This window comes from Zalophus californianus, chromosome 13, assembly GCF_009762305.2.
Source record: "Zalophus californianus isolate mZalCal1 chromosome 13, mZalCal1.pri.v2, whole genome shotgun sequence".
Classification (NCBI taxonomy): Eukaryota; Metazoa; Chordata; class Mammalia; order Carnivora; family Otariidae; genus Zalophus; species Zalophus californianus.
In genome coordinates this window covers 93,547,207-93,619,295 of record NC_045607.1, presented here as the reverse complement: position 1 = coordinate 93,619,295, position 72,089 = coordinate 93,547,207, and the positions used below count along the sequence as shown (strand labels likewise).

Genomic DNA, 72,089 nt, shown 5'->3' with positions numbered 1-72,089 from the left:
TCATATACATATTCGTGGGTGGGGGTTGCTTAGGTCCGTGTCTGGGTGCGTGTGTATTTGGGGCATGAAAGGTTGCAGATGTGTATATTTCTATACGTAGGGGGTCTAGGAGTGTGTTTGACGAATTTTGAAGGATTCTTGCGTATTTTGAGAGGTTTGAGGGGTTGGCCATGTATATTCAGGCTTAAGAGGACCTGGTGAGTACTTATTTTTTTCTGGATTTTTTTCTGGAGACCTTGGGTGAGAACAGGGGTTGGAGGGATTGCTGTGTGTGTGTATGCTGTGTTTGGAAGGAGGTTGGGGAAAAAAATCAGGACAAACGGGTATGGGGGGAACCTATGGGTATATGTTTGGGGGTGTATGAGATGGTTCAGGGTAGTGTTAAGGATGTGTAGCGATTGTGTATGTGTGATTTTGGGGGCAGTGAGAGCCATTAGCGTACAGTTGGTGTGGCATGGTGTGTGTGTGTGTGTGTCTGTGCATTTTGAGACTATTGTGAATATGCCTATGTGATTTGAGAAGACGTAAGGTTATGTGTTAATGCTTCGTGTGATGGTTTTGTGTGTATTTGCAGTGTCAGGGCTATATGTATGTTTATCTTGTCAGGGTAAGAATTTAGGGAGTGGAGGGATTTGGGAGATTCAGATTGTCAGTGTATTGGGGTGTTGTGAGTTGTGTATCTATAAATGGGGGTGTAGACAGATGCCATTTATAGGTTCTCAAGAGGGACACAGGTATATGTTTGTATCAGGGTGGTGAGGTCATTGTTCTGAGGAGTATTTGGGAGAAAGTAGGAAACCGCATGTGCGTCTGTCTGATGGTATTTATGTGTTTGAGCTTTGGAGGCATTGTACATGGGTGGACGTTCACAGCTATAGGGGGCTGTGTGTGGTATATTTGGGATTAGGGGACTGTGTTTAATATTAAGCATGTGCACTTGGTTTTAATGTATTCAGTTATTGCTGGAGGGTTTGGGTGATTGCATTGGGGAGTGATACGGAGTTGAGTGGATTTTGTGCGATACGAGGATGTGTGTGTTTAAGTGTTCGAATATTGGGGGATGGTTGGGCGTGCAGTTTTGTATTCAAGACCATGGCTGTAATTTTCTCGGGAACGGGGGTCTACGTTTGTTTGGGACGTGAGAGTTCTAGGTGCACAGGCGGGCATCTGGTAGGTAGAGAGTCTGTGTGTTTGGGGATGTGCGGAGCTCCGTGGGACTGTGTGATAGCAGCTCCCTGGGACTGGCTGGCGCGTGTGTTGGCCTGGGATGGGGACGTGGGGCCTCTTGGCAACTGGGAGGCTCTTCCATGTGGATGACCCTTGTTTGTTGTGATCTTCTGTTGCTCACAGTCATCCTGTCTCTTCTCGAGGGCAGCCATTCCCCTGGAATCGTCATTGGTGGTCGTCTTGCGCTTACCTGGACGGGTCTGGGAATATCACTTCTGCCGGTGGCTGGATGCAGAGTGGGGCTGACTCCCCCAGGAGTCCTGTCCTCAGTGGGGTGGCTGGGAGGCCAGGGTTTCTCCTCCGGGTGGTGAGACTTGAGCAGTTCTCTCCAGAATGTGCTGGCGGGACTGACCCTTTGGATGGACTCTGCCAGGAGAGTAGTAGACCCAAGGAGAGTTCCTGAGGGAGAAATCTCCTTTCTCCCTTGGGTGGCTCCCACTGCAGGGTAAAGGCCAGCTTCCCCACAGGGTCTTTCTCAGGCCTGGCCCTGCAACTGGCCTGTCTGCCCGTATGTCCTACCACACTGTGTCCTCTGGTGACATCAGCATGAGGCCCCCTGCATGTCAGTTCTCACTGTCCTTCCCCATCTTGCCCCTGCTGCCCCTCCTGCTCTCTCTTCCCTGACACTGTGAGTAAGAGTCACCACCTCCAGGTGGGAGGGATCCCTCTCCCCCATGTTCTCACACCACCCTCCTGCCTCTCGTTTCCCCCTTGGGGAAACACAACAGCTGGCACCCACTGTTCTCAGAACAAACTCCAGACTCCCCATAGCGTCCCTTCCCAGGCACCGTCTGGTCTGACCGCCGCTCACGGCCACCCCTCTGGCCTTGGTCATGAGCCCCAGATGCAGCAGACTTCTTGCTGTTCTTGAAGTGCACCTTGGGGCCTCTGCAGTCTCTGTCTCCTCCCGTTAGAATGCTTTTGGAGGCTCCTTATGGAGCACCTTCCTGACTGAGATCTGCCCTATTACTCTCTTGGCCTTCATCCTGCTTCATTGTCCTATAGTGTTGCTCTCTGTCTCTCTCAAGGCTAAAGTGGGAAGCTGGTCAGGGTCTTAGCCAGTATTGTATCCCCGGCAACTGGTGACCATTGGCACATGAAAGACTCAGGCCATCCATGAGTGAACGAACTGCACAGTCCACTCAGTCAACAGGACCTATGAACCTGCTGCCTAGTGGCACACATGTCCCTTAAGGATGGGAAAACTGAGTCTTCATTGCCTCCTTCCAGGGCACACCCCAGGCCTGATCACCATCATCTCATATCACTGGGAGGTAGAACAAATTAAGATAGGTAACACAGGACACATGGCACCCTGCAAAGTTCCAAACACAAATGTTGCTCAGGAAAAAACTAAACTCCTACGGCTCATAGTTCAAATGCAACGAAGCAGGCATAGCATATAGATTAAAATAAAGTGGGTGTAAAATTATAAATGTTATAAATTAGAATGCAGTATGTTTCCCATGATCCAGATGTTGACAGCCAAAACTCTTGGTGTCCTGAACTGTTAAAGGAAGAACAGACCCAAATTGAATGCTCAGCTGTGTTCATCAGGCTCCACTGAAAATGTAAATTTGTGTCATCACTGCACCGAGTTTCTAGGCACTATGTGGAATGCTTTCATATTCATGCTTGCCAAATCCATAAAAGCCCCCCTAGGTGGGTACAGTATTGTTTCACTTTTCAGGTGATGAAGTTGATGCTCAGAGGTGAGCAGTTATGACCAAGCACCTTGTATGTGCCAGAATATCAATCATACTGGTTAACCCATCCCAACAAACTAAGCATAACCTTTATCAGTGCATCTGGATGCCAGGCCGTGAGGATGCAAAATACATCCCAGTAGCAGAATGAGCAGTGCGAAATACCCCAACCATTCTAACAGGTGTGAGGTGATATGTCATTGTGGTTTTAATTTGCATTTCCCTAACACTTAGTAATATTGAGCAACTTTTCATATTATCTGTTGGCCATTTGTAGGTCTTCTTTGGAAAAAGGTCTATACAAGTACTTTGTTGATTTTTTTTGTTATTTATTATTTTGCTCTTGAGTTGGAGGAGTTCCTCATGTGTTTTCGGATATTAACCCCTTAACAGATATGTAGTTTACAAATATTGTCTCCCATTCCATAGGTTGCCTTTTCATTCGTTGATGGTTTCCTTTGCGGTGCAGAAGCGGGTTAGTTGATGCAAATCCACTTGTCTATTTTGACGTTTTGGTTGCCATTGCTTTTGGTGTCAGATCCGAAAGTTATTGCCCAGACTCATGTCAAGAAGTGTTATTCCTATGTTTTTATCAGTTTCAGGTCTTAAGTCTTTTTTATTCATTTCAAATTGAGTTTTGTAGAAGAAGTTAAGGGACCAGTTTCACTGTTAAGCATGTAGTGCTCCTTTTTGCCCATCATCATTATTAGAGGTCATCCTTTCCCCATTGTGAGTTCTTGGAATCCTTCTTGAAGATCACACTATAGATGGATTTATTTCTGCGCTCTTGGTTCCATTGATCTATAGGTCCATATGCCAGTACTAATATGTTGTAGCTTTATAATATATTTTGAAATCAGGAAGTGTGATGCCTCCAGCTTTGTTCTTGTTCAGAATTGTTTTGGCTATTCAGGATCTTTTGTGGTTCCATATGAAGTTTGGGTTTGTTTTTTCTATTTCTGTAAAGAATTCCATTGGGATTTTAATAGGGATTCTATTGGGATGCCTGGGTGGCTCAATTGGTTGAGCATCTGATTCTTGATTTTGGCTCAGGTCATGATCTTAGGCTCATGAGATCAAGCCCCATGCCACGTCAGGCTCTGTGCTGGGCGTGGAGCCTGCTTAAGAGTCTCTGTCTCCTTCTCCCTTTGCCTTCCTCTCCCTCTCTTTCTCCCTAGTAAAAAAAAAAGGGGGGGGGAGATTTTATTGAATCTGTAGGTCACTTTATTTTTTTATACTTTGTTTTAATTTAAATTTAATAAACCAACATATAATACATTACTAGTTTCAGATGTAGGGTTCAATAATTCATCAGTTGCACGTAACACCCAGTGCTCATCACATCACATAGCCTCTCTAATGCCCATCACCCAGTTACCCCATCCCCCTACCCACCTTCCCCTCAGCAACCCTCAGTTTGTTTCCCAGAGCCAAGAGTCTCTCATGGTTTGTCTCCCTCTCTGATTTCTTTACATTCAGTTTTCCCTCCCTTCCCTTATGATGCTCTGCACTCTTTCTTCTATTCCACATATCAGTGAAACCATATAATTGTGTTTCTCTGCTTGACTTATTTCACTTAAGCTTAATACCCTCCAGTTCCATCCATGTCAATGCAAATGGTAGGTATTCAGCATTTCTGATGGCTGAGTAATATTCCACTGTATAAATGAACCACATCTTCTTTCTCCATTCATCTGTTTCATTTTCTTTTTAAGTGTATTATGTTAGTCACCATACAATACATCATTAGTTTTTGATGTAGTGTTCCACGATTCATTGTTTTCATATACCACCCAGTGCTCCAAGCAGTGCGTGCCCTCCTTAATACCCATCATGGGGCTAACCCGTCCCTCCACCCCCCTCTCCTCTAGAACGCTCAGTTTGTTTCTCGGAGTTCATAGTCTCTCATGATTCATCACCCCTCTGATCCCCCCCCCTTTGTTGTTCCCTTCCTTCTGATGTCCTCCCTGCTGTTCCTTATGTTCCACATATAAGTGAAACCATATGATAATTGACTTTCTCTGCTTGACATTTCTTTTTCCTTAACATTTTATTTATTTATTTGACAGAGAGAGACACAGCGAGAGAGGGAACACAAGCCGGGGGAGTGGGAGAGGGAAAAGCAGGCTTCCTGCAGAACAGGGAGCCCAATGTGAGGCTCGATCCCAGGACCCCGGGATCACGATCCGAGCCGAAGGCAGATGCCCAACGACTGAGCCACCCAGGCGCCCCTCTGTTTGACTTATTTCACTGAGCATCATCTCCTCCAGTCCCATCCATGTTGATATAAAGTTGGGGATTCATCCTTTCTGATGGCTGAGTTATATTCCATTGTATATATGGACCACATCTTCTTTATCCATTCATCTGTTGAAGGGCATCTCAGCTCTTTCCACAGTTTGGCTATTGCAGACATTGCTGCTGTGAACATTGGGGTGCATATGGCCCTTCTTTTCACTGCATCTGTGTCTTTGGAGTAAATACCCAGGAGTGCAATTGCTGGGTCGTAGGGTAGCTCTATTTTTAATTTTTCGAGGCACCTCCACACTGTTTTCCAAAGTGGCTGTACCAATTGCATCCCCACCAACAGTGTAAGGAGGTTCCCCTTTCTCCACAACCTCCCCAACATTGGTTGTTTCTTGCCTTGTCAATTTTTACCATTCTAACTGGTATAAGGTGGTATCTCAATGTGGTTTTTTTTATTTTATTTTATCATGTTATGTTAATCACCATATATTACATCATTTGTTTTTGTGTAGTGTTTTGTGATTCATGGTTTGCGTATAACATAGATCAGTGAAACACAATAGAGAGCCCAGAAATGGACCCTCAACTCTATGGTCAACTAATCTTCGACAAAGCAGGAAAGAATGTCCAGTAGAAAAAAGACAGTCTCTTCAACAAATGGTGTTCGGAAAATTGGACAGCCACATGCAGAAGAATGTAACTGAACCATTTCCTTACACCACATACAAAAATAGACTCAAAATGGATGAAAGACCTAAATGTGAGACAGGAGTCCATCAAAATCCTAGAGGAGAACATAGGCAGCCACCTCTTCGATCTCAATGTGGTTTTGATTTGAATTCCCTGAGAGCTAATGATGATGAACATTTTTTTCATGTGTCTGTTAGCCATTTGTATGTCTTCTTTTGAGAAGTGTCTGTTCATGTCGTCTTTCCATTTTTTGACTTGATTATTTGTTTTTTGGGTGTTGAGTTTGAGAAGTTCTTTATAGATCTTGAATACCAGCCCTTTATCTGTAGTGTCATTTGCAAATATCTTCTCCCATTCTGTGGGTTGCCTCTTTGTTTTGTTGACGGTTTCCTTTGCTGTGCAGAAGCTTTTTATCTTGATGAAGTCCCAAAAGTTCATTTTTGCTTTTGTTTCACTAGCCTTTGGAGATGTATCTTGAAAGAAGTTGCTGTGGGCGATGTCAAAGAGGTTACTGCCTGTGTTCTCCTCTAGGATTTTGATGGATTCCTGACTCACCTTGAGGTCTTTCATGCATTTTGAATTTATCTTTGTGTATGGTGTTAGAGAATGGTCGAGTTTCATTCTTCTGCATGTGGCTGTCCAATTTTCCCAGCACCATTTATTGAAGAGACTGTCTTTTTTCCATTGCATGTATTTTCCTGCTTTGTCAAAAACTATTTGACCATACAGTTGAGGGTCCATATCTGGGCTCTCTATTCTGTTCCATTGGTCCATATGTCTGTTTTTGTGCCAGTACCATGCTGTCTTGGTGATCACAGCGTTGTAATATAGCTTGAAATCGGGCAACGTGATGCCCCCAGCTTTGTTTTTCTTTTTCAACATTTCCTTGGCGATTCGGGGTCTTTTCTGATTCCATACAAATTTTAGGATTGTTTGTTCCAGCACTCTGAAAAATGTCATTGGAATTTTGATCGGGACGGCATTGAAGGTATAGATGGCTCTGGATAGCATAGACATTTTAACAATGTGTTTTCTTCCGATCCATGAGCATGGAATGTTTTTCCATCTTTTTGTGTCTTCTGCAGTTTCTTTCATGAGTGTTCTGTAGTTCCTAGAGTATAGATCCTTTACCTCTTTGGTTAGGTTTATTCCGAGGTATCTTATGGTTTTTGGTGCTATTATAAATGGAATCGTTTCTGTAATTTCTCTTTCTACAGTTGCGTTGTTAGTGGATAAGAAAGCAACTGTTTTCTGTGCATTGATTTTGTGTCCTGCCACATTACTGAATTGCTGTATGAGTTCTAGTAATTTGGGGGTGGAGTCTTTTGGTTTTCCACATCAAGTATCATGTCGTCTGCGAAAAGAGAGAGTTTGACTTCTTCTTTGCCAGTCTGAATACCTTTTATTTCTTTTTGTTGTCTGATTGCTGTTGCTAGGACTTCTAGTACTATGTTGAACAATAGTGGCAAGAGTGGGCATCCTTGATGTGTTCCTGATCTTAAGGGAAAGGCTCTTAGCTTTTCCCCATTGAGGATGTTATTCGCTGTGGGTTTTTCATAGATGGATTTTATGAACTTAAGGAATGTTCCCCCATCCTTATACTCTGAAGCATTTTAATTAGGAGAGGATGTTGTATTTTGTCACATGCTTTTTCTGCATCAGTTGAGAGGACCATATGGTTTTTCTCCCTCCTCTTATTAATGTGTTCTATCACATTGATTGATTTGCATATGTCGAAGCACCCTTGCATCCTGGGGATAAATCCCACTTTGTCGTGGTGGATGATCCTTTTAATGTATTGTCGGATCCTATTAGCTAGGATTTTGTTGAGGATTCTGGAATCCATATTTATCAGGGATATCGGTCTGAAATTCTCCTTTTTGATGGGGTCTTTGCCTGGTTTGGGGATGAAGGTAATGCTGGCCTCACAGAATGAGTCTGGAAGTTTTCCTTCTGTTTCTGTTTTTTGAAACAGATTCAGTAGAATAGGTATTATTTCTTCTTTGAATGTTTGGTAGAGTTCCCCAGGGAATCCCTCAGGCCCTGGGCTCTTGTTTTTTGGGAGGTTTTTGATCACTGCTTCAATCTCGTTACTGGTTATTGGCCTATTCAGGTTGTCAATTTCTTCCTGTTTCAGTCTTGGCAGCTTATAGGTTTCCAGGAAGGCCTCCATTTCATCCAGATTGCTCAGTTTATTGGCATATAGTTGTTGATAAGAATTTCTAATAATTGTTTCTATTTCCTTGGTGTTAGTCACGATCTCTCCCCTTTCATTCGTAATTTTATTAATTTGGGTCCTTTTTTCTCTTGGATGAGTCTGGCCAGTGGTTTATCGATCTTATTAATTCTTTCAAAGAACCAATTTCTAGTTTCGTTGATCTGATCTGTGTTTCTGGTTTCTAATTCATTGATCTCTGCTCTAATTTTAATCATTTCTCTTCTAATGCATGGCTTAGGCATCGTTTGTTGCTTTTTCTCTAGTTCTTCCAGGTGGAGAGTTGGTGAATTCGGGATTTTTCTATTTTTTTGAGTGGGGCTTGGATGGCCATGTATTTCCCCCTTAGGACTGCCTTTGCAGTATCCCATGGGTTTTGGTCTGATGTGTTTTCGTTCTCATTGGTTTGCATGAATTATTTAAGTTCTTCTTTGATTTCCTGGTTGACCCAGACATTCTTGAGCAGGATGGTCTTTAGCTTCCAAGTGTTTGAACTTCTTCCAGATTTTTTCTTGTGATTGAGTTCCAGTTTTAAAGCATTATCGTCTGAGAAGATGCAGGGAATAATCTCAGGCTTTTGGTATCGTTTGAGACCTGATTTGTGACCCAGTATGTGGTCTATTCTGGAGAAAGTTCCATGTGCACTCGAGAAGAATGAGTACTCTGTTGTTTTAGGGTGGAATGTTCTGTATACATCTCTGAGGTCCATCGGGTCCTGTGTGTCATTCAAAGGGCTTGTTTCCTTGTTGATTCTCTGCTTAGATGATCTGTCTGTTGCTGAGAGTGGAGTATTGAGGTCTCCTACACTTAACGTATTGTTATCAATATGACTCTGTATTTTGGTTAACAGTTGGCTTATGTAGATGGCTGCTCCCATGTTGGGGGCGTAGATATTTACAATTGTTAGATCTTCTTCCTGGATAGACCCTTTAAGAATGATATAGTGTCCTTCTGTGTCTCTAAGTACACTCTTTAGCTTAAAATCTAATTTGTCTGATATAAGAATTGCTACCCCAGCTTTCTTTTGGGGTCCGTTGGCATGGAAGATGGACCTCCATCCCTTCACTTTCAGTCTGGATGTATCTTTAGGTTCAAAATGAGTCTCTTGAAGACAGAATATGGATGGGTCCTGTCTTTTTATTCAGTCTGCAACCCTGTGCCGCTTTATGGGAGCATTTAAACCATTCATGTTGAAGGTGATCATTGAAAGATGAATTTATTGTCATCATGTTGCCTGTGAAGTCCTTGTTTCTATAGATTGTCTCTGTAAACTTCTGTTCCCTATCACTCTTGGGGTCTTTCTCCTTTTATAGAACCCCCCCCCTTAATATTTCTTGTAGGGCTGGCTTAGTGGTCACATATTCTTTCAGCTTCTGCCGGTCTTGGAAGCTCTGCCTCTCTCCCTCCATTCTAAACGACAGCCTTGCCAGGTAAAGTATTCTTGGCTGCATGTTCTTCCCATTTAGTACCCTGGATATGTCTTGCCAGTCCTTTCTGGCTTGCCAGGTCTCTGGGGATAGGTCTGACGTTATTGTGATGTTCTTCCCTCTGTACGTAAGGAGTCTCTTCCCCCAACTGCCCTGAAGATGGTTTCCTTGGTTCTATGATTTTTGAGTTTTACTGTTACATGCTGGGGCATTGGCCTGTTTTCCTTGATCTTGGGAGGGGTCCTCTCTGTCTCTAGGACGCGAATGTTTGTTTCATTCCCCAGATTAGGGACATTCCCAGCTACGATTTGCTCAAATATATCTTCTAGTCCTCTCTCTCTCTCTCCACCCCCTCAGAGATCCCAGTAATTCTGACATTGGAACGTTTCATGGTGTCACTTATTTCTCTAATTCTGTTTTCATAGATTTTGAGTGGTTTCTCCCTTGTCTTCTCTTTTTCCTTCTTTTCTATCACCTGGTCTTCTAGATTACTAATTCTTTCTTCTGCCTCGCTTACCCTAGCTGTTAGATTATCTAAATTAGAGTGGCTTTCATTTCTGCCCTTAGAGATTCTATGTTGCCATTAATCGATTTCTCCATTCTAGCTATTGTCTTCATAACTGTTACCCTGAAGTCCATTTCCAACATCTTGGTTATATCTGTATCCATTTGTAAATCTGTGGCAGAAGTCACAGTCTCTTAGTCTTTCCTATGTGGGGGTTCCTCCTCCTAGTCATTCTGTTGAGGGGTGGTTGAGGGAATGTTCAGAGTCCGAATTATCGACCACAGCTCAAGTAGATGCACCTGTTCTATAGGGACCTTAGGGTTGTCGGCCTCTTGTTCTCCCAGCCTGTCTTCTGGAGGAGCGGCCTGCCCCACTGTTACTCAGGCAACCCTGTTTGGGCAGAGTTTCCCTGCCCCCTGTGGCAGAGGATAGGCTCAGTGAAAACCGGTTTTTTGGGACTTTTGTTCTCTGGCAGCTTTCCGTGGTGGCTTTCCGCGTCTCTCCTGAGAGTCAGAGCCGAAGAGGTCGTTTCCGACCCTCTGCCTCAGAGCAGAGAGATCGCAGTCTGTTCTTCAGTGAACTCTCCAGGCCACACTATCTCCGTTTTTGTCTGTGCTGCTATAAACTGCAGCGTCTGGGTTGTGCGCCCCTCAGCAGGGTTCTCAGTCCTCACCTCCAGGTCGGGGCACGGGGGCAAGTCTCTGCCCTTTTCGCTTCTAGACCCGCCAGCTGCCCCCAGTTTGCACGTGCAGCCCTGTGCTCCAGGTTTCTGTCGGGGGCTGCCCTAAAGTCCTTCCCCCACTCTACCGGTCTGCGAGTCTGTGCCGTGTCCCCAGGCCGGGAGGCTTTCGCTCACCGGGGGGGCAGGAGCCGTGGGGATCCCCACAGCTGCCCTCCCCCTACCGTTTTATCTTCCAATATCTGCCCAGGGAATCCAGCTTCCTGCTTCATACCTTGAAACCAACCGCCTGCGGTATTCTGTCTGTAGAGATCCAGATACATCTTCTTACATCTCAGGCTGATCTCATGGGTGTTCAGAGCGGTCTGGTAAATATCCAGCTCAGTTCAGGGGACCGGTTGGATTAGGGTCCCCTACTCCTCCGCCATCTTTTCCTGCCCTCCTCTCCATTCATCTGTTGAAGGGCATCTCAGCTCCTTCCACAGTTGGGCTATTGTGGACATTGCTGCTATGAACATTGGAGTGCATGTGCCCCTCCTTTTCACTACATCTGTATCTTTGGGTAAATACCCAGTAGTACAATCGCTGGTCATAGGGTAGCTCTATTTTTAACTTTGTGAGGAACCTCCATACTGTTTTCCAGAGTGGCTGTACCAGCTTGCATTCCCACCAAGAGCGTAAGAGGGTTCCCCTTTCTCCACATCTTCACCAATATTTGTAGTATCCCGTCTTGTTAATTTTTGCCATTGTTACTGGTGTAAGTAAGGTGGTATCTCATTGTGCTTTTGATTTGTATTTCCCTGAGGACAAGTGATGTTGAGCATTTTTTCATTTGTCTGTTGGCCATTTGTATGTCTTCTTTGGAGAAATGTCTGTTTGTGTCTTCTGCCCATTTCTTGACTGGATTATTTGTTTTATGGGTGTTGAGTTTGATAAGCTCTTTATAAATATTGGATACCAGCCCTTTGTCTGATATGTCATCTGCAGATATCTTCTCCCATTCCGTGGGTTGCCTCTTAGTTTTGTTGACTATTTCCTTTGCCGTGCAGAAGCTTTTTATCTTGATGAAGTCCCAAAAGTTCATTTTTGCCTCTGTTTCCCTTGCCTTTAGAGACATGTCTAGCAAGAACTTGCTGAGGCCCAGGTCGAAGATGTTACTGCCATATGTTCTCCTCTAGGATTTTGATGGATTCCTGTTTCATATGTAGGTCTTTCACCCATTTTGAGTCTATTTTTGTGTAGGGTGTAAGAAAATGGTCCACTTTCATTCTTCTGCATGTGGCTGTCCAATTTTCCCAGCACCATTTATTGAAGAGACTGTTCTTTTTCCATTGGATATTCTTTCCTCTTTGTCAAAGATTAGTTTACCATAGAGTTGAGGGTCCATTTCTGGGGTCTGTATTCTGTTCCGTTGATCTATGTGTCTGTTTTTGTGCCAGTAGCATGCTGTCTTGATGGTCACAGCTTTTTAATGTAGCTTGAAGTCCAGAATTGTGATGCCCCCCGCTTTGGATTTGTTTTTCAACATTCCTCTGGGTATTCTGGGTCTTTTCTGGTTCCATACAAATTTTAGTATTGTTTGTTCCAGCTCTGTGAAAAATGTCAATGCTATTTTGATAGCGATTGCATTGAATGTGTAGACTGCTCTGGGTAGCATAGACGTTTTTACAATACTTATTCTTCTAATACATGAGCATGGAATGTTTTTCCATCTCTTTGTGTCTTCCTCAATTTCTTTCTTAAGTGTCCTGTGTTTTTTAGAGTACAGATCCTTTACCTCTTTGGTTAGATTTAGTCTGAGGTATCTTATGGTTTTTGGTGCTGTTGTAAATGGAATTGATTCTCTAATTTCTCTTTCTACAGTTGCATTGTTAGTGTATAAGAAAGCAACTGACTTCTGTGCATTGATTTTGTATCCTGCCACATTACCGAATTGCTGTATGAGTTCTAGTAATTTGGGGGCGGGGTCTTTTGGGTTTTCCACATAAAGAACCATGTCATCTGCAAAGAGAGAGAGTTTGACTTCTTTGCCAATTTGAATGTCTTCTATTTCTTTTTGTTGTCTGATTGCTGAGGCTAGGACTTCTAGTACCGTGTTGAGCAATAGTGGCGAGAGTGGGCATCCCTGTCATATGCCTGACCTTAAGGGAAAAGCTCTCAGATTTTCCTATTGGAATGATATTCCCTGTGGGCTTTATGTAGATGGCTTTTATGGTATTGAGGTATGTACCCTCTATCACTACACTGTGGAGAGTTTTTATCAAGAAACACTGTATTTTGTCAAATGCTGTTTCTGCATCTGTTGAGAAGATCATATGGGCTCTTTTATTAATGTAGTACATCACATTGATTTGTGAATGTTGAACACCCTTGCAGCCCAGGAATAAATCCCGCTTGGTCATGGTGAATAATCCTTTTAATATACTGTTGGATCCTATTGGATAGTATTTTGGTGAGTATTTTGGCATCCGTGTTCTTCAGGGATATTGGTCTGTAATTCTCCTTTTTGTTTGGGTCTTTGGTTTTGGGATCAAGGTAATGCTGGCCTCATAGAAAGAGTTTGGAGGTTTTTCCTCACTTAAAGGATTGCCCTTAATATTTCTCGCAGGACTGACTTGGTGGTCCCATATTCTTTCAGTTTCTGTCTGTCCTGGTAGCTCTTTATCTCTCCTTCATTCTGAAGGACTTGCTGGATAAAATATTCTTGGCTGCATGTTTTTCTCATTTAGTACCCGGAATATATCATGCCACCCCTTTCTGGCCTGCCCGGTCTCCGTGGATAGGTCTGATGTTACTGTGATGTTCCTTTTCTATACGTAAGAAATCTCTTACTCCTAGCTCCTCTCAGGATAGCTTCCTTGGCTCTAAAATTTGCAAGCTTCACTCTTATATGTCAGGGTGGTGATCTATTTTTACTGATTTTGGGAGGGGTCCTCTCTACCTCTTGGACATAAATGCCTCTTTACTTCCCCAGGGGGCTGGACGTGTGGACGGTCGCTGCTCGGCTCTGGCTGTAGGCTATGGGCGGTTCGCGGTGTGCGCGCTTCCACCCCGGGGCGGTGAGGCCGGTTCTGGCGAGTTTGCTGCGAGGTCCCGGTGAGGCCGCGGGTCTGGGGTGTGGCCGGTCTGCCGGTCTGGCGTCCGTGCTCGGGGGTCTGGGGTCCACGTTCGGGGATCTGGGGTCTGGGCGGTCCGCAGGTCTGGCGTCTGCGCTCGGGCGTCTGGGGTACGGGAGACCCTCAGGTCTGTGGTCCGTGCTCGGGGGTCTGGGGTACCGGGGACTCGCGGGTCTGGGGTCCACGCTAGGGCGTTTGGGGTTCGTGCTTGGTGGTCTGGGGTGCCGGTGGCCCCCGGGGTTTCGGGTCCACGCTCAGGGGCCAGGGCCCGGGGGTCTTGGATCCGCGCTTGCAGGTCTAGGGTACTGGGGTGCCACAGGTCTGGGGTCGCACAGGTCTGGGGTCCAGGTGTCCCTCCGGTCCCCTCCGTGTCCCGGGGCCTGGTGCGTGGAGCGGGCCGGCGGTGAGGAGCGGTCGTGGTGCCCAGTGTGACGGTGTGGATCTGCGAGGGGAGTGGAGCACAGGTGGGGCTGATGCCCTAGCGAAGCAAAATCAAAGGACGGCAGTAGGTACCCATTAGGTATATGGAATTTACAACGCAGTGTTGTAGTTGTGTAATCATTGGTAAATTATGTGCTGCACTTTAAGTGTGTGTGTGTTTGCCTCCGTTAAACTTGTTTTGGGAGAGCTGGTTCTGATTGTTAAGCCTTTGCCAGCACACTATTGTGTGTTCATTTGGGACTTACGGTTGTATTATTTGGGAGTGAAAGGACTGTGTGGGTGTGTTTGTGGAGCAAGGTGTATATCTGTGTGTTCGTGGGTTGAGATTCAGTGTTTAAGGATGTTCAGTTTTGCGCCTGTTTTTGGAGATGGGGGGCTTGTGGGTAGCGATATGTATCAGGAAATGTGGTGTGGTTTATACCTTTGCGGTTCCCGTGGATTGTAGGACTTCATGGCAGTGGGTGGTTTTGTGCGTGTCATATTTGAGAGTCTGCTCGGAATGTGTTTATGTGAATTCCTAGTTTGAGGTTTGTGTTTTGTGGGTTTTTTTTAAGATTTTTATTTATTTATTTGACAGAGACACAGCGAGAGAGGGAACACAAGCAGGGGGAGTGGGAGAGGGAGAAGCAGGCTTCCTGCCGAGCAGGGAGCCCGATGCGGGGCTCGATCCCAGGACCCTGGGATCATAACCCGAGCCGAAGGCAGATGTCCAACGACTGAGCCACCCAGGCACCCTGATGTAGTCCCAGTAGTTTATTTTTGCCCTTGCTTCAGTGATATATATAGAAAAATGTTATGGCCAGTGGCAAAGAAATTACTGCCTGTGCTCTTCCCTATGACTTTTATGGTTTCAGATCTCATATTTAGGTCTTTTAGTCCATTTTGAGTTTGTTTTTGTGTATGGTGTAAGAAAATAGTCCAGTTTCATTCTTTTGCATGTAGCTGTCCAATTTTGCCACACCATTTGTTGAAGATCTTTTCATAGTTTAAATCCAAAAATCTATTCCTGTTAACTTCTCATTCTCTTCTTTCCCCCACACCTGGCAACCATTATTATTTCTGGTTTTGTGATTTTTGACTACTCTGGGTATATGTTATATAAGTGGAATTTCACAGTATTCCTGGTATTTTATGATTAGCTTATTTCATTTAGCATAATGTCCTCAAGATTTATCCATGTTATAGTACATTAGAGAATTTCCTTCCTTTTTAAGGCTAAATAATATTTTGTTTTATATATATATGGCACATTTTGCCTATCCATTCATTGGTTGGTGGACACTTGGGTTGTTTTAGATAATGTGACCAATGCTACTATGAACATGAGTGTACAAATATCTCTTCAGTACCCTGCTTTCATTTGTTTTGGGTATGTTCCCAGAAATGCAAGTGCTGGGTCCTATGGTAATTTTATTTTTAATTTATTGAGGAACATTCCTACTGTTTTCCACAGTAGCCATACCATTTTACATTCCCAACAGTGCACAAGGGTTCCAGTTTCTCCAAGTCCTTACCAACACTTTTTTTTCTTCTTACAGTAACCATACTGATAGGTGTGAGGTAGTATCTCATTGGAGTTATGCTTAGCATCTCCCTAATGGTAGGTGATGTTGAGCATCTTTTCATGTGCTGCTTTGGAGAAATTCTATTCAAGTTGTTTGCCCATTGTTGAATCAGTTTTTTGTTGTTGAGCTTTAGGAACTCTTCTGGATAGTGATCCCTTATCGGTTTTATATGATATACATATATTTTCTCCCATTCTGTATGTTGCCTTTTTACTTTGTGGATAGTGTCTCTTGATGTCAAAATTTGGTTTCACTCATATGTGGAGTTTAAGAAACAAAACAGGGGCGCCTGGGTGGCTCAGTTGGTTAAGCGACTGCCTTCGGCTCAGGTCATGATCCTGGAGTCCCGGGATCGAGTCCCACATCGGGCTCCCTACTCAGCGGGGAGTCTGCTTCTCCCTCTGACCCTCTTCCCTCTCGTGCTCTGTATCTCTCATTCTCTCTCTCTCAAATAAATAAATAAAATCTTTAAAAAAAAAAAAAAAGAAACAAAACAGATGAACGTAGGGGAAGGGAAGGAAAAATAAAATAAGAAAACGGAGGCAAAACCGTAAGAGACTCTTAACTATAGGAAATAAACTGAGAGTTGCTGGGGGGGAGGTGGGGGGGTGGGGTAATCGGGTGATGGGCATTAAGGAGGGCACTTGATGGAATGAGCACTGGGTGTTGTATGCAACTGATGAATCACTAAATTCTACCTCTGAAACTAATAATACAGCATATGTTAATTAAATTGAATTTAAATTTTAAAAAATTTTAAACTTTTTAAAATTTTTATAATGTCCAATTTGTTTACTTTTTGTTGTTGCATGTGCCTTTGGTATCATATTAAGGAGGGCACGTGTTGAGATGAGCACTGGGTGTTATACACAAGTAATGAATCGTTGAACACTACATCAAAAACTAATAAAGAAGATGTCCATATATACAATGGAATATTATTCAGCCATCAGAAAGGATGAATACCCAACTTTTGCATCAACATGGATGGGACTGGAGGAGATGATGCTAAGTGAAATAAGTCAAGCAGAGAACATCAATTATCATATGGTTTCACTTATTTGTGGAACATCAGGAACAGCAGGGAGGACATTAGGAGAAGGAAGGGAAACATGAAGGGGGGGAATCAGAGTGGGAGACGAACCATGAGAGACTATGGACTCTGAGAAACAAACAGGGTTTTAGAGGGGAGGGGGGTGGGGGGATGGGTTAGCCCGGTGATGGGTAATAAGGAGGGCACGTACTGCATGGAGCACTGGGTGTTCTACAAAAACAATGAATCGTGGATCACCACATCAAAAACTAATGATGTATGGTGACCAACATAACAATAAAATAAATTTAAACAAACAAAAAACTAATGATGTACTATATGCTGGCTAACTGAACATAATAAAAAGAAAGAAAGAAAAAAATTGTTGCCACATCCTGTGGCATGAAGCTTTAGTCCTATGTTTTCTTCTAAGAGCTTTATGTTTTAGGTCTCACATTTAAATTTAAGTTCTTGATCCATTTTAAGTTAATTTTAGTTCTATGGTGTTCGGTAAGGGTCCAGCTTCATTATTTTGCACATCCATATCTAGTTCTGTTGAAAAGGCTGTCCTTTCTGCATTGAATAGTCTGGGCACTCTTGTCAAAAGTCACTTGACTGTATGCAAGGATTTACTTGTGGGCTCTCTGTTCTATTCCATTGGTCCATATGTGGTTTCTTTATGCCAGTACCACACTCTATGGATTACTGTAGCTTTGTAGTAGGTTTTGAAATCAGCAAGTGTAAGTTTTGTTCTTTTTCAAGATTGTTTTGGCTCTTCAGGGTCACTTGAGATTCCATATAAATTTTAGAGTAGGTTTTTCTGTTTCAGCAAAAATACCATTGAGACTTTGGTAGGTATTGCATTGAATCTGTAAATCACTTTGGGTAGTGCTGACATTTTAACAATATTGTGTTCTAATCCATGAGTATGGGATATGTTTCCATTTATTTTTGTCTTCTTAATTTCTGTTTCACCTCCTTGATTAATTCCTAAGTATTTTATTCTTTTTGATGCTATTGTAAATGGAATTGCTTTTGTAATTTCTTTTCCAAATTGTTCATTTTTATGTATAGAAATGAAACTGATTTTCGTGTGATAACTTTATATCCAGTTACGTTGCTGAATTCATTTATTCTAACAATTTTTGTGGAATCTCTAAGGTTTTCTACATATATTATCTGCAAACAAAGATAATTTTATTTCTTTTTCTTGCCTAATTACTCTGGCTAGGACCTCCAGTTCTTTGTTGAATAGTAGTTGTGAAAATGAGGATCCTTGCCTTGTTTCTTTTTTCTTCTTTCCTTTTTTTTTTTTTTTTTTTGAGAGAGAATGAGAGCGCATGTGTGAGCATGAGCCAGGGAGGGGGGCAGAGGGAGAGAGAAAATCTTAAGCAGGCTACCTGCCCAGTATGGAGCCTGACTTGGGGTTTGATCTTAGGATCCTGAGATCATAACCTGAGCCGAAATCAAGAGTTGGACGCTTAATTTACTGAGGCACCCAGGCACCCCAGCCTTGTTTCTGATCTTAGAGGAAAAGTTTTCAGCCTTTCACCTTTGAGGATTATGTTTGCTGTGGGTTTTTCCTATATGGCTTTTATTATGTGGAATGAATTTCCTTCTATTCCTGTCTTGTTACGTGTTTTTATTGTGAAAGAATGTTGAATTTGATCAAATGCATTTTCTGCATCAATTCAGATGATCATGTGGGTTTTTTCTCTTCATTCTATTAATGTGGTATAGTGATTGATTTTTCTTTGTTGAGCCATCCTTGCATTCTAGGAATCCCATTTGGTCATGCTGTATAATCCTTTTAATATGTTGCTAAATTCTGTTTGCTATTATGTTGAGGATTTTTGCATAAGTGTTTATGAAGGCTATTAGTCCCTAGTTTTTTTCTGCTGTCTTTATCTGGCTTTGGTATCAGGGTTATGTTGACCTCATAGAATGAATTAGGAACTATTCCCTTCCTCTTCAGTTATTATGGAAAAGTATGAGAGGGATTGCTTTGTTTTTAAATGTCTGGTAAAATTCACCATTGAAGCCACCAGGTCCAGGGTTTTCTTTGTTGGGCAATTTTTAATTACTGAATCAATTTCCTTACTAATTATAGATTTATTCAGATTGTTTGCTTTATGATTTCAATGTTGATAGGTTTTGTGCTTCTAGGAATTTGTTTCATGTAGGTTAACCAGTTTTTTTGGTGTACAGTTGTTTCTGTTACTCTCTTATAATCCTTTTTATTTCTGTAAGATCAGTAGTATTGTCCCCACTTTCATTTCTGATACCAATTTGAGTCTTCCCTTTTCCTTAATCCATCTAGCTAAAAGTTTGTCAACTTTGTTGATCTTTTCAGAGAACTAGTTTTTCATTGGTTATCTCTATTATTCTGTTCTCTATTTCACTTAACTCTTCTCTTTTCCTTATTTCCTTCCTTCTGCTAGTTTGGGTTTAGTTTGTTGTTCTTTTTCTGGTTCCTTAGTTGTAAACTTAGGTTATTTGAGATCTTTATTGCTTTTTAATGTGTTTTATAGTTACAGATTTATCCCTTAGCACTGTTTTCATTATGTGGCATAAGTTTTGGTATATGTTCATTTAATTCACAGCTAAGATCTAATTTTTCTTGTGATTTCTTCTTTTATCCCCTGGTTGTTTAAAACTTTAATTTCCACAGTGTTGTGAATTTTCCATTTTTTTTAATGTTACTGATTTCTGCCTTCATCCCACCATGGTTACAGTAGATACTATGTATAATGTCTACCTTTCTAATTAAAGACTTAATTTCTTTCCTAACATAGGGCCTATACCAGAGGCAAAATGTGCACTTGAGGAAAAATGTGTATGCATTTGTTGTTGGATGGAGTGCTCTGTATGACAGTTAGATCCAGTTGGTTTATTATGTTAAGTTCTCTATGTCCTTATGTTCTACCTAGTGGTTTTATACTTTATTGCGAGAGGGGTATTAAAGTCTCCAGCTGTTACTTATTTATATTTTTTCTTTAAAATTTTTAATCTTTTTTAAAGATTTTATTTATTTATTTGACAGAGACACAGCGAGAGAGGGAACACAAGCAGGGGGAGTGGGAGAGGGAGAGGGAGAAGCAGGCTTCCCGCAGAGGAGGGAGCAGCCTGATGCGGGGCTCGATCCCAGGAGCCTGGGATCATGACCTGAACTGAAGGCGGCCGCTTAACCGACTGAGCCACCCAAGCGCCCCTAAAATTTTTAATTTAAATTCAATTAGCCAAGGTATAGTATATCATTGGTTTTTGATAGAATGTTCAGTGATTCATTAGTTCAGTTCAGTGCTCATATCATGTGCCCTCTTTAATGCCTATCATCCAGTTACCCCATCCCCATACACACCTCCCTTTCCACAACCCTCAGTTTGCTTCCCAGAGTCAAGAGTCTTTCATGATTTTTCTCCCTCTCTGATTTCTTCCCTTTTACTCCCCCCCCATTGTCCTCTGCACCATTCCTTATATTCCACATGAGTGAAACCATATGATAATTGTGTTTCTCTGACTTATTTCGCTTAGCATAATATTCTCCCATCCCATCCATGTCGGTATAAATGGTAGATATTCATTATTTCTGATTGCTGAGTAATATTCTGTTGTATATGTGAACCACATCTCCTTTATCCATTCATCTGTTGAAGGACATCTCGGCTCCTTCCACAGTTGGTCTGTTGTGGACATTGCTGCTGTGAACATTGGGGTACATGTACCCCTTCTTTTCACTACATCTGTATCCTTGGGGTAAATACCCAGTAGTGCAATTAGTGAGTCATGGGTAGCTCTATTTTTAACTTTGTGAGGAACCTCCATATTGTTTTCCAGAGTGGCTGTACCAGCTTGCATTCCCACCAACAGTGCAAGAGGGTTCTCCTTTCTCCACTCCTCGCCAACATCTGTTTTTTCCTGAGTTGTTCATTTTAGCCATTCTGACTGGTGTAAGGTGGTATCTCATTGTGGTTTTGATTTGTATTTCCCTGATGGCTAATGATGTGGAGCACTTTTTCATGTGTCTGTTGGCATTTGTTGTCTTCTTTGGAGAAGTGTCTGTTTATGTCTTCTCCCCATTTCTTGACTGGATATTTGTTTTATGGGTGTTGAGTTTGAGAAATTCTTTATATATCTTGGATACCAGCCCTTTAATCTGTTATGTCGTTTGCAAATATTTTCTCCCATTTCTGTAGGTTGCCTCTTAGTTTTGTTGATTGTTTCCTTTGCTGTGCAGAAGCTTTTTATCTTGAAGTCCCAGTAGTTCATTTTTGCTTTTGTTTCCCTTGCCTTTAAAGACATATCTTGCAAGAAGTTGCTCTGTCCTAGATCAACGAAGTTGCTGCCTGTGTTTTCTAGGATTTTGATGGATTCCTTTCTCACATTGAGGTCTTTTATTTATTTTGAGTTTATCTTTGTGTATGGTGTAAGGGAATAGTCCAATTCATTCTTCTATATGTAGCTGTCCAGTTTTCCCAGCACCACTTATTGAAGAGACTGTCTTTTTTCCATTGGATATTCTTTCTTGCTTTGTCAAAGATTAGTTGACCATAGAGTTGAGGGTCCATTTCTGAGCTCTCTATTCTGTTCCATTGATCCATGTGTCTGTTTTTGTGCCAGTATCATACTGTCTTGATCACAGCTTTGTACTATAGCTTGAAGTCTGGCATTGTGATGCCCCCAGCTTTTGTTTTCTTTTTTAACATTCCCCTGGCAATTCGGGGTCTTTTCTGTTTCCATACAAATTTTAGGATTATTTGTTTCAGCTCTGTGAAAAATGTTGATGATATTTTGATAGGGATTGCATTCATTGTGTAGATTGCTCTGGGCAGAATAGACATTTTAACAATGTTTATTCTTCCAATCCATGAGCATGGAATATTTTTCCATCTTTTTTTGTCTTCCTCAATTTCTTTCATAAATGTTCTGTAGTTTCTAGAGTATAGATCTTTTACCTCTTTGGTTAGGGTTATTCCTAGCTATCTTATGGTTTTGGTGCAATTATAAATGGGATTGACTCCTTAGTTTGTCTTTTTTCTGTCTCATTCTTAGTGTATAGAAATGCAGCAGATTTCTATGCATTGATGTTGTGTCCTGCCACATTGCTGAACTGTTATGAGTTCTAACAATTTTGGGGTGGAGTCTTTTGGGTTTTCCACATAAAATATCATGTCATCTGTGAAGAGAGAGAGTTTGACTTCTTTGCCAATTTGAATGCCTTTTATTTCTCTTTGTTGTCTGATTGCTGAGGCTAGGACTTCTAGTACTGTGTTGAACAGTAGTGGTGAGAGTGGGCATCCCTGTCATGTGTCTGATCTTAAGGGAAAAGCTCTCAGTTTTTCTCCATTTAGAATGATAGTCGCTGTGGGCTTAGATGGCTTTTATAATGTTGAGGTACATTCCCTCTATCTCTGTACTTTGAAGAGTTTTAATCAAGAAAGGATGATGTATTTTGTCGAATGCTTTCTCTGCATCAATTGAGAGGACCATATGATTCCTGTCTTCTTTTATTAATGTTCTCTGTCATGTTGATTGATTTGCAAATGTCGAACCACCCTTGCATCCCAGGAATAAATCCCACCTGGTCGTGGTGAATAATCCTTTTAATGGACTGTTGGATCTGATTGGCTAGGATCTTGTTGAGTATTTTGGCATCCGTGTTCATCAGGGATATTGATCTGTAATTCTTTTTAGTGGGGTGTTTGTCTGGTTTGGGGATCAAGGTAATGTTGGCCTCATAGAGTTTGGAAGTTTTGCTTCCATTTCTGTTCTTTGAAACAGTTTCAGTAGAATAGGTGTTATTTCTTCTTTAAATATTTGGTAGGATTCCCCTGGGAAGCCGTCTGTTCCCTGGACTCTTGTATTTTGGGGAGGTTTTTGATTACTGCTGCAATTTCCTTGCTGGTTATGGGTCTGTTCAGGTTTTCTGTTTTTTTCCTGTACAGTTTTGGTAGTTCATAAGTTTCCAGGAGTGTATCCATTTCTTCCAAATTGCTTAATTTGTTGGCATATAGTTGCTCATAATATGTTCTTATAATTGTATTTCTTCAGTGTTGGTTGTGATGTTTATTTGGGTCTTTTTTTTTTTTTTAAAGATTTTATTTATTTATTTGACAGAGACACAGTGAGAGAGGAAACACAAGCAGGAGGAGTGGGAGAGGGAGAAACAGCCCCCCCATCCCCCGCGGAGCAGGGAGCCCGATGCAGGGCTTGATCCCAGGACCTTGGGATCATGACCTGAGCTGAAGGCAGACACTTAATGACTGAACCACCCAGGCGCCCCCCTTTTTTTTTGTTAAGTCTGGCTAGGGGTTTGTCAATCTTATTCTTTCAAAGAACCAGCTCCTGGTTTCGTTGATCTATTCTGTTTTGGTTTCTATTTCATTAATTTCTGCTCTAATCTTTATTAATTCTCTTCTCCTGCTGGGTTTAGGCTTTATTTGCTGTTCTTTCTCCCGCTCCTTTAGGTGTAAGGTTAGCTTGTGCATTTAGGATTTTTCTAATTTTTTTAGAGACACTTGGATGACTATGTACTTCCCTCTTAGGACAGCCTTTGCAGTATCCCATGTTTTAAACTGATGTGTTTTCATTTTCATTAGTTTCCATGCATTGTTTAAGGTTTTTAATTTCCTGGTTGACCCACACATTCTTTAGCAGGATGCTCTTTAACCTCCAGGTGTTTGAGTTCCTTACAAATTTCTTCTCGTGATTGAGGTCCAGTTTCAATGCATTGTGGTCTGATAATATGCAGGGAATAATCTCAGTCTTTTGGTATTGGTTGAGACCTGATTTGTGACCCAGTATGTGATCTGTTATGGAGAAAGTTCCCTGTGCACTCAAGAAGAATGAGTATTCTGTTGTTTTAGGATGGAATGTTCTGTATCTGTCTGTGAAGTCCATCTGGTCCAATGTGTCATTCAGAGCCCTTTGTTGATCTGCTTAGATCTGTTCATTGCTGTGAGTGGAGTGTTGATGTCTCGTACTATTAATCTATTATTATTGATCTGTTCCTTTACTTTGGTTATTAATTGGTTTCTATAATTGACTGCTCCCATGTTGGGGGCATAGATATTTACAATTGTTAGATCTTCTTGTTGGATAGACCCTTTAAGTATGATATAGTGTCCCTCTGCATTTCTTACTACAGTCTTTAGTTTAAAAATCTAATTTGTTTAATACGAGGATTGCTACCCCAACTTTCTTTTGAGGTCCATTGGCATAGTAAATAGTTCTCCATGCCCTTACTTTCAATATGGAGGTGTCTTTAGGTTCAAAATGAGTCTCTTGGGGGCTCCTGGATGGCTCAGTTGTTAAGCGTCTCTGCCTTTGGCTCAGGTCGTGATCCCAGGGTTCTGGGATCGAGCCCCGTGTTGGGCTCCCTGCTCAGCAGGAAGCCTGCTTCTCCCTCTCCCACTCACCCTGCTTGTGTTCCCTCTCTCGCTATATCTCTCTGTGTCAAATAAATAAATAAAATCTTTAAAAACACACACAAAAAATGAGTCTCTTGTAGACAGCATAGGGATGGGTCCTGCTTTTTTATCTAGTCTGATACTCTGTGTCTTTTTATTGGCATATTCAGCTCATTTACATTTAGAGTAACTATTGAAAGATATGAATTTAGTGCCATTGTATTGCTTGTAAAGTCCCTGTTTCTGTAGATTGTCTGTTACTTTCTGGTCTATGTTACCCTTGGGGTCTCTCTTCGCTTACAGGATCCCCCTTAATATTTCTTGCAGAGCTGGCTTGGTGGTCACATATTCTTTCAGTTTCTGTCCGTCCTAGAAACCATCTCTCTCTCCATTCTGAATGATAGCCTTGCTGGATAAAGTATTCTTGGCTGCATTTTCTTCTCATTTAGTACCCTGAATATATCATGCCTGCCCTTTCTGGCCTGCCAGGTTTCTGTTGACAGGTCTGATGTTATTTTGATGTTCCTTTCTCTGTATGTAAGAAATTTCTTGCTCCTAGCTGCTCTCAGGATAGCTTCCTTGGCTCTAAGATTTGCAAGCTTCACTCTTATATGTCAGGATGGTGATCTATTTTTATTGATTTTGGGAGGGGTCCCCTCTGCCTCTTGAATGTGAATGCTTGTTTCCTTCCCCAGATTAGGGAAGTTCTCAGCCATGATTTGCTCACATATACCTTCTAGTCCTCTCTCTCTCTCTCTCCACGCCCTCTGGTATCCTGCTGATCCTGATATTGGTTCCTTTCAATGTATCATTAAATTTTCTAAGTTTCTCTTCATGTGCTCTGAGTTGTTGTTCTCTCTTTTCTTCAGTTTCCTTCCTTTCCATCAGCCTGTCTTCTAGATCACTTATTCTCTCTTCTGCCTCATTTACCCTAGCTGTTAGACTGCATCTCATTCATAGCATTTTTAAGTTCAGCCTGATTAGATCTCATTTTTGCCCTTGGAGATTCTGTATTGTCATGTATGCTTCTTTCAAGCCTGGCTGTTAGTTTTATCATTGCTATCCTGAATTCTATCTCTGACTTCTTCCTTATATCCACATCCATTAGTTCTGTGGCAGAGGACATTGCCTCTGGTCCTTTTCTCTGTTGTGAGTTCCTCCTCCTAGTCATTCTGACGAAGGATGGTTGAGCTAACAGAGTCCAAAATACCAACCATAACTGAAGCAAAATGCACCCTAGAAAAAATCCAAAGTGGTCGGAAGCTACTACAGATATGCTAACAAAGCCAAGATGATCCAAAACAATAAACGGGGGGGGGGGGGGAGAGGGGAGACTATAATCTCTCAGGGTGGACAGAGCAGGGTAGTCAGCCCATTTCTGATTGATTTTTGGTCACAGAAGACACTATATCCCCAAATTGCAAAGAAATCAGAACTTTATGTGTGTGTGTGTGTATACACACACATACATCAAGATAAAGTTGAATAGAGTGAAAAACAGACTAGTATGGGGCATATATCTATAAAACGTAGATGTGAAAAAAATGAAAGTTAAAAAGTGACTTAAAAACATTAAGTTGGGGGCGCCTGGATGGCTCAGTTGGTTAAGCGACTGCCTTCGGCTCAGGTCGTGATCCCAGAGTCCTGGGATTGAGTCCTGCATCAGGCTCCCTGCTCAGCAAGGAGTCTGCTTCTCCCTCTGACCGTATCCCCTCTTGTGCTTGCTCTGTCCCTCTCAAATAAATACAATAAAACCTTTAAAAAAAATAAGTTGGGAAATAATCTATTTGAAATGGGAACAGAGTGGAAAAAAAAAGAAACAAAAAAGAAATGTAAAATTTTAGCCTGGAATATAAACGAGTCATGAGGGAACACCTGGAGCTCAATATATTATTTTTCCCTGGTGCTGGAGTTTTATAGTCCTGTGGGAAGTAAGCTTGTCATTCACCTGCTCTTCTAGTCTGCCTTGTGGGGGAGGGGCTTGCTGCTCGGCTTCTCAGGATCTTTGCCTGGGTGGAGTTGCCCCTCCCCTTGTCAGGAGGATGGGCTTAATGTGGGCTTAATGTGCGCTGGTCATCTCTATGGCTTTTGTTCCCTGGTGGCTTTCCGTGCCTCTTTAGAAGGTCAGAGCAAATATGGCCATGTGGTAATCTCTGGCCCAGAGCTGCAAGGTTGCAGTCCCCGTTCTTCAGTAAATCCTCCAGGTCAAACCATCTCCACTTCTACGTGTACCAAACTCCACAGACTCAACGCGGTTTGCGCCTGCTGCAACTCTCCCAGGGCAGTTCCGGGGAACCCCCTCCTAGCATCTCTGTGCTTTTTGCCTTTGCAATTGTGAGTGGCCGTGGGCTCACATGTGCACCCTCTTCTGGGGCTCCCAGGTCATGGCTGGGTGCCGCCCCAGTGTCCTTTTGGGGGCCACACTGACCTGAGAGCTGTTTTTCATTTGTGGGTGAAGGCTCTGTGTGCGTCAAACCACCACATCCCGAGGTTTGCACCCACTGCAACTCTCCCTGGGGGAGTTCTGGGGACCCTCAGGCGTCTCTGTGCTTTGTGTCTTTGTGACCGCTTGCGCACACACCCAGTTCCGCTGTTCCCAGGTCACAGTTGGGTGCTGCCCTAGTATCCTTCCTGGGGCCACTGCCACCCTCAGAGTTGCCCAGTTATGGGCACAGCCGTTTTGTATCTCCCCTGGGGTGTTAAACAGCCCACATCTTATAGTCCTTTTCAGGTGCTCAGGCAGAGAGCAGTCTCCCTACTGGTCTGGCTCGGGGTTTATGGCAATCAGAGCTGGGAGTCCCTTTTGGGCTCACTGACCATAACCAGTCTTCCCGCTCCGCCGCTTGGGCACTCTCTTCAGGCTCCTCTGTTCTTTCTGAGTCTCTTGGGATCCTGGGACCACAATGATTCACCTAGAATTCTGCCCTACTCATCACCTGTGCTCTTTTCAGAAAGGGCTGTCTCTCACTGGAGCAGATTTCTAAGGGTCCTGATTTTCCCTCCAGTGTTTTATCACTTTCCGGTGGCTGGCTTATGGAGGCTCCCTCCCCCTTCCGTTTATCTTTTGATATTTCCCTGAAGGTTCAAGATTCCACACCTCCTACCTTGCAAAAAGTAGTTGTTTTTCTGCTTGTAAAGATCCAGATAAATTTTCTTACATCTCAGATTGAATTCGTGTGTGTTCAGAATGGTTTGATAGATATCCAGCTAAATTCAAGGGACCAGATGAAATGAGGTCCCCTACTCTGCTACCATCTTGCCCCCAAATATTTATATTTATTTTTTAATAATGTGCAAGTCTTGAACTCATGACCCTGAGATCAAGACCTGAACTGAGATCAAGAGTCAGACGCTTAACCAACTGAGCCACCCAGGTGCCCCTAAGTCTCCAACTATTTTTATAGAACTGTTTCTCCTTTCAGCTCAGTTTTTGCTTCGTATACTCTGATGGTCTGTCATTAGGTGCATAAATGTTTATAATTGTTTTATCTTGCTATAGTGAACTTTTTATTAACATAAATGTCATTCGTTGTCTCTTGTAACTTTATTTAAGCTCTTATTTTTGTCTGAGAAATAACAAGTGTTGGCGAGGATGTGGAGAAAAGGGAACCCTTGTGCACTGTCAGTAGGATTGTAAATTAGTGTAGCTACTGCGGAAAACAGTGTGGAGGCACACTCCAGCTCTCACTACCACTCAGTTGCTGGCGGGTGGCATGGAGATAACAAACACGTCTGTCACTCATCTCCAGGGAAGATGTGAAGATCCTACCTGGGAAGTGTCATCATTCGTTGTTTGTAAACATTAAAGTGGCAAGAGGGAAATGTTATAAAATAATACAACAGACCCAATTATCATAAAAGTGATAGGCCAGTCATCCATGAAACTCAAAGGTTCATTAGATTAACTAGACTTTGTGAAGTGGAATGTGCATTTCTAACTGCAGTTCCCTAATTATCACTTAACATTTTACCATTTTGTATATTTGACCTATATTTTTGTTTGGGTCTTAGACACCTGATAATATAAATTCTAAGGCAATAAAAAATTAATTTTCTTGTTTTACATTCTATAGATAATTATAGATATTCCTGGAAAATTATACAGATTTAAAAATTGAAAACAATTTTGGGCAAAGAAAATAATCAGTTTTAGTTTTTCTACTTATCTGTCAACTGAGTAATTTTGGAGAACAGAGAATTGTAAACATTCTATGAATATCCTCAACACAAACAGAAGGCCATCTTAAGGTGAAAATCCTCTTTTATAACTGATAAACCAGAGACTCTCTCAAATATGAGAGATCTTAGGACTTCTAGCAGAGCTATGCCTTGGGTGCCTTAATTATCTCAGTCACTCCTGAGATTTACAATGCAGTGATGTCCTGCCATGGCATTCATCTCTTCAAGTCCAAATCCCAGAGTGACCCAGCTGAGCATAGGCCTATGGTAGGTTTTTCCAACATTCATTGTTCTTTTTATAAACAAAATCTTTTATAATGGCCTGTAACTCTAGGTGTGTAGGATTTTTCTCTTTTTTTCATTTTTACTTCTTCTCTGTCCCCAACTGCCCCTCTTCTTTCTTTGGGTATTCACCTATTAGCTCCTGGTGGCCCTGAGTGGCCCTTGCTGTGAGTGTTGACCACCCTTTCTTGGGCATCCCAGTCAGCCTCAGATGGGCTGGGGTCAGCATCCAGGAGGGCAGTGGTGGCAGCATCCTGATTTTCCAACGATGGTTTTGAGGAGGAAAGTCTTAGTATGCTAATGGGCACTGGCTTTAGTAGTGCCCAAACACATCGACCAGGAGATCTGTGATCTTAAGTCTGTTGAGAAACCTCCTTGGGTGTCTTGGGGGATGAGAATGAAGTGACCCTTCCCCTTGACAAAGATTCTGTCCTGGGAAGATTCTACTCAGGGTTCCCTGAACTTTCCAACTGGCATTCTTCTGAGTTCTCTGCATTGTCCAGTTTTATTAAGAGTCCTAAGTCATTTCAGCCAGAGTCCCCACCCTTGGTATCTGGTCAGGTTCCTTATCATCCTCCACCATCCCCCGGGGGGGTGTCTGATCACCCTGGCCTGACTCCAGCAAGAATCCTATGAGGTCCATTTAGCCCTGGTCAAGGACAGGCTAGGATCATATACATGCTTCTGATGTCCATTCTTACCAGCCCTCTTGGTGACTCCTGGAGCTTTGTATGATCTCCGCCCACCCCCATTCTCTACATCTGGACTTTGACCTCTATCATAGCAGCTTTGAGTGACATAGGGCTTGGTGGTCAGACTGAGGACTGTGGAATGTGGGATGAGTAGGGGGCAAGGGCAGCACAAACAAATACAGAAAAGTTTAGTGGTCAGCAGACACGCAGGACTGTGCACAGGCCAGAGAGGTACTGGGACATGCTGGGGTACAGCACTCCTTCACTGTCGGCAGCCGTAAAGCCTGTGGATTTTAGGTGCTGCTTAATGGGCACACATCACAAGGGAGATACTGGGTTTGAGGAGCCTGTGAGGACTACAGAAAATGCCAGCTCAGTGCAAGTGACGGATGGTCAGTGCAGTTGTTGGAAAGGACATCTCCCCTTAGCTTGCACAGAATAACTAAAGCAGACATTTGCCCTGCAAGCGCTTTCACATCTCCCTTCTAGTCCAAGACAGTCCTGCAGGAATGCATGTCTTAGGGTGGCCATGCCTCCTCCACCCTCAAGGGGAGTGGTCTGGCTTCCAGTGAAGGGGTGATGGTGCTGTCTCTGCCCATGTTTGTACTGTGAGTGCACACGTCTGCCCCTGTGTGCACACCCGAGGGATTGAGGAGTGGAAGAGTGCAGTATGTCTGGTTGCTTGTAACTGTTGCCTGAAGGCACAAGGGCTTCTGTCTGGGCCTGTCTTTAGCATGGTATGGTCCTAAGGACAGGCACATATGTCACCACCTGTAAATCTGGACCAGAGGCCACATGTAGCTATTTGAATTTAAATTTTTTTTTAGATTTTTACTTACTTGAGAGAGAGAGAGAGTGCGCACAAGTTGGGAGGAGCAGCAGAGGGAGAGGGAGAAGCAGACTCCCCACTGATCGGGAAGCCCAATGTGGGACTCAGTCCCAGGACACTGGGATCCTAACAGGAGCTGAAGGCATATGCTTAACCAGCTGAGCCACCCAGGCGCCCCTGATTTTAAATTTAAATAAAACTAAACAAAATTTAAAATTCAGCTCCTTGGTCACACCAGCCACATTTCAGAGTGCTCAATCTGTATATGGTAGTGGCTGCTGTATTGGACAGCACAGATCTAGAACATTTGCATTATCACAGAAACTTCTACCGGACATCCCTGCTCTAGAGTATGTGTTTGTGCACCCGCGTGTTTGTATGCGTCCTAGTTCATGAATGTATCCTTGGGTAAATCCCCATTTGTGCATGAGGGTCAAGTTTCTCCATGTGCTGCTTGCATGTGTGTACCTTTCATGAGTTCACATGGTCGTGTGTGCTCCTGGCTCTGCAGGTAGGATAATGGCAACAAGGAGTCACATAGGGTTAGATGTCCATTTGGGACAGAGTTCAACTTTGCTGAGCTTCAGTTTCCTCACATGTAAGACAGCAGTAGTAATCCTTTCCTGCCACTGTGTTGTTGTAAATGATGGAGTGCCGATCATTATCATCCCTATTTCAGCTATAGCAGAGATCTTAGATATATTCCAAAATACAATGTAAATGGTTACTGTATACGACACCCCTATGATGATTGTTCCTCAACATCTCTAGTGACAAAGTGTTACTAGTGAGCGCCTCCAGATACTGGGAGAGATGCTCATTACCCTGAGCTATGATCTGTCATCTCTACCAGCTAACACTAGTCCTTCTGTCAGGGTACACACAGTCTTTACCCAATGATAGTCCTTGAGTTATTTGAAGGTAATATCTTGTCTTGTCCAAATCTTCTTTACCAAAAGTTCACTTCCACACTTCTTGCCAATCTGATCATGTGTTCTGATATGTCATGTTTGTAAAGATCCCTTTGCTCCTTACTCCCAAATGTACAGAGTCGTCAGACTCCCTTGGAGTGCGGTCTGATTGGGCTATCGGTATTTGTACTCATTAGTAGTTAGTTGATAATACAAATAAATTTTGCTAAATCTTGATGGTTTCTAAAGGCCACAGTTCAAAGTTAAAAGTTAGTAAAATTCTCTTATTAGAAGAAAAAAAATGTGCTTTCCTGTTAATCAGAAACATTCCACATTGCTCAGGTTTTCTGCTCCTGATTAAAGAGGACTGGAACAAACATACATGTGTCTGCTACTAATGAGGTTAAAAGGAATAAAGTAATGTTATCAAATCTTATAGAAAGTCATAGCCAAAATGTAAAAACAGAACCATAAAATCTGTTATCTTCCCTTCCCAGAGGGAATTCTGAGTTCAGGAATAAATGGGCCTCAGACCATGTTGGGGGAGAGAGTTCAGAGTCATCTTTGGAGACCAGAGTTTCTAATGGTCCACTCTTCACAAGAATTCATACTGATTCACAGAACCACAGATCCACACTGATTCACAGAACCATGTCGTGCTGATACCGCTAATTCCAGTCCAGCACCACAGAGTACATTAGAGCCTTCCTCCTTTATTTTTTCTGTAGTTTCTTTCTCCAGCAGAGAGAACCTGGCTGTCGTTATCCATAATATATTTACTTCTTTCTTAATCCTAGAGTATACATATGGTGTGGGATACACAACCCCAATCCTTTTTGATTTTAACGATTTCTGAGGACGTGGAAACCAAACATATCTATAAATGCAAGGACAATTAAAAGGCATACCCAGTGTTCCTCTTTCTGTTCCTTCAACCCTATTTCCATTTCCCCATCCTCACCCTTGTCCATTCCCATCTCTATAATCTCATTAGTTTTTAGTTTATATTTCCTGTGGGGTTTTTTTGCACATGTGATAGATATATGTATATTTGCCTGTTTCCTTTACTTTCTTGTATGAAAAGTAGACACTTCATGAGAAAGTTCTTACCTTTAAGTCCAATCCAATACCTAGACAAATGGCATAATCTCAAACATTTAGCAACTTCAAGTGAATACATAAGTAATGAAGAAAAGCTTCTAAAACTAATCTGAATTATGTATTCTACTCTCTATTTTTCTCTGTCTGTAAATATTCTTGTCCTGCGTATGAGTGTCTAAAGGCACTTAAGCATTCAACAAACGTAACCACAAAACAGTGGCAGGCATCCTGTTTGCCACTCTGGTCTGTTGAAACACTCATCTCTGTTTCTGAGCTAAGAGTATATGCAAGCCTAGAAACTTCTGACGGGCAAACGCAAGAGTTCAGGCTAAGTGGGTGGATCTCTGATGCCCCTCAGCCCCAGAATTCTGCGGGGCTCTGTTCCCATGGTGTCATGGTTCTGATATTCCGAACTGCAGGAGAATCATTTTGCTGAGACATTTACGGGAAGCCTCACTCCTGTTTTGACTTTCTTCTGCCAAAGTTTGACCATGGGTGGAATGGGCTACACAGTGAAGAAGCGCGCCTTGATGGCAGGAGACCCCACAGGCCTGCGGAAGGCCCTCGTGAACAGTGCCGGAGAGGGGGAGAGGACTAGGCTCCACATTCAAAGGCTCCGGAAGGCCTTAGATGCCCGGGTCAGGGAAATTGACAAAGAAAAAGCAGCCCTGAGGAAGTTTTTGGGACAGCTTCACAAGACAACTGGCTATTTAACTCGACTGTCCTTCTGGTGACCAGTGCCACTTTGGGTGAGGAATTCATGGAAAAGGCTCAGTACAGAACACATCTGCGACCCTTGCTATCTCTGTGTGACCCAAGAAAGCCGTATAAGGAACCACTGAGAAAGTTGAAAAAGAAAAAAGACTACACTGAAGATCCAGGTAGAATGTCTGTAAGGGAGTCAACAGATACCTCCTACAAAAGAGAGAATAAGGCCTTGCTGTTTCCAGATGGTTCCATACTTTTACAACTTCAAGGGGTAACAGGCAGTGCATACGCTATTTCCATTCAAACGTTCCTTAAGACAAGAATAAAGCTTAGCTATTATAGAGATCATTCTGACATTGATCACGGAATACATCATATATTTGCCTTACTTCTTTTCTCATTGATAATTATTTTCCTATACTTTATAGCACGAATAAAAGTTGAGGCAAAAATTAGGAAAAGCAAAGAATCTTGACTTTATAAAAGAACTTGACTCAAATCTAGGCTTTGCCATGTGTCACCTGTGTGATCCTGGACTTAGAAACTCCTTTCTCTCATTCAAGATGGAGATGATAACACCTCTATTAAAAGATTGCTTTAAGGGTTAAATAAGATACTGTACATACAGGGCACATTGCAGATAGCCCAACATGGTAATAGCTAGTATTGTAATTGATTCTGTTTTAATTATTTTTATTACTGTGTAATGGAGCTGTGGTTCTATTCCTAGCTCTCTAATATCTTATGTCTCTAGGCAAGTCTGTTTCCATCCCTGGGCCTTTGATTCTGCATGGCTGTAATGTGAGAACTGGACTGGACCATCTCCAAAGCCCCTTCCAGCTGTTAGCTTGTTAACACAGTACTACTTCAGAAGGTGTCTGCAGCACAGAGAAAGGATCCAGCAATCAGAATGCATACCTAGGGCACTAGGGGCTTGGATACATTTTCTTTTTCTTTTTAAAAAGATTTTATTTATTCGACAGAGAGACAGTGAGAGAGGGAACACAAGCAGGGGGAGTGGGAGAGGGAGAAGCAGACTTCCCACTGAGCAGGGAGCCTGATGCGGGGCTCGATCCCAGGACCCTGGGATCACGACCTGAGCCCAAGGCAGACCCTTAACGACTGAGCCACCCAGGTGCCCCTTGGATACATTTTCTATTTAGCCATGACTTACTTACCATTCACATGTTTAAAGATACACCTTATTCAAGTATGTATATTCTTGGCAGCCTCTCGTGATTTATTTTCTAGGTGACTGCAGAGCAAGTGCAGCCTAGTTCTTGAAAGCCTTTGCGATTAAGTCGCATGTCTTTATTACTTCTTTAGGCTCTGCCATCCAGCAGACATGGATTCTGCCAGATACTGCTGTATGATACTAGGCAAGTTCGCTAATACTTAAAATACCCTCCCTGTACCATAAATTGCCTAGATTTTTCAACTGTACAATGGGAATAATAGTTCACTCAGAAGACTGTTGTGATGTCTTCCTGTGATACCATGTATATCACAACATCTGACACATTGCTGGAATTCATTATGTAGAATTGCTGTGGTCATTTCTGGGAATAGGCAACAACTGGAGCTTCTGGGCTAAGAAATGGCATTATGGATTCTGTCAGCACTCATAGTGTGAGTCATTACTCTTGGATCTCAGATAAGACAACTTGCTTAGCTAGATCTCAATCACCTGCAACAGAAATGTGCATACATGTATTTAAAAAAAAGATGAGAGAGATCTAAAGACAGAACGTAGTGAGTTTGAGGATTTCAAGAAAAAGACAAGACTGCAGACAGAAGTACACAGCTTTATTTGGATGGTGTTTGATGGGTTGCATGAGGGGCAAAGCCCTTTACAGGAGACCTTCCAGAGGTAGTGGCACAGGACTACCGCCCAGAAGGGGAACAGGGCATAGGAACTCCTAGGAGAGGGGGGTGTTTCGGATAGGGGGCTTAGGTGTCTAGGCAGTGTTGCTCAGCAACAAGATGGAAAGTGCATTGGTTTGCTCAGGCTGCCGTAGCAAGGTACCACAAACTAAATGACTTATATACAAATTGACTCTCTCAGTTCTGGAGGCTAGAAATCTAGGGTCAAGGGGTTAGGGCAGGTTTCTCTGGAGGTCTCACCTTGGCTTGTAGGTGGCTGCCTTCTCCCTGCATCCTCACAGCGTTGTCCATGTGCATGTTTGTCTCCTGATCTCTTCTTGTAAGGACACAGTTACATCGGATTAGGGCTCACCCTAACGATCTCATTTTATTTTAGCTCTTTAAAGACCCTATCTCCAAATAAAATCACATTCTGAGGTATTGGGGGTTAGGATGACAACATATGAATTTGGGCACGTTCATATGTTCTGAAAGGCAGCAGCAGTGTAGGGTCTTTCACGGCCCCAATGTTTGCCTTACCTGTGGCTAGCAGATGTTGGGTGCAGTTTCACAGGGTATGCAAAGCAGCTGGGTTTTAAATGGGCTTCTTTAGACTGTATTTAAAGCACATATGTAAAAATATGTAAAAAATTGAATTTGGTACCAGTATGCTTTGAACTAGAAGTCTCAGCCTGCTGTGAAGAAATAAACAGCATAGGGGCCAATATATGGGGCATCTTTGGCTCATTTACGTAACAGTCCATCTGCTGGCTCCATGTTTGTTTTATAATGGAAATTGTGTGTTACTTTGTATTGTCTGAGTCTGGAGCCAGTAATTAAGCATTCTAAAGACTCCATATCCTACAAGGCGCAAAGCAGGATTTCAAAGCCCACTTACAGCTAGCTGGGGGAAGGTCAGGAAAATAGGTCAGAAAAGGAGATTTTTACTTGTTCGATCTGTTTCGTCAGTAAAGTGATGTTATGGCCCCGTTGATACATGTCCCTGGCTCTCTGTTAAAGCTTGATGAGAATTACCAACCCACAAGCAGCAAGATATGTGAGCAAGTGTACAGACCTCCCTCCTTTAACAGCTCGTAAGAAATCTAAGGCTTTGCAGTTATCTAACACCATGGTCCTAAAGTACACTGACGTTCAGCCAAGAGTTCCAGTCCCTGGGCCATTTAGTTTCTGTGGATAATTCCTTGGACACAGCCGTTTTCTTTTAATTGTTGTAAACCTGTATGCCTACTGTCCTCAGATTGGTGATTCTAGAGTGGTTAGCACCAGGGAGACTGCTGGGAGAACTTGTTTTTGGCACTGGAGAGGTTCAGCTAGCATGTGGACGCAAATACTTGGGGGATTCCCCTGCTGAGTAAAAATCTGCTGGGATTTTGAGCCATATCCAAGTGAAGAAGGTACTTTGCAGGGTTGGAGGAAAGCTTGTGACAGGGAGGCCACCTGATTTTCTTTCAGGTCCACCAGGCTCCCTCTGCTCCCTGTATGCTCTGTGTTCCTGAGAAAGGTAAGTTTGTGTGGCTTAGTGCAATTCCAAGTGGTGTTGTAGTCTAATGGGCATGGGTGTTAACTTCACACTCAGCACCTGGGTCAACGAAGTGGGTTTGGTGCTTAGCCTACCACTGCCTACACATTTCTGTGACTAGTCTCACACAGATTCATTGGATGTCAGTGCTGCTGTTGAATGTTGTTGAGGGGAGTAGGGGCAGGTTGATGAGTGAGGTTTACAGGAGACTTTGGCAAGGGGAGAGCTATTATGCTTATATGCACCAAAATCAAGTTGTCAGAACCAAGCCCAGCATGCGAGTAGGTCTGTTTAGGTATAAATCACTGTGGCTAAGGCCCTATGCAGGTTTGGTTTGGTGAGCAGTTGTATGTTCTTTCTAGCTCAGATTATTGTGCAGTAGTGATTGAGCTTCCCACAGATTGCCAGTAGTGAGAAGCATCAGGGGGCTTTCGTAGGTGTGGAATGAGCTTCACAGGTGCTCTTGGTGGTTTGAACAAAAGTTAATTTCGCTATGTACCAAATTAGATCCTCTGCCATGGGGCACTCACACATGGGATCCTCACAGGTGGGCCAAGTTATTTCAAAAACAGACATCAGTCGTATTACACATTTGGCCCATTTCTGCCCATTTCTGAGAATGTTGCTGTGTTTCACTGTAGGACCACCTGCTCCATTGTCATTGTATAGGGCAGATGTTTTACAACTTTTGTAGCTTCACGGGTGGTACCTTGAGAGGTAGTGGTGTGATCACATCAATAAAGCTCCTCCCAGGTTGGCTTCATTGCCATTTTTTTCATTGTTTCTATCTTCTTCTGTAAGGTAGAATATGTAGGGTTTTTTCTTTAATTGAGATATAATTGACATATAGTATTAGTTTTAGGTGAACAACAACATGATTTGATAAATGTATAATATTGTAAAATGACCAACATAAGTTTAGTTAACATCCATCAACTCACAGGTATAATTTTTTTTTCTCTTGAGACTTTTTAAGATCTACTCTTAGTAACTTTAAAATATACAATATTATTAACCATAGTCATCAGGCCATACATTACATCCCCAGAACTTACTTCTCTTATAAATGGAAGTTTGTACCTTTTAAAAGTTTAATGTAGTTAACATAGTGTTATATTAGTTTCAGGTATACAATATAGTTATTCAACAATTCCATGTATTTAAGGAGGGCACATGATGTGATGAGCACTGTGTGTTATATGCAACTGATGAATTGCTGAACTCTACATCTGAAACTAATGATACACTATATGTTGGTTAACTGAATTTAAAAAGAAAATTCCATGTACTACTCAGTGCTTGTCAAGATATGTATACTTTTAAGCCCCTTCACCTGTTTCACCCCTCCCTCCACCCACCTCCCCTCTGGTATCCATCTGTTTGTTCTCTATAGTTGAGTCTGTTCCATTTTGTCACAAATAGCTGAATTTTCTATTTCTTATGGGTGCATAATACTCCATTATTTGTGTGTATGTATCTCTATTTCACAACTTCTCTATCCATTTCTACAACAGTGGACTCTTAGGTTGTTTCTGTAGCTTGACTATTACAAATAATGTTGCAATGAACATGGTGCTGCAGATATCTATTTGAGGTAATGAGTTCATTTCCTTCAGATAACCAGAAATGGGATTGCTGGATTATATGGTGGTTGTATTTCTAAATTTTTGAGGAACCTCCATACTGTTTTCCATAGTGGCTATACCAATTTCCATTCCCACCGAGAGGATGTAAGTGTTGCCTTTTGTCCACCTCCTCACCAACACTTGTTTTGTCTTTCTGGTAATAGCCATTCTAACAGTTGTGAGGTGATACCTCATCAGTTTTTGATTTGCATTTCCCTGGTGATTAATGATGTTGAGTTTCTTTTCATGTATCTGTTGGCTATCTGTATGTCTTCTTTGAAGACATGTCTATCTAGGTCCTCTGCCCATTTTTTAATTGAATTGTTTTTGCTGTTGTATGAGTTCTTTATATACTTTGTATATTAATCCCTCATCAGATATATGAATTGCACATATTTTCTCCTATTCTGTAGGTTGCCTTTTCATTTTGTTGTTGGTTCCCTTTGCTATGCATAAGCTTTTAGTTTTATGTAGTTCCACTTGTTTATTTTTGCTTTGTCTTTGCTTTTGGTTTATATCAAAAAAACATCATCATGATGAATGTCAAGAAACTTATGCCCTATGTTTTCCTCTAGGAGTTCTGTAATTTCAGATCTTACATTCATATCTTTAATCCATTTTGAGTTAATTTTCTGTATGGTATAAGTTAGTTGTCTGGTTTTCCCAAAACGGTTTATTGAAGAGTGCCCTTTCACTATTGCATAATCTTGCATATCCTTTATCATAAACTAATTGGTAATATGTGCATGAATTTATTTCTGGGCTCTCTGTTCTGTTGCATTGATCCATGTGTCTATTTTTATGCCAATACCGTGCTGTTTTAATTACTGAAGCTTTGTAAGATCATTTGAAATCAAGGAGCATGGTGCTTTGTTGTTCTTTCTCAAAATTGCTTTGGCTATTTGGGGTTCCATACAAATTTTAGGATTGTTCTGTTTCTGTGAAAAGGCCATTGGAATTTTGATAGAGATAGCATTTAATCTATAGATTGCTTTGGGTAGTATGAACATTTTAACATAGTAGTTCTTCTCTGTGAGCATGAAATGTCTTTCAATTTGTGTCTTTAGTTTCTTTTTTTTCATTTAATTTTAAATTTCAGTATAATTAGCATACACTGTTATATTAATGTCAGATGTATAGTGATTCAACAATTCCATACATCACCCAGTGCTCATCATGACAAGTGCCCTCCTTAGTCCCCATCACCTATTTCCCCCATCCTCCCACCAACCAATAGATACACACATATAATGAAGTAACCATCAGCTTGTTCTCTATAGTTAAGAGTCTCATTCTTGGTTTTTCTCTATTTTTCCTTTGTTCATTTTTTGTTTCTTAAATTCCACATAGAGTGAAATCGTATGGTTTGTTCTCTGACTTATTTCACTTATGATTATACTCTCTAGCTCTGTCCATTTGATTGCAAATGGCAAAATTTTGTCCTTTTTTCATGGCTGAATAATGTGTGTGTGTGTGTGTGTGTGTGTGTGTGTGTGTGTGTGTGTGTGTATACACACCATACCTTATCTATTCATCTGTGGACACTTGAGCTGCTTCCATCATTGGCTATTGTAAATAATACTGCTATATAAGTGGGGGGGGGGTGCAGATATCCCTTTGAGTTAGTGTTTTTGTGTTATCTGGTATATAGCCAGTAGTTGATTACTGGATTGTAGGGTAGATCTATTTTTAAGTTTCTGAGGAAACTCTGTACTGTTATCTCCAATGGCTGCACCAGTTTGCATTCCCACCCCCAGTGTAAGAGAGTTCCTTTTTCTCCACATCCTCGCCAACACTTGTTCTTGGGTTGTTTTCACCATTCTTACAGGTGTGAGGTGAAATCTCATCGTAGTTTTGATTTGCATTTTTCTGGTGAGGACTCATGTTGAGCATCTTTTCATGTCTGTTCACCATCTGGATGCCCTTTGGAGAAATGTCTGTTCATGTCTGACGCCCATTTTTTAATTGGGTTATTTGTTTTTTGGGTGTTGAGTTGTATCAGTTCTTTATATATTTTGCATACAAACTTTTTATTGGATATGTCACTTGCAAATATCTTCTCAGTAGGTTGCTGCTTAGTTTTGTTCTCTCCTGCATTGTATACAAGTTTTTTTTAAATTTAAATGCAATTAGCCAATATATCATTAGTTTCAGATGTAGTGTTCAGTGATTCATCAGTTGCTTATAACACCCAGTGCTCATTATATCATATGCCCTACTTAATGCCCATCACCCAGTTACCCCATTCCCCACCCACCTCCCCTTCTACAACCCTCAGTTTCTTTCCCAGAGTCAAGTCTCTCATGGTTTCTCTCCCTCTTTGTTTCTTCCCATTCAGTTTTCCCTCCCTTCCCATATTGTCCTCTGCACTACTAAATTCCACATGAGTGAAACCATATGCTAATTATCTTTCTCTGATTGACTTATTTCACTTAGCATAATACCCTCCAGTTCTGTCCTTGTCAATGCAAATGGTAGGTATTCATCCTTTCTGACGGCTGAGTGATATTCCATTGTATATATGAACCACATCTATTTATCCATTCATCTGTTGAAGGACATCTTGGCTTCTTCCATAGTTTGGCTACTGTGGACATTGTTGCTATGAACGTTGGGGTGCATGTGCCCCTTCTTTTCACTACATCTGTATCTTTGGGGTAAATACCCAGTAGTGCAATTGCTGAGTCCATAGGGTAGCTCTAGTTTCAACTTTGTGAGGAACCTCCATACTGTTTTCCAGAGTGGCTGTACCAGCTTGCATTCCCACCAACAGTGTAAGAGGGTTCCCCTTTGTCCACATCCTTGCCAACATTTGTTTCCTGTTTTGTTAATTTTTGCCATTCTCCTTCGCGTAAGGTGGTATCTCATTGTGGTTTTGATTTGTATTTCTCTGGTGGCTAATGATGTTGAGCAATTTTTCATGTGTCTGTTAATCATTTGTCTTCTTTAGAGAAGTGTCTGTTCACGTCTTCTGCCCATTTTTTAAAAAGATTTATTTATTTTGAGAGAGTGAGAATGAGAGAGAGTACATAAGAGGGGGGAGGGTTAGAGGGAGAAGCAGGCTCCTTGCTGAGCAGGGAGCCCAATGCGGGACTCGATCCCGGGACTCCAGGATCATGACCCGAGCCAAAGGCAGTTGCTTAACCAACTGAGCCACCCAGGCGCCCCTGCCCATTTTTTGAGTGTTGAGTTTGAGAAGTTCCCTTTATAGATCTTGGTTATCAGCCTTTTATCTGTAATGTCACTTGCAAATATCTTTTCCCATTCCGTGGTTTCCCTCTTAGTTCTGTTGACTGTTTCCCTTGCCATGAAGATGATTTTTATCTTGATGAAGTCCCAAAAGATCATACTTGCTTTTGTTTCCCTTGCCTTTGCAGGCTTGTCTTGAAAGAAGTTACCAATGTTGAGAGTTTACTGCCTATGTTCTCCTCTAGGATTTTGAAGGATTCCTGTCTCAAATTGAGGTCTTTTATCCATTTTGAGTTTATCTTTAAAAAAAAAAAAAACAATGAGTTTAGTTTTATTTTCTCTGTCCATTTGCAAAACACTTAGGACCAACATAGAAAAAAAAAATAAAACCTTATGTGAAAAACATTACACTTGAGAGAAAAAAAAAAATAAAAGGCCTGAGAGGGATTATTGCCTTAGCCATAGGGAGCTACAGCAACTCTGGTTCAAGGAATTGAAAAGATGATTGGGAAGATAGAACAGGAGGCAAAAGAATGAGAAATTACTGAGGAAGAGGGCCTCGAAGTGGGCCACGAGGGGGAACTGGAGGCCGGGGGGTAGGCCGGGGTGGAGGGAGGGGCCCCCGCTGGTAGCCATAGGGTGGGGGTCATGGAGGCCCAGTGTATCCATGAGGAGGCATCAGTGGAGGAGGTCCATGCATCCCATGTGGAGGTATAGGACCTGGGTGACCCATGGGAGACCCAAACGGAGGCCCTCAAGGGGGCATGCCCATTGGAGGAGGTCTAGGATGAGGCATTCTGGGTGGCGGTCGGGGTGGTGGCTGCCCCCCAGAGCCTGGGGGCCCAGCATGGGGATGTCATAAGCCATGAAGGCCATGGTGGGCCAGCTGCATCTGAGACATCCCTGGATAGGGCATCCCACCCGGTGGGAATGGGTGAGGATGTGAGTGTCCATATCCAGGATGTCCAGTCCTTGGGGTTCCTGATGGCGGGCCATGTCCTCCAGCCCCAGGAGGCATAGGTGGTGGGGGCATGGCTGGGGGTATCCCAGGTGGAAGGGCTCCAGGAGGCAGCACTGGGGGTGGGAAGGACCCAGGAGGAGGCATGCCTGGTGGAGGAAGCCCAGACCCCAACGATGATACCATAGGACTGGGGCTGAGGGTGGAGGGGGTGCATCTGCAAACAGCTGATGAGGGCGGTCAGCCTGGAAGAGTGGGTTCTGGGCTGCCAGAAGTCGTTCAGCTGCTGAGCCATGGCGCTTACCCTTGGAGTCCTTTTTGAAGGCGTAGGACACTGATAGGGCAGTTACAGAGATACTGCCCGTTCATGGCCTCAATAGCTGCATCCAGAGCATCAAATGAAGCAAAATTAATAAAGGCATAACCTTTGGAATTGCCTGTGTCAGGGTCCTGCATAATCTTCGGGGTTTGTAAGATGACCCCAAAGGCGCTGAAAGTATCATGAAGCAGCGTATCATCAATCTCCGGGTCTAGATTGCCAATGAAAATGTTGGCCCCCACATCCAGGTTCTTGTTGTGAGCTGATGCTTTGTTCACCCGTATTGGTTTCCTATGGAGTCTGATCATGTTCATGATCTTAATGGCATAGTCCGCATCTTCCTCACTCAAGAATTCCACAAAGCCATAGCCTTGGTGTTGACCTGTGACTCTATCCTTTGGCATGTGGGTGTTGACTACTGGCCCTCCCTGGAGAAATAGGTCCCACAGCAATGGTTTGCTAACCTTCTCATCCAGGCCCCTGATGTAGACAGTGGCATCCTGTTTCTGCTTGGAGATCGGCCCAGCCACCATGGTGAAAGAGCTTCCGCAGTCTCCAGGCAGCAATCCTGCCCTCTGACTGCAGTCACTACTTCCACTTCCGGCGCCATTTTGAGTTTATCTTTGTGTATGGTGTAAAGGAATGGTCCAGTTTCATTCTTCTATGTGTAGCTGTCCAGTTTTCCCAGCACCACTTATTGAAGAGACTTTATTCCACTGGATATTTTTTCCTGATTTGTCAAAGATGAGTTAACCATAGAATTGACGGTCCGTATCTGGGCTCTCTATTCTGTTCCATTGATGTATGTGTCTGTTTTTGTGCCAGTACCATGCTGTCTTGGTGATCACAGCTTTGTAATATAGCTTGAAATCGGGCAACGTGATGCCCCCAGCTTTTTTCTTTTTCATCATTCCGTTGGCAATTCGGGGTCTTTTCTGGCTCCATACAAATTTTAGGATTGTTTATTCCGGCTCTTTGAAAAATGCCAATGGTATTTTAATAGGGATAGCATTGAAAGTGTAAATTGCTCTGGGCAGGATAGACATTTTAACAATGTTTATTCTTCCAATCCATGAGCATGGAATATTTCTCCCATCTTTTTGTGTCTTCCTCAATTTCTTTCATAAATGTTCTGTAGTTTCTAGGGTATAAATCCTTTACCTCTTTGGTTACGGTTATTCTTTAGGTATCTTATGGTTTTGGGTGCAATTGTAAATGGGATTGATTCCTTAATTTCTCTTTCTGTAGTCACATTGTTAGTGTATAGAAATGCAACTGATTTCTGTGTATTGATTTTGTATCCTGCATAAAAGGATGAATTGCTGAATTCCTGTATGAATTCTAGCAATTTTGGAGTGGAATCTTTTGGGTTTTCCATATAAAATATCATGTTATCTGTGAAGAGAGAGAGATTGACTTCTTTGCCAATCTGGATGCCTTTTATTTCTTTTTGCTGTCTGATTGCTGAGGCTAGGACTTCTAGCACTATGTTGAACAATAGTGGTGAGTGGGCAGCCCTGTGGTATTTCTGACCTTAAGGGAAAAGCTCTCAGCTTTTCCCCATTGATAATGATATTCGCTGTGGGCTTTTTCATAGATGGTTTTTATATTGAGAACATTCCCTCTATCCCTATGCTCTGAAGTTTTAATCAGGAACAGATGTTGTATGTTGTCAAATGCCTTTTCTGCATCAATTGAGAGGACCATATGGTTCTCCTTTCTTTTCTTAATGTGCTCTATCACGTTGATTATCTTCTGCTATCTGCCTGCAGAATCACAACTCTGTCCTTCATACTTTGAGACTGTGGATTTTCTGCTTGTGGAGATCCAGATATATATTCTTACATCTCAAGCTGATGTTGAGGGTGTTCAGAATGGTTTGGTAGGTATCCAGCTAAATTCAGGAGACCGGTTGAATCTGAGTCCCCTGCTCCTCCGCCATCTTGCCCCCTTGTCTTCTGCCCATTTCTTGACTAAATTTTTTGTTTTTGGGGTGTGGAATTTGATAAGCTCTTTATAGATTTTGGATACCAGTCCTTTATCTATCATTTGCAAATATCTTCTCCCATTCCATCAGTTGCCTTTTAGTTGTGTTGACCGTTTCCTGTGCTGTGCAGAAGGTTTTATCTTCATGAGGTCCCAATAGTTCATTTTTGCTTTTGTTTCCCTTGCCCTTAGAGACGTGTCTGGTAGGTTGTTGCAGCCAAGGTCACAGAGGTTGCTGCCTGTGTTCTCCTATAGGATTTTGATTAATTCCTGTCTCACATTTAGGTCTTTCATCCATTTCAGGTTTTGTGTGTGTATGTGTGATGTAACGAAATAGTCCAGTTTCATTCTTCTGCATGTAGCTGTCCAATTTTCCCAACACCATTTGCTGAGGAGACTTTTTTTTCCCATTGGATATTCTTTCCTGCTTTGTTGAAGATTAGTTGACTATAGAGTTGAGGGTCCATTTCTGGGTTCTCTATTCTGCTCATTGATCGGATGTCTGTTTTGTGCCAGTACCATACTGTCTTGATTACAGCTTTGTAATAGAGCTGGAAGTCCGGAATTGTGATGCCACCACCTTTGGTTTTCTTTTTTCAACACTCCTTTGGCTATTCAGGGTGTTTCCTGGTTCCATACAAATTTTAGGATTATTTGCTCCAGCTCTGTGAAAAAAGTTGATGGTATTTTGATAGGGATTGCATTGAATGTATAGATTGCTTTGGGTAGCATACACATTTTAACAATATTTATTCTTGCAATCCATGAGCATGGAACATTTTTCCATTTCTTTGTGTCTTCCTCAATTTCTTTCATGAGGGTTCTAGTTTTCTGGGTACAAATCCTTTGCCTCTTTGGTTAGGTTTGTTCCTAGGTAGCTTATGGTTTTGGCACACTGTAAATAGGACCCACTCCTTAAGTTCTCTTTCTTCAGTCACATTGTTAGTGTACAGAAATGCAACTGATTTCTGTGCATTGATTTGATAGCCTGCCATGTTGCTGAATTCCTGTATGAGTTCTAGCAATTTTGGGGTGGAGTCTTTGGATTTTCCACAGAGTATCATGTCCTCTGCAAAGAGAGTTTCACTTCTTCTTTGCTGATTCAGATACCTAGCATTTCATTTTGCTGTCTGATTGCTGAAGCTAGGACTTCTAGTACTATGTGGAACAGTGGTGAGAGTGGGCATCCCTGTCGTGTTCCTGACCTTAGGGGAAAAGCTCTCAGTTCTTCCCCATTGAGAATATTCACTGTGGGCTTTTCATAGATGGCTTTTATGGTATTGAGGTATGTTCCCTCTCTCCCTACACTCTTAAGAGTTTTAATCAAGAAAGGATGTTGGGGGCCCCTAGATAGCTCAGTTGTTAAGAATCTACCTTCAGCTCAGGTCATGATCCCGGGGTCCTGGGATTGAGCCCCACATCGGATGCCGTGCTCCATGGGAAGCTTGCTTCTCCCTCTCCCACTGCCCGTGCTTGTGTTCCCTCTCTCACTGTGTCTCTGTCAAATAAATAAATAAAATCTTAAAAAAAAAAAAGAAGGTGTTCTTTGTCAGATGCTTTTTCTGCATCTGTTGAGAGGATCAGATGGTTCTTGTCCATTCCTTTATTTACATAGTGTATCATATTGATTGATTTGCAATTGTTAAACCACCTTGACAGCCCAAGAATGAATCCCACTTGGTCACGCCGAATAATCCTTTTAACATACTGTTGGATCCTTAATAGGATACTAGCCAATGCTAGTATCTTGTTGAGAATATTTGTATCCATGTTCATCAGGGATATTAGTCTATACTTCTTTTTGGTGGGGTCTTTGCCTGGTTTGGGGATCAAGCTAATGCTGGCCTCATAGAATGAGTTATAAGTTTTCCTTTCATTTCTGATTTCTGAAACAGCTTCAGAAGAATAGGTATTAATTCTTCTTTAAATAGTTGGTAGAATTCCCCCTGGGAAGCCATCTATTGGACTCTTGTATTTTGGGGAGGTTTTTGATTACTGCTTCAATTTCCTTGCTGGTTATAGGTCTCTTCAGGTTTTCTCTTTCTTCCTGCTTCAGTTTGGTAGTTCATAAGTCTCCAGGAGTGTATCCATTTCTTCCAAATTGCCTAATTTGTTGGTTTATAGTTGCTCATAATATGTTCTTATAATTGTATTTCTTTGGTGTTGATTGTGATGGTTCCTCTTTCATGATTTTATTTGGGTCTTTTTTTCTTTTTGATAAGTCTGGCTAGGGGTTTGTCTATCTTACAAATTCTTTCAAAGAACCAGCTCCTAGTTTCATTGATCTGTTCTTTTGGTTTCTATTTAACATTTGTGCTCTAATCCTTAATAAATTCTCTTCTGCTGGGCTAGGCTTTATATGCTGTTCTTTCTCCCGCACCTTTAGGTGTAATGGTTAGCTTGTGTATTTGAGACCTTTTTTTTTTTAAAGATTTATTTACTTGACAGAGAGAGCACAAGTAGAGAGGCAGGCAGAGGGAGGAGAAGCAGGCTCCCTGCTGAGCAGAAAGCCCAACATGAGGCTTGATCCCAGGAGCCTGAGATCATGACCTGAGCTGAAGGCAGACACTTAACTGACTGAGCATCCCAAGCGCCCCACTTGTTTCTTGAAAAAGGCTTGTATTGCTATGTACTTCCCTCTTTTGTGTTTTTATTTTCATTTGTTTCCATGAGTTTTTTTAATTCTTCTTTAATTTCCTGGTTGACCCATTCATTCTTTACTAGGATGCTCTTTAGCCTCCATGTATTTGAGTTCTTTCCAAATTTCCTCTTGGGATTGAGTTCCAGTTTCAAAGCATTGTGGTCTGAAAATATGCAAGGAATAATCCCAGTCTTTTGATACCAGTTGAGACCTGATTTTGTGACCCAGTATGTGGTCTGTTCTAGAGAACGTTCCATGTGCACTTGAGAAGAATGTGTATTCTGTTGCTTTAGGATGGAATGCTCTGTTTATATCGTGAAGTCCATATGGTCCAGTGTCGTTCAAAGTCGTTTCCTTGCTGATCTCCTGATTAGATGACCTTCCATTGCTGTGACTGGGGGTGTTAAAGTCCACTACAATTACTGTATTATTATCAGTGCTTTAATTTTGTTACTGGTTTATATAATTGGCTACTCCCAAGTTAGGAGCATAAATATTTATAATTGTTAGATCTTCTTGTTGGGTAGACCCTTTAAGTATGATAGAGTGTCCTTCCTCATCTCTTAGTACATTCTTTGGCTTAAAATCTAATTTGTCTGATATAAGCTACCCCAGCTTGCTTTTGATGTCCATTAGTGTGGTAAATGGTTTTCCACTCCCTATCAGTCTGGAGGTATCTTTGGGTCTAAAATGACTCTCTTACAGACAGCATATCGATGGGTCTTGCTTTTTTATCCAATCTGATACCTTTTGTCTTTTGATTGGGGCATTTAGCCCATTCACATTCAGAGTAACTATTGAAAGACAGGAATTTAGTACTATTGTATTACCTGTAAAGTCACTGTTTCTGTATACTGTCTCTGTTCCTTTCTGGTCTATGTTAATTTTGGGCTCTCCACTTAAAGGATCCCATTTCGTATTTCCTACAGGGCTGGTTTAGTGACACAAATTCTTTTGGTTTGTTTGTTCTCCTTCCATTTTGAATGACAGCCTTGCCAGATAAAGTATTCTTGGCTGCTTATTTTTCTCATTTAGCTCCCTGATTATATCATGCCAGCCCTTTCTGGCCTGCCAGGTCTCTGTGGATAGGTCTACTGCCAGTCTAACTCTTCTAGCCTTGTAGGTTATGGACCCCGTGTCCCACTTTGAGGACTTTCTGTCTCTCTGAGACTTGGAAGTTTCAGTATGTTGAGGTGCTGACCTGTTTTCATTGATATTGAAGGGAGCTTCTCTGTCCTTCCTGGACTTGAATACATGTTTCCTACCCGGATAAGGGAAATTGTCCACTATAATTTGCTCCAATATACCTTCTGCCCCCGGTCTTTCCTCTCCTTCTGGGACCCCAATTATTCTAATACTGTTGTGCTTTACGGTATCACTTATCTCTTGAATTCTCCCCTCATGATCCAGTAGTTTCTTTTTTTTTAAGATTTTATTTGAGAGTGAGTGAGTGAGTGCACAAGTAGGCAGAGCAGCACAAAGAGTGGCAGGGAGAAGGAGAAGCAAGCTCCCCGCTGAGCAAAGAGCCTGATGCAGAACTTGATCCCTGGACCCTGGGATCATGACCTGAGCCAAAGGCAGACACCCAACTGACTGAGCCACCCAGGCATCCCCCAGTAGTTTATCTTTTTCTCAGCTTCATCTCCATCATTTTGTCTTATAACTAATTCTTTCGTCTGCTTTTATCATAGCACTTAGAGCCTCCCATTAATAGCTTTTGTGATTTTGACTTGGTTAGATTTTAGTTTATTTCTCCAGAAGTGCTTCTCTAGTGTCTTCTATGCTTTTTTCAAGCCCAGCTAGTATCTTTATAATCATTATTCTGAACTCTGGTTCCGACATCTTATATCATACTGATAGGTCCCTGGCAGTCAGTATTGCCTTTTGTTCTCTTTCCTGAGGTACATTTTTCCGTCTTGTCATTCTGTCCAGAGAAGAATAGATTAATGAGAACAAAATACTAAACTGGCAACAACGACCCCAGAGAAAAATACACTAAACAAATCAGAAGAGACCCGAAACTGGGGAAAAAAAAAAGAAATATATATATATATATATATATATATATAAAAGCAGACAACAGAACAGAGCAACACACTGGATCCTGGGTGCATTTTCGTCCATTTGTTACAAAACTAGGTCCCAAAATCGTAAAGAAAGAAGAACTTATATATTGTCAAAAATAAATACAATGAAAGGATAGAATGTAACTGTAAAAATGAGAAAGACAAAAAAAAAAATATAAAGAGGCGAACAGAACAGAGCAATACACTCTATCCTGAGTGCAGTTTGGAGTGTTAGAAGAAACTGCATCCCAAAACTGTAAAGAGGAAAAACATATATACACACACACACACACACACACACACACAAATATATATATATACACATATATAATCACATACATACATATAGCTATATATATACACAAAAACAAATACAGTGAAAGAATAGAATGTAAGTGTAAAGATGAAAATTAAAGATTTTTTTAAAAGTTGATAAATTGGTTGAAAAAAATTAAAACTGAATGACTTAAGAATCATGGGGGTCAAAACATGAATTCTATATATTTTCTCCTAGTGCTAGTTTTGCAGTTCAATGTAATGGTAAACTTGCTCTTGGCTCGATGTTTCTGCTGATCTGGGTGAGGGGCCTGTTGTGCTGATTCTCAGGTGTCTGCCCTGGGAGGAACTGCACCACCCTTGCCAGATGGCCAGGCTAAGTAAGTTGCTCCAGATTGCCCTCTATGGCTTTTCTTCCTTGTAGGCTTTCCACACTGCTTATAGGATGAGAATGAAAATGGTGACCTCCTAGGGTGCCTGGGTGGCTCAGTCAGTTAAGCCTCTACCTTTGGCTTAGGTCATGATCCCAGGGTCCCAAGATTGAGCCCCATGTCAGGCTCCCTGCTCAGTGGGGAGTCTGCTTCTCCCTGTGCCCCTCAACCCGCTTGTGCTTTCTCTCTCAAACAGAGATAAAAGTCTTAAAAAAAAAATGATAGCTTCCCAATCTCCAGCCCCAGAGCTGAAAGTTTGGAGCCCCACTTCTCAGTGCGCCCTTAAAGAAAAGCAGTCAATCACTCCGGTCTCCCTAGTCTCCATCTGCACTCCGTGCTCACCCAGCCTGTGACTGAGTGTTTCTGTCATGTGATCCCATTTCAAGTCTCCAAACCCGGCACACTCCTGCAGCACGCGCACACGCCATTTCTCCCGGGGGAGGAGAGACCCGAAACTGTAAAAAAAAAAAAAAACGGTTGCAACGGTAATGCTGCTTGCTTGGCCCCTGCTCAGAGAACAGTGGCCCGATCATGCTGAGCTTCATGGTTTATGGCAACCCCAAGCTGAAAGCCCACTCTTGGACAAGCTGATTGCAGCTGACTTTCCCCGCTCTAATGCCTGGGAGCTCAGCCGCACTCACACACCCTGCTCCTTCTGTGACCCTGAGGATCCTGAGACCACACTGTCCCGCCTAGGGTTCCACCCCACTTCACCACCAGAGCACCTTTCAGGCAGGGATGTCCCTCACTGGAGCAGACTACTAAAGTTCTGATTTTGTGCTACGCTGCTGTAACACTTTCTGGTAGTTGGCTGACAGAGGCTCCCTCCCCCCATGGTTTATCTTACCATATGTTGCCTTGGATTCACTTCTCCGCACCTCCTACCTTGCAGAAAGTGGTCGCTTTTCTATTTGTAGAGTTGCAGCTATTTTCTTAGATCTCCAGTTGAGTTCGCAGGTGTTCACAATGATTTGCTAGTTATCTAGCTGAGTTCCTGGGAACAGACAAAACTAAGGTCTCCTACTCCTCCACCATCTTGGACTATCTCCTGTGTTTTGATATCTTAACATTAAATGTTGTAGTCCATGAACGCAGGATTTCTTTCCATTTACTTGTGTCTTTTTTTCCTTGAACATTTTGTAGTTTTCAGCATACAATTCCTTTACTTTCTTGTTTATTTTTTCTTGTTAAGTGTGATTTTTTTCTCTAACATTTCATTATTATCACTATTATTAGTTTCAGGGGTAGAATTTAATGATTCATCAATTGCATATAACACCTAGTGTTCAATCATCAAAAAGAATGAAATCTTGCTATTTGTGATGCTGTTTTAAGTGGAATTGTTTAATTCCCTTTTCAAATTGTTCATTTTTAGTGTGTGATTTTGTAGCCTGAAACTAACCTGAATTTTATTCATTCTAAACATTTTATGGTATTTTTAGGTTTCATGACTATATCATATTTTCTTGTGTACAAAGACAATTTTACCTCTTTCCAAATTGGATACCTTTTATTTCTTTTTCTTGCTTAACTGCTGTGGCTGGAACTTCCAATATTATGTTGAATAGAAGTGACAAGAGTGGAGCATCCTTGTCCATATTCTTAAGAGACAAACCACTCAGTCTTCTGCCATTGAGTATGTTTCCTACATGGCCTTTATTATGTTGAGGAAGTTTGTGTTCCTAGTGTATTGTTTTTAATATGAAACTTAAATTTTATCAAATACATTTTCTGCATACATTGAATGATCATATTTTTCACCTTCATTCTCTTAATATTGAATACTATATTGCTTTTGAAGTAGTATTAGTTTCAGAGGTATAGTGATTCATCAGTTGCATATAACACCCAGTGCTCATTACATCAAGTGCCCTCCTTAATGCCCATCACCCACTTACCCCATTCCCCCACTACCTCCCTTCCAGCAACCCTCAGTTTGTTGCCTACGGTTAAGAGTTTTTTATGCTCTGTCTCCCTCTCAGATTTTGTCTTATTTTCCCCTCCCTTCCCCTATGATTCTGTTTCTTAAATTCCACATGAAACCATATAATTGTCTTTCTTTGATTGACTTATTTTGCTCAGCATAATACCTTCCAGTTCCATCCATGTTGATGTAAATTTCTGATGGCTGAGTAGTAATCCATTGTGTGTGTGTGTCTCTGTCTATATCTATATCTATATATCCCATCTTCTTTATCCATTCATCTGTTAGTGGACATCTGGGCTCTTTCCATAGTTTGGCTATTGTGGACACTGCTGCTATAAACACTGTGGCGCAAGTGCCCCTTCGGATCCCTACATTTGTATCTTTGGGGTAAATACCCAGTAGTGCAATTGCTGGGTCATTGGGTAGCTCTATTTTTAACGTGAGGAACCGCCATACTGTTTTCCAGAGTGGCTGCACCAGCTTGCATTCCAACATCCTCACCAACATTTGTTGTTCCCTGTCTTGTTAATTTTAGCCATTCTGACTGGTGTGAGGTGGTATCTCATTTTTGTTGACTAGATTATCAAGCAGAGAAAGACACTTATCATATGGTTTCACTCATATGTGGAACATAAGGAATAGCAGGGAGGACCACAGGGTATGAGAGTAAAAACTGAATGGGAAGAAATCATAGAGGGAGACAACCATGAGAGACTCTGGACTCCAGGAAACAAACAGGGTTACAGAAGGGAGTGCGGGGTGGGGGGTAGCCGGGTGATGGATATTAAGGTGAGCAGGTGGTGTGATGAGCACTCGGTGTTACACATAACTAATGAATCATTGAACACTACATCAAAAACTAATGATGTACTGTATGTTGGCTAACTGAACATAATAGAAAAGAAACTGATTAAGTAATCAAAGAACTTCTCAAACTCAATACCCATAAAACAAATAATCCAGTCAAGAAATGGGCAGAGGACATACAAATGGCCAACAGAACATGAAAAAGTGCTCCACATCATTAGCCATCAGGGAAATACAAATCAAAACCACAATGAGACACCACCTCACACCAGAATGGCTAAGATTGACAACTCAGGAAACAGGGCTTGGCAAGGATGTGGAGAAAGGGGAACCCTCCTACACTGTTGGTGGGAATACAAGCTGGTACAGCCACTCTGGAAAACAGTATGGAGGTTCCTCAAGAAGTTAAAAATAGAGCTACCCTACAACCCAGCAATTTCACTACTATTTACTCCAAAGATAAAGATTTAGTAAAAAGAAGGGGCACATGAACCCCAATGTTCATAGCAGCAATGTCCACAATAGCCCAACTGTGGAAGGAGCCGAGATGCCCTTCAACAGACGAATGGATGAAGATGTGGTTCACAAATACAACGGGGTATTATTCAGGGGTCAAAATGAATGAAATCTTGCCATTTGCAATGATGTGAATGGTACTAGAGGGTATTATGCTAAGCGAAATAAGTCAGAAAGACAAATATGTGATTTCACTCACGTGGAGTTTAAGAAACAAAACGGGAAGGGAAGGAAAAATAAGACGAAAACAGGGAGGCCAACCACAAGAGACTCTTAACTACAGGAAATATAAACTGAAGAGTTGCTTGAAGAGAGATGGGTGGGGGTGGAGTAAGTGGGTGATAAGCATTAAGAAGGGCATGTGGAGGTAATGAGCACTGCGTGTTGTATGTAACTGATGAATCACTAAATTCTACCTCTGAGACTAGTAGTACACTGTTAATTAAAGTGAATTTAAATGAAAAATTTTTTTAAAAAGCTGAAAGTATCACAATTCCAGGCTTAAAGCAATATTATAAAGCTGTAGTGATCAAAAAAGTATGGTACTGGCACAAAAATAGACATAGGTAAATGGAACAGAATAGAAAACCCAGATATACACCAACAATTATACAGCAAATTAATCTTTGACCAAGCAGAAAGAATATCCAAAGGGGAAAGAAGTCTCTTCAATAAATGGTGTTGGGAAAACTAGGCAGCTACATGCAAAAAAATGAAAACTGGACCACTTTCTTACATTCTGAATTTACTTTTGTATATAGTGTATCAAAGACCTAAGTGTGAAACATGAACCCATAAAAATCCTAGAAGAGAGCTCAGGCAGTGATCTCCTTGACATCAGCTGTAGGAACTTCTTTCTAGATATGTCTTCTGAAACAAGGAAAATAAAAGCAAAAATAAACTATTGGGACTACATTATTCCTGGGTTGCAAGGGTGGTTCAACATTCACAAATCAATAAACGTGATCACATTAATAAAAGACAAAAACCATATGATCCTCTCAGTTGATGCAGAAAAAGCATTTGACAAAATACAGCATCTTTTCTTGATTAAAACTTCAGAGTGTTGGGATAGAGGGAACATACCTCAATACCATAAAAGCCATCTATGAAAATCATCTCATTCTCAATGGGGAAGAACTGAGAGCTTTTCCCCTAAGGTCAGGAACACGACAGGGATGCCCACTCTCACCACTGTTCCACATAGTACTAGAAGTCCTAGCTTCAGCAATCAGACAGCAAAATGAAATGCTAGGTATCTGAATCAGCAAAGAAGAAGTGAAACTCTCTTTGCAGAGGACATGATACTCTGTGGAAAATCCAAAGACTCCACCCCAAAATTGCTAGAACTCATACAGGAATTCAGCAACATGGCAGGCTATCAAATCAATGCACAGAAATCAGTTGCATTTCTGTACACTAACAATGTGACTGAAGAAAGAGAACTTAAGGAGTGGGTCCTATTTACAGTGTGCCAAAACCATAAGCTACCTAGGAACAAACCTAACCAAAGAGGCAAAGGATTTGTACCCAGAAAACTAGAACCCTCATGAAAGAAATTGAGGAAGACACAAAGAAATGGAAAAATGTTCCATGCTCATGGATTGCAAGAATAAATATTGTTAAAATGTGTATGCTACCCAAAGCAATCTATACATTCAATGCAATCCCTATCAAAATACCATCAACTTTTTTCACAGAGCTGGAGCAAATAATCCTAAAATTTGTATGGAACCAGGAAACACCCTGAATAGCCAAAGGAGTGTTGAAAAAAGAAAACCAAAGGTGGTGGCATCACAATTCCGGACTTCCAGCTCTATTACAAGGCTGTCATCATCAAGACAGTATGGTACTGGCACAAAAACAGACATCCGATCAATGAACAGAATAGAGAACCCAGAAATGGACCCTCAACTCTATAGTCAACTAATCTTCAACAAAGCAGGAAAGAATATCCAGTGAAAAAAAGTCTCTTCAACAAATTGGACAGCCACATACAGAAGAATGGAACTGGACTATTTCCTTACACCATACACACACAAACCCTCAAATGGATAAAAGACCTAAATGTGAGACAGGAATTAATCAAAATCCTATAGGAGAACACAGGCAGCAACCTCTGTGACCTTGGCTGCAGCAACTTCTTGCTAGACACGTCTCTAAGGGCAAGGGAACAAAAGCAAAAATGAACTATTTGGACTTCATCAAGATAAAAAGCTTTTGCATGGCAAAGGAACAGTTGACAGAACCAAAAAAGGATTGACAGAACGGAAGAAACTATTTGCTATAAATGTATTATGAGATAGAGGGCTAGGATCCAAAAATCTATAAAAATTTATCAAACTCAATACCCAAAGAATAAATAATCCAGTCAAGAAATGGGCAGAAGACATGAACAGACGTTTCTCCAAAGAAGACATACAAATGGCCAACAGACACATGAAAAGATGCTCAATATCACTCAGCATCAGGGAAATACAAATCAAAACCACAATGAGATACCACCTCATACCAGTCAGAATGGCTAAAATTAACAAGTCAGGAAACATAGATGTTGGGGAGGATGCGGAGAAAGGGGAACCCACTTACACTGTTGGTGGGAATGCAAGCTGGTGCCGCCACTGTGGAAAACAGTTTGGAGGTTCCTCAAAATGTTGAAAATAGCTACCCTACAACCCAGCAATTGCACTACTTGGTATTTACCCCAGAGATACATATGTAGTGATCTGAAGGGGACACCTGCACCCCAGTGTTTATAGGAGCAATGTCCACAACAGCCAAACTATGGAAAGGGCCCTGATGTCTATCGACAGATGAATGGATAAAGAAGATGTGATACGTGTGTACGTATATACATACAGACGTACACACATAATGAAATAGCCATCAAAAATCGAAATCTTGACATTTGGAACAATGTAGTTGGAACTAGAGGGTATTATGCTAAGCAAAAGAAGTCAATCAGAATATTATATCACTCATGTGGAATTTAAGAAACAAAACAGATGATCATGGAAGAGAGGGGAAAAGAAAAGTTGAAATTAGAGAGGGAGACAAACCATAAGAGACTTAATTATAGGAAAAAAACTGAGTGTTGCTGGAGGGAAGGAGAGTGGAGGATGGGGTAACCGGGTGATGGGCATTAAGGAGGGCACGTGATGTAATGAGCACTGGGCGTTATATAAGACGGATGAATCACTGACCTCTACCTCTGAAACTAATAATACATTATATGTTAATTGAACTTAAATTTAAAAATAGAGTACAAATAAAAAGATGTGAAAACATAGATCTATAGATTCAGTGCAATAACTACTGAAATCCTAAGTAATGTTTTTGCAGAAATAGAAAAACCAAATTCATATGGAATTTCAAGGGACACTGAATAGCCCAAACGATCTTGAACAAAGCTGGAGGGCTCACACTTCCTGATTGCAAAACTTATTGTCAAGCCACAGTAATGAAAACAGTATAGTACTGGCATGAAGACATATATAGGGACAAATGCAGAATAGAGAACCAAGAAGTAAACCTTCATATATATGGTCAAATGGTTTTTAACAAGGGTGCCAAAATTATTCAGTGAGGAAAGGATAGTGTAACAAAAGAATCAAGTTAGATCCTTAACTAACACCATCTATAAAAATTAACGTGGACCAAAGACCTAAACATAAGAGCTGAAACTATAAAACTCTTAGAAGAAAATCTAGGAAAAAAAGCATTATGACACTGTATTTGACAATAATTTCTTGGATATGACACCAAAAGGACAGGTTAAAAAAAACAAATTGGCCTTCATTAGACTTAAAAATTTATACATAAGAGGACACGACAGTGCAAAGGCAACCAAACAAATGGGAGAAGTATTTGTAAATTGTTTATCTGATAAGGGATTAATATCCACAGTTCTGTAAAGAACACCTACAACTCAACAACAAAAAAACAAGCTGATGAAAGAGTGAGCAAAAATGCTGGATAAAACGTTTTCCAAAGAAGACGTACAAATGGCCCATAAGTTCATGAAAGATGCTGAACATCAGTAATAACTGGAAATATGCAGTTCAGAACTACAATGAGATACTACTTCATACCCATTAAGATGGCTAAAAATATATCATGCTGGCAAAAATGTGGAGAAATTGGAACTTGTGCATTGCTGGTAGGAATGTAAGATGATGCAGCTTCTATGAACAACAGTATGGTGGTTCCTCAAAAAATTAAACATAGAACTGTCATAATCCTCCAATTCCACTTCTAATCCACCAATTCCACTTCTAGTATATGCCCCAAAGAACTGAAAGCAGAAACTGAAGCAGATATTTAATTTTTTTAAGATTTTCTGAGAGAGAGGAGGCTGCGGGGGAGGGAGAGGGAGAACCAAAAGCAGGCCCCGCACCGAGCGCAGCGTTCCCAGCACAGAGTCTGATGCGGGGCTGGGTCTCACAAAGCTGAGACCGTGAACCGAACCAAAATCAAATGTCGGGCACTTAACCAACCGAGCTACCTAGGCACCCCTGAAGCAGGTATTTGTACAGATACCTGTGATGTTCTTAGTAGCACTACTCACAATTGCCAAAATTTGGAAACAACCCAAGTGTCCATTGATAGATGAGTGGATAAACAAATGTGATATATACATATGATGGTATATTTTTCAGCATTAAAAAGGAATGAAATTCTGATACATTCTACAATATGATGAACTTTGAAAACATTATGCTAAGTAGAATAAGCCAGATGTAAAGGGATATATATTGTATAATTCCAATAATTATGAGGTAACTAGAATAAATTCACAGAATTAGAAAGTAAAACAAGTTATTACCAGAGGCTGGAGGGAGGAGAGACATAATGATTGTTGTTCAATAGGTACAGAGTTTCAGTTTGGGATGACTGAAAAGTTCTAGAGATGTATAGTGGTGACTGCATAACAGTGTGAATGCACTTAATGCCATTGGACTGTACATAAGAGCCTCCTAACTCTGGGAAACAAAATTGAGGGTTGCTGGAGCGGAGGTGTGTCTCTCTCCATCAAATAACTAACCAAAGTTGTAGTAATCAAAACAGTATGGTACTAGCACAAAAACAGACACATAGATCAGTGGAACAGAATAGAAAACGCAGAAATGAACCCACAAGTATATGGCCAAATAATCTTTAACAAAGCAGGAAAGAATATTCAATGGAAAAAAGACAGTCTTTTCAACAAATGATATTGGGAAAACTGGACAGCAACATGCAAAAGAATGAAACGATCACTTTCTCACATCATACACAAAAATAAATTCAAAATAGATGAAAGACCTAAATATGAGATCTGAAGCCATAAAAATCCTAGAAGGGAGCACAGGCAGTAATGTCTCTTGACACTGGCCATAGCAACATTTTTCTAGATACCTCTCCTGGGGCAAGGGAAATAAAAGCAAAATTGAACTGTTGGGACTTCATCAAGATAAAAGCTTCTACACAGGGGGCGCCTGGGTGGCTCAGTCGTTAAGCGTCTGCCTTCGGCTCAGGTCACGATCCCGGGGTCCTGGGATTGAGCCCCGCATCGGGCTCCCTGCTCTGCTGTAAGCCTGCTTCTCCCTCTCCCACTCCCCCTGCTTGTGTTCCTGCTCTCACTGTGTCTCTCTCTGTCAAATAAAATATTTAAAAAGTTAAAAAAAAACTTCTACACAAACAATAAACAAAACTAAAAGTCAACCTATGAAAACGGGAGAAGATATTTGCCAATGATATATCTGATAAGGGGTAGTATCCAAACTCTATAAAGAACTTATCAAACTCAACACCCAAAGAATAATCCAGTCAAATGGGCAGAAGATATGGACATTTTTCCAAAGACATCAAGATGGCCAACAGAGACATGAAAAGATGCTCAACATCACTCATCATCCAGGAAATACAGATCAAAATTATAATGATGCAATTTTAAATGGGATCAATTCCTTGATTTCTCTTTCTTCTGCCTCACTGTTAGTCTATAGAAACGCAACTGATTCCTGTGCATTGACTGTCTATCCTGTGAATTTGATGAATTCCTCTATCAGTTCTAACAACTTCGGGGTGGAGTCCTTTGGGTTTTCCACATACAGTATCATGTCATCTGTGAAGAGTGAAAGTTTGACTTCTTTGCCAGTGTGTATGCCTTTTATTTTTTTCTTGTCTGATTGCTGAGGCTAGGACTTCCAGTACTATGTTGAACAACAGTGGTGAGAGTGGACCTACCTGTTGCATTCCTAACCCTAGAGGAAAAGCTGTTTTTCCCTGTTGAGGATGATATGCACGGTGGGTTTGTTGTATATGGCTTTTATAATATTGAGGTATGTTCCTTCTGTCCCTACACTGTGGAGAATTTTTATCAAGAAAGGATGTTGTATTTTGTCAAATCCTTTTTCTGCATCGAGAGGATCATATGGTTCTTGTCTTTATTAATGTGCTCTATCACATTGATTGATTTGTGAACGCTGAACCACCCTTGCATCCCAGGAATAAATCCCACTTGGTCATGATGGATAATCCTTTTAATGTACTGTTGGATCCGACTGGGTAGGATCTTGTTGAACATTTTGGCATCCATGTTCATCAGGGATATTAGTCTATAATTCTTTTTGGTGGGGTCTTTGGTTTGGGATCAAGGTAATGCTGGCCTCATAGAACAAGTTATAAGTTTTCCTTCCATTTCTAAGGAAGGAAACAGTTTCAGAAGAATAGGTATTAATTCCTCTTTAAATGTTTGGTAGAATTCCCCCTGGGAAGCCATCTGGCCCTGGACTCGTTTTTTGGGAGGTTTTTGATTACTGCTTCAATTTCCTTGCTGGTTATGGGTCTGTTCAGATTGTCTGTTTCTTCCTGTTTCAGTTTTGGTGGTTTAGCAGTTTCCAGGAATGCATCCATTTCTTCCAGGTTGCCTAATTTAGCATATAGTTGGCATATAGTTGCTCATAATGTTTTTAAAATTGTTTGTATTTCTTCATTGTTGGTCGTGATCTCTCCCCTTTCATTCATTTTATTAATTTGGGTCCTTTCTCTTTTCTTTTTGATAAGTCTGGCTAGAGGTTTATCAATCTTATTAATTCTTTTAAAGAACCAGCTTCTAGTTTTGTTGATCTGTTCTACTGTTATTCTGGTTTCTATTTCACTGATTTCTGTTATCTTTAGTTTTTCTCTTCTCCTGCTTGGTTTAGGCTTCATTTGCTGTTCTTTCTTCAGCTACTTTAGGTGTAAGGTTGGCTTGTGTATTTGAGATTTTTCTAATTTTTTGAGAGGCTTGAATTGCAATGTACTTCCTTCTTTGGATCTGCCTTTGCTGTATCCCAAATGTTTTGGAGTTGTGTTTTCATTTTCATTAGTTTCCATGAAATTTTTAAGTTCTTTAATTTCCTGGTTGGCCCATTCATTCTTTAGTAGGATGCTCTTTAATCTCCATGTGTTTGAGTTCCTTACAAATTTCCTCTTGTGATTGAGTTCAAGTTTCAAAGCATTGTGGTCTGAAAATATGCAGGGAATAATCCCAATCTTTGGTATCAGTTAAGACCTGATATGTGACCTAGTATGTGATCTATTCTGGAGAATGTTCCATGTGCACTCAAGAAGAATGAGTACTCTGTTGCTTTAGGATGGAATATTCTGTATATATCTGGGAGTCCATCTGTCATTCAAAGCCCTTGTTTCCTTGTTGACCTTCTGCCTATATGATCTGTCCATTGCTCTGAGTGGGGGTGTTGAAGTCTCCTACTATTATTGTATTATCAATGTGTTTCTTAACTTTGGTTATTAATTGGTTGATATAATTTGCTGCTCCCAAGTTAGGAGCATAAATATTTATAATTGTTAGATCTTCTTGTTGGATAGACCCTTTAAGTATGATATAGTGTCCCTCTTCATCCCTCACTACAGTCTCTGGTTTAACATCTAATTATTTGATAAGAGGATTGTTACCCCAGCTTTCTTTTCATGTCCATTAGCATGATAAATGGTTCTCCACCCCTGACATTGAATCTGGAGGTGTCTTTGGGTTTAAATGAATCTCTTGTACACAGCATATTGATGGGTCTTGCTTTTTTATCCGATCTGATACCCTGGGTCTTTTGATTGGAACATTTAGCCCATTTACATTAACTATTGAAGGATATGAATTTAGTGCCATTGTTATTACCTGTAAAGTCCCTGTTTCTGTAGACTGTTTCTGGTCTGTGTTACTCTTGGGCTCTCTCTTTGCTTACAGTACCCCCCTTAATATTTCTTGCAGTGCTGGTTTAGTGGTTATATATACTCTTTCAGTTTCTGCCTGTCCTGGAAGCTCTTTATCTCTCCTTCCGTTCTGAATGACAGCCTTGCTGGATAAAGTATTCTTGGCTGCATGTTCTTCTCATTTAGTACCCTGAATATATCTTGCCAGCCTTTCTGGCTTGCCAGGTCTCTGTGGACAGGTCTGCTGCCAGTCTAACATTCCTACCCCTGTAGATTAAGAACCTCTTGTCTCAAGCTGTTTTCAGGATCTTCTCTTTATCTCTGAAATTTGCAAGCTTCATTATTATACATCGGGGTGTTGATCTGTTTTTATTCATTTTGGGAGGGGTCCTCTCTGCCGCTTGATGTGAATGCCCATTTCCTTCCCCAGATTAGGGAAGTTCTCAGCTATGATTTGCTCAAATATACCTTCTGGCCCTCTCTCTGTTCTCCACTAGGGACCCCAGTAATTCTAATATTGTTTCCTTTTGTGGCATCGCTGATTTCTTGAAGCCTCCCCTCATGGTCCGTTAGTTGTTTTTCTCTCTTTTCCTCAGCTTCCTTCCTTTCCATGAACTTATCTTCTATGTCATTTATTCTCTCTTTTGCCTCACTTACCCTAGCTGTTAGAGTATCCAATTTAGACTGCATCTCAGAGCATTTTTAATTTTGGCCTGATTAGACCCTGTTTCTGCCCTAAGAGATTCTCTAGTGTCTTTTAGCTTTTTTCAAGCCCAGCTAGTAACTTTATAATTGCTATCCTGAATTCCAGCTCTGACATTTTACTTATATCCATATTGATTAGATCTGTGGCAGAGTATTACCTCTGGTTCTTTCTTTTGTTGTGAATTCCTCCTCCTAGTCATTTTGCCCAGAGAAGAATGGATGAATGAGTGAACAAAAACAAATATATCAACCACAACCCAACAAAATAACATACTAGACAAATCTGAAGAGGTCAGAAACCAGAAAAGAAAAAGAAAAAATATGGGAAAGAAAACAAAAGGGGGGGGGGAGAATATAATCTCACAGGGTGGACAAAACAGGGTGATCCACTTGGTCCTCAGTGTATTTTGGTCCGTGTGTTAGAAGACACTAAATCCCCAAATTGTAAAGAATGCTAAACTTACATATATACAAAAATAAAATTGATTCGAGTGAAAGGAAGCCAAAAATGAAGAATATATCTATAAAATGTAAATGTAAAAATTGAAGGTTAAAAAAAAAGGACTTAAAAACAAAGAGTTGATAAAATAAGAAACTAGTTGAAAAGGGAAAAAAGAAAAAAGAGAAATGGAAAATTTTAAACTGAAACATAAAACAAATCATGAGAAAAAAACCTTGAATTCTATATACTGTTTTCCCCTAGCGCTAGAGTTTTACAGTTGCTCTGTGTGGCTTTTGTTCCCTGGGCCTCTTTAGAGGATCAAAATAAAAATGGCCGCGCCTGGATCTCCAGTCCCAGAGCCAAAAGATCAAGGTCCTCTCTCTTCCGTAAACCCTCAGGGATAAACGGTCTTCACTTTTGTGTGTGCCGAACTCTGCAGACTCCTGTGGTAAGCTCCCACACAGATCATCCTGGGGGAAGGCAGAGGGTCACACATTTCTGCACTTTGCGGGGCCCCGCACTGAGAACTGTTGCCTGGTCCTGCGTACACCTGCTTCACCCGCCGCTACTGTCCTGTCTTCTGCAGGGCTCCCACACTGAGAGCTGTCCCCGGTGGTGCGCACATCTGCTCCACCCCTCCCAGAGGAAGGCTGAGGGTCCCCATGTTTTTGTCCTTTGCAGGGTCCCCACTTGGAGAGCGGTCACCCAATCGGGCAGCAGCACGGGCTTGCTGTTTTTGGCGAATTGTGCTGAGAGCCCCCTCCTGAGCTCTCTGACTTTAACCAGTTTCCCCACTCCAATGCTTGGGAACTCTGACTCAGGCACCCCCGTTCCTTCTGTGACTCCAGGGATCCTGGGACCACACTGCCCCACCTAGGATTCTGCTCTGCTTCACCAAGTGAGCACCTTTGAGGCAGGGATGTCTCAAAGGGAAGAATAAATATTGTTAAAATGTCTATGGTATCCACAGCAATCTAGACATTCAGTGCAATTCCTACCAAAATACCAGCGAAAATACATTAAGAGGATTATTCACCATGACCAAGTGGGATTTATTCCTGGGATGCAAGGGTGGTTCAACATTTGCAAATCAATCAATGTGATACATCACATTAGTAAAAGAAAGGACAAGAACCATATGATCCTCTCAATGGATGCAGAAAAAGCATTTGACAAAATACAGCATCTTTTTTTGATTAACTCTCCACAGTGTATGGATAGAGGCAACATTCCTAAATATCATAAAAGCCGTATATGAAAAGCCCACAGTGAATATCATTCTCAATGGGGAAAAACAGAGCTTTTTCCCTAAGGTAAGGAATACAACAAGGATGCCCACTCTCACCACCGTTGTTCAACATAGTGCTAGAAGTCCTAGCCTCAGCAATCAGACAACAAAAAGAAATAAAAGGCATTCAAATTGGCAAAGAAGTCAAACTCTCTTTGCAGATGACGTAATACTCCATGTAGAAAACCCAAAAGACTCCACCCCAAAATTGCTATAATTCTTAAAGCAGTTCAGCAATGTGGTAGGATACAACATCAATGCAGAGAAATCAGTTGCATTTCTATACACTAACAATGAGACAGAAGAAAGAGAAATTAAGGAATCGATCCCGTTTACAATTGCACCAAAAACCATAAGATACCTAGGAATAACCCTAACCAAAGAGGTAAAGGATCTGTACTCTTAAAAACCACAGAACACTTATGAAAGAAATTGAGAAAGACATAAAGGGATGGAAAAACATTCCACGTTCATGGATTGGAAGAATAAACATTGTTAAAATTTCTATGCTACCCAGGACAGTCTACACATTCAGTGCAATCCCTATCAAAATACCATCGACATTTTTCACAAACCTGGAACAAATAATCCTAAGATTTGTATGGAACCAGAAAAGACCCCCAAACAAAAGCAAAAATGAACTATTAGGACTTCATCAAGATAAAAAGCTTCTGCACGGCAAGGGAAACAGTCAAAACTAAAAGGCAACCTATGGAATGGGAGAAGGTATCTGCAGATGACATATCAGATAAAGGGCTGGTATCCAAGATCTATAAATAACTTATCAAACTCAACACCCATAAAACAAATAATCCAGTCAAGAAATGGGCAGAAGTCATAAACAGACACTTCTCCAAAAAAGACATACAAATTGCCAACAGACACATGAAAAAAAGCCCCACATCACTCGTCATCAGGGAAATACAAATCAAAACCGCAATGAGATACCACCTCACACCAGTCAGAATGACTAAAATAAACAAGACAGGGAACAACAAATATTGGTGAGGATTCACAGAAAGGGGAACCCTCTTACAGTTGGTGGGAATGCAAGCTGGTACAGCCACTCTGGAAAACAGTATGGAGGTTCCTCAAGACGTTAAAAATGGAGCTACCCTACGACCCAGCAATTGCACTAATGGGTATTACCCCAAAGATACAGATGTAGTGAAATGAAGGGACACCTGCATCCCAATGTTCATAGCAGCAATGTCCACACTGGAAGGAGCCAAGATGTCCTTCAACAGATGAATGAAGAAAGAAGACATGGTTCATATATACAATGGAACATTGCTCAGCCATCAGATAAATGAATACCTACCATTTATATTGACATGGATGGAACTGGAGGGTATTATGCTAAGTAAGTCAATCAGAGAAACAGTTATCATATGGTTTCACTCAGATGTGGAATATAAGAAATAATGCAGAGGATCATAGGGGAAGGGAGGGAAAACTGGGAAGAAATCAGAGAGGGAGAAAAACCATGAGACTCCTGGCTCTGGGAAACAAACTGAGGGTTGTGGAAAAGGAGCTGGGTTGGGGGATGATGGGCATTAAGGAGGGCAAGTGATGTCATGAGCACCAGGTGTTATATACACCTAATGAATCATTGAACACTACACCAAAAACTAATGATGTACCTTATGTTGGCTAATTGAATTTAAATAAAAAGGAAAAAAATAGAAAATAAATTTTTAAAACTTCATTTCAATACATGAAAATTTCTGATATTTTTGTCATTTATTTCTAAAATAATTTTACTGTGGTCAGAGAACATACTTTGAATAATATTAACATTTACTGAGACATGATTTACTTCCCAGTATATATTTTTTTTCTTTTAAAATGTTCTGTGTGTACTTGCAAAGGAAGTACCTTCTGTAGTTGCAGATACGATGTCCATACTGGGAAGGAAACTGTGTACCTTCTTAGAGTCTCAAGTACTCTTGTTTATTTCTCTTGGTCAGGGGCCCACCTGAACTAGTTTCCCCTCTAGCACTTGGATGACATTCAGTAGCATGTCGGTTTACAAAAAGTAAATGACAGTCATCCTCCGACTTCAGAAAACCTATGAAAGCCAGAGAATCTTATCTTCTGTCGGCACAGGGCAGAACGCAAAGGAGTCCAGCCTCAGCAGGTCTTCTGTGAAAATCAGGCCCAGATGCAGGATGAGTAATACTGTAATATATATGGGTTGGGATATTTTGGTGGACAATCTGAGAATCGTGACATACACACCCATTTCCCTGAATCCTTCCTGGTGTCAGAAACAGCCCCTTCCATGTTAGCCTCACCTGAGGTGGATGCCTTGAATGATGATGTGTGGCCTCCTCAGGACCTACCCCCTACTCCTCATTGCCTCTAGGTTGATATCAAGAGTCAGGTATCAGCAGAGCCTGGAGAAAGAAATACAAACCCTGCTTTGACGAAAAAGTGCCTACATAACAAAGGAATTACAGGACCTAATAATAGAGCCTGGGGAGTGTGCGTACAAGTGGATCTTGGTGTTCGATGAGGGAAGGCAGAGTGTGAGACCCGAGGCATCTTCATTTACATGGGGCACTCACCTCCGATTTTTACTTGAGTAAAAATATCCAAGGCCATCCCAGCAGACTCAGGACGGGCAGAGTCAGAATGGCAATCAAGATGGTTTGACCTGCAGGGATCTGAGGCAGTGGCTGTTGCACCACAATTCCCTAGGATGCTAGTTTATTTATATAAAGAGGAAAAAAAGATGAATGAATGAACTAGTTGCCTTCCACCTCGATGGAACATTGGGACCCCACACCAGGTTCCCAGCTCTAAATGTAGACCTAGAGCACACTCAGTGCAAGGAAGGTCAGTTCCCCTTCAGTAACATTCCTGTAACTCCATCGCAAATGAACACAGTAAATATTCCTTCAATCATTTCTCAAAGGAACCTGTGGCCATTTGTCAGGGTAAACGTGCACTGGGAAGGTCAAGGGCATGTCAAGATGTTTCTTCTCAGGTGAAGGACAAGCTGTGGCACTTCAAATATATCTCCACTTAAACAAAAACAATGAAAATAACATTTTGTGGGTCTCTCTGGAATTTGAATTTGGAGGCAACAAGTACCAAAGTTGGGAATACTCCTCTGACTCATTTATTGGGCAACCCCAGAGGCTGCCAAATTCTCAGGGGCCCAGAGCCAAAGTAGGCTCTCCAGCAGATCCTAGCTGTGGCACAAGATGCTATCTTTTTTTTTTAAGATTTTATTTATTTATTTGACAGAGACAACGAGAGAGGGAACACAGCAGGGGGAGTGGGAGAGGGAGAAGCAGGCTTCCTACTGAGCAGAGAGCCCGACGTGGGGCTCGATCCTAGGACCCTGGGATCATGACCCGAGCCGAAGGCAGACGCTTAATGACTGAGCCACCCAGGTGCCCCACCCCCTTCTTGATCCTAGAACTCAGCAGGTCAGAAGGTGCTAGCAAGATCTGTGATTGGTTAGGATGTCTGGAATCTGGAAAGCTCCAACACCGGAGAGAGAACACAGGGGTAGGATTCTAGAGTAAATCGGTGCCTTCTAGGGATGAGAACCAGTCATGTGAAGAGCAGCTCCTGTGCCCTGGTAGCAAGAGATCACCCAACAGCAGGACACCAAGTGAGAACTGATCAGTTTCCCATCATAAAATAGATGTGATATGATCCACCCATCACAGAATTCAGTGTGCACAGCAGTGAGCTATTGTGCAATGGTAATAGCCTGTTTGGGACTGGACCTAAGCGTGGCCACGAGGCCGAAGTGAATCACAGAACATGTGACCCAGACTCGTACCTGTGCTGCCTCTCCCCTCGACAGCACCCATGCTTCACGGGGGGTTCCTACGACTAACCGGCACAAGAAAAGGACTCAGAGTGAATCACGAGCAGCCTGGCTTATCATGTTGGCGGAAATGCCCTGCTGCTGCATGCTGCCTCCTTATAGCACCGCTTGGGATGTCCTTGAAAGACATTGTGAAAGGAAGTCCTTCAAATATACCAAGCTGAGAGTGGCTCAGTCAGTCATTCGTAAGAGAAAATGACTGAAGGTACAGAGACACATGGACTTGTGACAGTGGCAGATGGCTTGCCTGGTTAGGGGCCTAGAAGGGTCACACTGGAAGTCCAAGGAAGTAGGAGGGCAAACAGCAGGAGATCTGTGGGTCTTACCTGAAAGCCCACCAGAAACCACACACTACAGGGAAGTCTCTCAATAATACACTAACAAGATGACCACCCTCTGGCTGCCAGGCAGACTCTTCTCACCAGTCTGATCCTTGTGCAAAGGCCCAGGAACAAGGTCAGGGAGACCAGCTAAGCACAGGCCCAATGGCAAGGACTTCCTGTATCAAGACGCACCCTACCACCACAGCTGAAGGCCTGTCTGATGGACAGCAGACTGATGCTATCAACTTGGCACCATTAATCCTGGGTCGGTATTTTGTCCTTGTGACACCTGCCTATGGTTCTGCCAACACCATCACCCAAAGACTTAAGAGAATGCCTTACCTGTGATATCCCACAGTACTGCCTCAGAACGAAGGACCCATTTCACACCAAAGGAGGTGTGACCATGAGCCCATGACTGTGGAATGCACTGGTCTTGTCCCATACCCATCATCCAGGACTGACTGGCCTGATATGATGGTGACACAGACTACTGACAGTCCCACTAAGGTGCTGGCCAGGGGTCAACACTTAATACGGCCTGGATACCACCTTCCACCCAGGATGTGAACCAGTGACCAATGATGAATAGTGCCACTACTGCTAGAATACAGGAGTCTGAGAACCAACAAGTGTGGGAGCGGCCCCATCTATTATGACAGCAACCCTGCATATTTTGTTTCCCATTCATGCAACCTCGGACTCTCAGGGATTATAGGTAGATCCTAGCTCCTGGAGATAGGAGTGGAGACAATTCTTTCAGGGTCACAGCAAGCATTCCTTTTAAGGGGAAGCTATGACTACCACCTGACTCTTTTTTGTTCTTGGCCAGTAGCCCAACAGGCAAAGAAAGGATTGGCTCTGATGGGACTGTAACTGACAAACATCAGGGACTAAGGTTGCCAGTAGGTGACCGAGTGGAGTGCAGTGTGTCTACAACCTCGGTAAGTAACTGGCTATCGCTTGGCAGTAACTTAGCAGCAATGACTTTCAATGAGCAAGGAATCCACCACAACCATCACCTTGGGGAGGAAGGTCTGGCTCACCCCACCAAATAAGCAACCCAGATATAGCCCAAAATGCTGCTTAAAGGGAACCCAGCAGAGGGGCTCTTGCTCACTTCACTAGTGCTCTTGCCGCAGGCATCCAGAACAGGGCATCATCGACTTTGGGACCCTGGTCACACTTCCAGAGTAAGGACGCCTTTATTCTCAGCAGGAGGAGGCTCGGAGATGGTAAGCCCAACCACGTAGTCTGAGAGATGTACACGATGGGAGCGAGTGGTGCAAAAGGGTGGACTGAGCCGGGGCGCAGAACTTACGTATCACCTCCAACTCCCTCAGCCAGTTCCGTCTCTCCTGCGCTTGGCACCCACCTGCACCAGGCTGCCCTGCACTTAGAGCTGACTGAGGCACACACTGCAGGGCATCCTGAGCTGCCTGTCAGCCACTAGGTGCTGGATGGGACACACCAGAGGTGCACAAGACTGAGTCCCCCACTGAGCTAGGACCTCAAAGAGCTTCACCCTCAGAGCAAAGGAGAGTAGCATCTAAACCTGCCCCTCCTGCCAGGTGCGGGGAACGAGAAGGCAGCCTGCTGTGGACCAGAACAGGGGAATGGCGGGGAGAGGAGGCCTGGTAGGGAGCTGAGACAGCTTCCCTGAACCTGCGCTACTGGAACACATACCTTGGATTGGCCAGACATTCACATGTGAACAGGACTGAGGCTGTCTCCATCACTGGGTCCTGTGTCCATGTGTCTGCACACACTCAGCTTCATCCAGCTTTCTACTTTTTTTTTGCCAGCCTAATAGTACAAAGTGATAGGTCATTATTTTATTCGGCTGTGATTACTAATGATTTTGAGCATTTTCTCCTGTACGTTAGGGTTTGGTTTCTCCTGTAAATTACATTTCCTCTTAGTTCAATTTAGGGGTTGCTGTCAATGGCATGTCTTAATTTTGGTTATGGTGTCACTTGTACAAAAGATTTAAATTTTGATATAGACTACTTCGCTATGGGTTTTGCTTTTCTATGATGCCTTTTCTAATTTTTCCCCTATAATTAAAAATGCTGTTTAGATCCTTTACACATAAAAAAAAAACTTATTTTTGTGCACGGTATGAGGAAGGAATCTGATTTTATTCCATTTGGATAGCCAGTCCTTCCAAGATCACATTCTGACTTGAAATGTCACTTATGTTGTATACCCAATTTCCAAACATACCTGGGTCTGTTTCTTGATTCTCTATTGTCTATTCACACAATGATGCCACTTGCTGCAATGACAAAGTTTAATTTTGTCTTCATAATTCAAAGGGCAGGTCTACCCCTTCCTTTGCCCTTTTGCTCCTGCAAGACTGTCTTGGCTACTCTTGTCCTCTTATAGCTCCATATACACCCAATAATCATCTTTTTACATTGTTTTTAAAATGGTAGGAATTTTATTGGTATTGCTTTCACTATATGGTCTCTTTGAAGCAGTAATTCTTCTATCCATGAACATGGGTTATCTCTATTCTTTATTCCTTTAGAAAAGCTGTGTTTTTTCTTCATAAAGTTTTTCTTCTTTTTAGATCCCAAGATATTATAGTTTCTGGTGTTACTGTGAATGGGATAATTTTCCTATCATATTTTCTAATTTTTGTTACACTAATTTCAACATGTAGATAACCTAGTCACCAATCCTGCTGATTTGCTAATTTTAATGATTTTCTTAAGTTTCTAAACGAGATAGTACTATTTAGAAATTATAGCACACATACCCATTTCTAATCATTTTTTTTAGAATTTAAAAAAGTATTACATTAGTACATCCAGGGCAATACTAATCATGGTGGTGATCAATGTCGTGCTTACCTTGTTTCTAACATCAGTAGAAATGTTTGTGATTACCTTTCATTAAGCATGTTTGCAGTCTTTCATATTCCTTTTACCCAGTTAAGAAAATTATCTTCTATTATTGATATTTCATCACTTCTGCTTAGATTTTTATTTAACTCATCATTTAAAAGTGAATTTTAATGGTGTGTGTTTGTGTGTTGGCGTGACTGTCTTTTCAAAAAGGAGTTTTATAGTTAGCAATTAGTATTTTGGAATCTGTGAAGACTTCACTTGTGGCCAAGTACTAGGGAAAATTCTTCAATGTTTTCTATTTCTACTTAATACAGAGTATCTTGGCCTGCACCTAGAGTAAGAGGCTCAGAGGAAGGATGAGAGCTGCCTACTGGCAGGACTCAGAGGTGCCACTGAGGCCTTTGTGCTCCCCCAGCAAGTAGCAGTCCTGGCCGTATGGAGAAAGAAGCCTCAGAACTTGGATTTAGAGGACGTGAGTCATCTGTGTTTCCACCAGGTCGTGCTGTCACACCTCACAGACCTTGCTTTCCCATGAGGAGCCTGTCTGCCAGACCCCACACACACACACCTTCCACAAGAGTTTCCTGTGCCCCCATCAGGACTCCCTCCTAAGCTTCCCACATCACACCCAAAGCAGGGGTCCACAGCACTGTCCTTGGGCAGGGCCACCACAGCCAGACACGACACCACCCTAATGCTGCAGCCAGCACATGCCAGGCTCTGGCTGGCTGCCTTCCCTAAGAACTGACCATACTGCTTTCCCAGTCACCACATGTCCGTGCCTCTCAGGTGGCCCATACACTTACCATTCCCTTATCTGACCTCCCCTTTTGCCAACACTCCCTCTTTTCATGTGTCTCCACCAAAAACTCCTATATCTCAACTTACCTGAACTTTCCCTTCATCTTCTGAAACAGCGCTTTCCTTTCTTGCCGTGTCACGTGTGTTTATCTTAGCTGTTTTCTTGTCTCCTCTCCCTTTCCCCCATGGCTGTATGCAGGATGCACTAGGACCACTGCGTACCAGATAGGGCTATAATAGGATCAACAGAGAGTTCTGACAAAGACCTTGGGTTTCCAAATATCTTACGTTATGTAAGATATTCACACCAGGGGAGGCTGGGCAAAAGGTATATGGAATCCACGGCACTGCCTTTGCCACTTTTCTGTAAACCTAAAATTATCCCAAAATAAACCTTATCTTAGATTTTTAAAGGGGGTGAGGGTAGGCTATAGATTTTTTCCTTTTGAGGAAATGGCTATATCTGGGTTTGTCTATATGGGGCACAGGTGCTATGTTGGGTATAAAGTGCCAGGAAGAAGGGGCT

The 72,089-nt window shown here is 41.8% G+C and overlaps 1 long non-coding RNA gene and 1 pseudogene across 7 annotated transcripts; both read right to left on the bottom strand.

The window, feature by feature from the left end:
- Nucleotides 1–34,754: 34,754 nt before the first annotated feature.
- Nucleotides 34,755–71,778, bottom strand: LOC113935049. Of its 7 annotated transcripts, none has more exons than XR_003523875.2 (6): nt 71,651–71,778; nt 69,594–69,713; nt 66,032–66,133; nt 50,704–50,850; nt 50,199–50,311; nt 41,431–41,478 (listed from the first exon to the last, which is right to left on the bottom strand). It is a non-coding gene; the product is annotated as an uncharacterized LOC113935049 (long non-coding RNA). The 7 variants fall into 7 exon arrangements; XR_003523874.2 differs by having other exon boundaries at nt 41,434–41,478; nt 50,742–50,850; XR_003523877.2 differs by lacking the exons at nt 41,431–41,478; nt 50,199–50,311; nt 50,704–50,850 and adding exons at nt 34,755–35,159; nt 37,075–37,159.
- Nucleotides 41,509–43,177, bottom strand: LOC113935047 (annotated as a pseudogene).
- Nucleotides 71,779–72,089: the final 311 nt, after the last annotated feature.